The 72,089-nt window shown below is 41.3% G+C and overlaps 1 protein-coding gene across 1 annotated transcript; it reads left to right on the forward strand.

The window, feature by feature from the left end:
* Positions 1-16,325: 16,325 nt before the first annotated feature.
* On the forward strand, positions 16,326-21,761 carry LOC147417496 (eukaryotic translation initiation factor 4B3-like). The gene is made up of 2 exons (XM_086506426.1): positions 16,326-17,512; positions 21,175-21,761. Exons 1-2 carry the CDS (start codon positions 16,401-16,403, stop codon positions 21,470-21,472), a joined length of 1,410 nt encoding a protein of 469 aa, XP_086362552.1. The 5' UTR covers positions 16,326-16,400; the 3' UTR covers positions 21,473-21,761.
* Positions 21,762-72,089: the final 50,328 nt, after the last annotated feature.

Raw genomic sequence — 72,089 nt, forward strand, 5'->3', positions numbered from 1 at the left:
ACTGACATGCATGCATCATGGACAGCAGGAGGTAAGTGCACTCTGCACTAGAAGCCCATTCTGCATCAACATTAGAATTACAGTCTCCTTTTACAAAAGACTCAACAATGGCTGCATTTGTAGTGGAACCAGCATTTGCACTGGAACCACCCTCTTTCTTCTTAGCCTCTTTGGCCTTTAACTTAGGACACTGCTTGATCAAGTGATCATTAGCTTTACATAATGGCAACGCATCTTCTTTTTGTGCTTATCACCATAATTTCCAGACGATGTGTTGCCAGCAGAAGCATTGGGAACATAAGTTTTGCCACTCGCAGCAAAACCATAAGAAGTGGCTGCATTATTGTTACCACCCTTTCTTTGAGAAGCAATAAAAACCTATTCAACTGCACGTTGTCTAGTCCCATTTTTTTTTGGAAAGTGACTCTTGCAACAGCAATATGCATAATGCATCAAACTTGACAACTTCAAGATTTCCTTGGGTCATAAGTCTCCAAGTACTAGCAAAAGTTTGATAAGAATCTGGTAAGGCATCAAGAACAATCTGCACAAGGGAGCTGTCTGAAATGACTTCACCTGCAGAAATAAGTTGCTCATTGATATCCTTGACACTAGCAAGGAAAGTGTCCATATCATCTTCCTCATGCATAATCTTCGACTCCAGCTCTTTACGCAGCAAAGCAATTTTAGCCTCATTGCGACTTGCATAAAGACCAACCAAAATATCCCAAGCTTGTTTTGCAAATTTTGTTGAATGGATGTGAGGAACAATGGTGAGCTTCACACACAACGCAATCAATGCATGAGCCTGTGCATCCTTTACATCCCAACGAGCTTGTTCTGCCATAGGCAAAACAACTCTAATAGCAGCAATCCTTGCAACAAGACTTGCAATATCCTCAACATTGCCTACATCCTCAGAACCAGGACGTACATCAATGCCCTGCACAATATTCCAAACGCCCTTTGACACAAGAACGTGTTGCATCATATAAGCCCACATAGGGTAATTGTCCCATCCAACCTGTCCTCAGCAACAAACATCTTGATAAATGTGTTGTTGTTAGCCATGGTAAATACTGCACCTAATGTCAAAATTGCTCGAAAATAGGAGAAATGGAGCGAAAACAACACATGCTACATAGCACAAATCGTAGAAGACTGTAAGGCACCTGTTATGCAGAAAAAGACACTGACAAAAATTTTGCACAAAATGACGAAATTGCTTGTGCAGACCTGCCTGTAGTGGAAACGGAGGCCGAAATGAGCCTGTAGTCGACCTGCGAACACTCGCCAAACCTCATTGTAATCGGAGAAAGTGAGCAAGCATGTGCTGGAGCAGCTAGCGACTAAGCCCGGGAGGACGTAACCTGCTCTGATACCAACTGTTGGAATTAGGGTTGCAGAGAAACGCACACAGCTTGGAGAGGACGAAGGAAGCTCAAGGCACACAATAGAAAGTGTGTTACTTGGTGTGCAATGGAAAATTAGATAGCCCTAGAGTGATGGGCGTATATACAATGCACAGGGGAAAAAACCTCCTAAAGAGGGAAAAAATGCCCCAACGATCCTAGTGTGTTCACACACATCACTACCACATGTATATGGTAGCAATTGCCAGAATTCGTAGACGAATTGCTGCCAGCAAAAGCATTAGGAACATGTGATTTACCACTCGTAGAAGAACTATGAGAAGTGGCTACATTACTGTTACCACCTTTTCTTTGAGCAGCAATAAAGGCTTGTTCAACTACATACTGTCTAGTCCTATTTTCTTTGGAAAGTGACTCTTGCAACAGCAATGTGCATGATGCATCAAACTTGATCACTTTCGGATTTCCTTGGGTCATAAGTCTCCAAGTATTAGCAAAAGTCTGGTAAGAATCTAGCAAGGCATCAAGATCAGTCTGGACAAGGAAACTGTCTGAAATGACTTCACTTGCAGAAATAAGTTGCTCATTGATATCCTTGACACCAGTAAGGAAAGTGTCCATGTCATCTTCCTCATGCATAATCTTTGACTCCAGCTCTTTACGCAACAATGCAATTTTTTCCTCAATGCGACTTGCATAAAGACCAAATAGAATATCCTAAGCATGTTTTACAGATTTTGCTGAACAAATGTGAGGAGTAATAGTGCGCTTCACAGACAATGCAATCAATGCATGAGTATGTGCATCTTTTACATCCCAACGAGCTTGCTCAGCCATAGGCAAAACACTTGGTAGCACCAACCCTGCCACCAAAACCTGCAATATCCTCAACATCACCCACATTCTTAAAACTAGGACGCGCATCAATACCCTGCACAATGTTCCACACCACTTTGACACAAGGACATGTTGCATCATGTAAGCCCACATAGGGTAATTGTCCCTATCCAATTTGTCCTCTACAACAAACATCTTGAACACATCTGTGTTGTTGTCAGCCATGGTGAATGTTGTACCTGATGTGAAAACTACCCAAAAAGATGAGAAACAAAGTGGAAACAACACGTGCTATATAGCACAAACCATAGAAGAATGTAAGGGACTTGTTATGCAAAAAACGACACTAACAAAATTTTTGCACAAAATGACAAAATAGACTATTTAATACTGTCTGTAGTGGAAACGGAGGCCAAAATGAGCCCAAATAAAAAATGTATAGTACTACAAACGCTCTCCAAAGCTCACAGAAATTGAAGAAAGTGACCAGGCATGTGTTGGAGCTATTGGCAACTAAGCCCGGGAGGATGCAACCTGCTTTGATACCAATTGTTGGAATTAGGGTTCAGGAAAACACACACAGATTGGAGAAGACGAAGGAAGCTCAAGGCGCACAATAGAGAGTGTATTACTTAGTGTGCAATGGAAATATAAGAGATAGCCCTGGAGTGATGGGCGTATATACAATGCACGGGGGAAAAAACCTCCTAGCAAGGGGGAAAATGCCCCGAGGGTCCTAAGTGTGTTCACACACATCACTACCACATGTATATGGCAACAAACTCTACCATGCCTTCTTTCACCCCTACCGGATTGTATGCATAAAATCCCTCAAATTGTGCTACATGTAGATGATGCTTCAAGTGGCTGCTATCGTGTTGCCTACTATTTCAATCACCCCCTCTTGTGCCCACTATCTCTAGGCCTTGTACTTCAAAGTAGCCCAAGCTACGCGATCACTGCCCATGCCTCTTGGAGGGACCACATTAGATCTTTGTTACCTTACCCAATATAGTCTCTGCCTCGTGACCATCTCTCTCTATCTAGGACGGTCTAAGCTAGCCTGTGCCACATGCCTTTTGTTCACCCATCATCTCCCAATTGTCCCATTGGATGCATGTAGCCCCAAACGGCTTAAAGCCCCCGCTTGTAACCCCAAGCCACTCCTTATCCAGCTTCCACAAGAGCCCTTGATGCCACTCCTTTGCCCACTAGCTCTCGCCCTAGCAATTCATCTCCATTGTGTGTTGCTCCGCTTACCCTTGTATGTTCGTCTACTGCCTCTGCCTTTCAATCCCTCTATCCTTGTATTTGTAATTGTAGATCCCTCCCCAGCTACTAGCTTTTCAACGACGAAATTGTTGTTTGCTTTTCAATGTGTTGTGCTTTTCAACGACGGCTATTTTTCAGTGTTGTTTGCCTATGTTATGATTGGTTGGTTATGATTGACCTGATCAACTATTGGTCGTGCGATTAAAATGAAGGGCAATGGTCTAGATCATGCCAAGCAGCCACCTCTTGGTCTAGAATGCAAAAAAATCACATTAGGCTCACCAAGTAAAAAGAATATGCAAGGTCATTATTAAAACCAAGCTTGAGCTCCTAGCTATGCGATTTGGCATGAGGGCAATGGCCTAGATCTTGCCAAGCGGCCACCTGTCAACTCCAGAATCTGAAAATCCATATTAGGCTTACCGAGTAAACAAAGGATTTGTATTGAAACATCGCTTAGCTTTTGTAGGTCATTAAAAAAAAGCACCACAATCTCCTGCGAAAGAAAGCCGCATATGCAAACAATGTGAGGATGGTGATGGCCATTGCCATATAAGGGGAGATAGGATGCGCACTTGCCTTCATACCGACAGACAACATGGAGTCTCCCTTCACTGAGTTGAGGTCCATGAGCATGAAGGTGCCAGCCAAGTTGCTAAGGCAAGTGAGCACACGTGCCACTTGTGTTATAATTATCAAGTCTACTCGTCCTTATTTTAACAAGAGACCACTAGAACATGGAGCTTATATTATCAACCATATCTACAAATATTGCAATGCCAAGCTACTCTAAGAAAGTTAATGGTAGCCATGGATGTGAAATAGCTGAACTTCATGCTTGCTTCCCCGAGCGCCCACAAGCATACACAAAATATGGATAATCCAACTCAAATGCAGCTGTATGATCCGAGTAAGGATGAGCTTGAAGATCATTACAAGGTTACCTACTATAATAGAGCAGCTTCTTGCATTCAACGCAGTCCGGGAAGGATCTAGCCACCAACAAAGGTGAGCTTGATCACCCCCATGCTGCTGCCTTGTGCTTTCTAGCCTTGCTCTAAATGCCAACCTGTCCAAACACCATGGGGCTGTAGTGAACTAGTGCATCGATTCCAGATCCTTGTTGGAAGAAGTTGATGGCTATGGCGATCATGTACATGCAAGCCAAGGGTGAGACAAGCAGTCCACTGATCTTAAGGAGATATATTGGGCCAACTAAACTTCTTGTAGTAGCATGAAAATGGGATGCTCAACGTTTCCCCGAGCCTCCCAAATGATGACCTCCAACCATCTATGAACTACTCCAACCCTGGCACAGAACTGTCCAGAAGGGAGAAGATGGCCATGCAACAAATCACATAATGCAAAATTTTTGTTTTTAAATGCACTTCTTATCAAATGTGGATGTTTAAACTTATAATAAATTTTCAAAGTGAATATTCAAATGCTTTTTAGTGTCATCATGGAAGTAGTGTGGTGATGTAAGACATGATAGCCGAAGTGAATGTAATAGTCCAACAAAAGTTGCAGAATAGATCATGATGGATATTGTGATAGACATGATCAATAATACAATGATGAAGATTGTGGTAGACAACATTATAGAAGCAATGGTGAAGGTATAGAGGATAACAGAAGTGAACGTGACAATTGACATGATGGCAGAATTCTTGAAAGAGATGATGATGGAGATTGCATGAGACAGGATTTGACACCATGATAAAGATCCACATGAGACAAGGTAGGAAATACGAAGAGACCATTCCGGAGAAGATGAATATATAAGGGATTGTAGCCATACACATGGTGATAGAAGGATTCACAAAGAGAATGATGATCGCAAGGATAGATAATACAAAGGATATGTTGATAGTGATGATGTTGATAAATGCAAAGACCAGAGTAGGAGAGATTGACATGAGAGCTCTTCAAAAAAGGTTACACAAACTCGAGCAAGCTTTGTTGGTGGTTTAATAATAATAACAACCTTTGGCCCCACTCCTATCCCCAAACAGGCTCAACCATGGCTGGAATGCTCACTTATTGACAACTCCAAATCGACAACATTGCAAGGTCCATTATCTGTATCCTGTTGGAATAAGGGTTGCAGAGAAACACACACAGCTTGGAGAAGACGAAGGAAGCTCAAGGCACACAATAGAGAGAGTATTACTTAGTGTGCAATGGAAAGATAGATAGCCCTAGAGTGATGGGCGTATATACAATGCACGGAGGAAAAAACCTCCTAAAGAGGGAAAAAATGCCCCGGCGGTCCTAGTGTGTTCACACACATCACTACCACATGTATATGGTAACAAATCCCCCATGGAGTGATGCGGTGAACGCGAGCTGGCACATGAGTAAAGGGAAGTGCCATGCCCTGAGGACATGATCATTCCACAAAGGGGAGTAAGCCCAAAGCTTTGCGGAAAGCTTCAAGCTTCTCACGAGACAATGCCTTTGTGAAAAGATCTGCAAGGTTGTCCTGTGTTGGCACATAAGCCAAGCTGATCTCTCCTGCTGAGAGCCTCTCCTTGACATAGTGGTAATGCACCTCAATGTGCTTTGTGCGAGCATGAAAAACTGGGTTCCTCGCAACTGCCAATGCGCTCTGACTGTCAGTGTAGATAGTGTTGGCAGTGTCCTGTCCAACACCCAAATCAGCCATAAGGCGTCTGAGCCATACACACTCAACCGTAGCTCTGAAGACTGCCCTGTACTCAGCCACACAACTCGAAGTGGCCATAGTAGGTTGCTTCTTTCTCAACCATGATATACATGAACTGCCAAGCATGAAATAAAAACCACTTGTGGACACTGGTGTGTCAAAACAACCAGCCCAATCTGAGTCTGAAAAAGCATGTAAGTCTGGCGGCAATGATCCCCCCTTGGGATAAAACAAGCCAAGATGTAAAGTGCCACTAAGATAGCGGAAAATCCTCTTGACAGCCTGCCAATGCTTAGACCCTGGGCTATGCATAAATATGCTGACCTGTGAGACTGCAAATTGAATATCCGGCCTCGTGTTGCATACATAAATTAAGCAGCCAACATCAGTTTGGTAAAGAGTGACATCAGCAGGATCACCAGCATCATGTAGACTCAACTTCAAACCTGTTTCCATGGGAGTGGCAATAGGTTTGCAATCCTCAAGTCCAAACTTACATAGCAATGTCTCTATGTAACTTTTCTGACACAAGGCAATACCACCATCACATTGCTTAAACTATATACCCAAATAATGATGCAACAGCCCCAATTCTTTCATCTTGAAAGTAGCATTCAAATCAGCCTTAAATTCAGCAATATGTCTCTCATTTGGTCCAGTGATCAGCAAATCATCAACATAAAGAACCACAATGAGAAGTACATCACCCTCACGCTTTACATACAATGTGATTTCTGTTGGACTATTACGAAAGCCTTGTTTGACCAAATGAGTGTCAGCTTTATCATACCAAGCACGAGGAGATTGCTTCAACCCATACAAAGCCTTGTTACATTTGCACACTTTGTCCTCTTGTCCTTTTATGACAAAACCGCAAGGCTGCGTTACATAAACTTCCTCAAATATGTCACCATTCAAGAAAGCAGTAACAATGTCTGATTGATGTACATCCCAACCAAAATGAGCTGCCAATGCACATAGAAAACGCACAGTAGTCATACGACAAGTGGGAGCAAAAGTCTCTTCATAATCTATGCCTTTTTGCTGTGCATAACCCTTTGCAACAAGTCGAGCCTTATGGCGATCGATCTCACCATCCGACTTGCGTTTCAACTTGTAAACCCACTTCGTACCAATGGCCTTTTTGCCAGGAGGCAAATCACATAAAGTCCATGTGTCATTCTCTATAAGTGCATCATATTCTGATTGCATGGCAGCCATCCAATTTTCTGAATTCTGCGCTTCATCAAAAGATAGAGGCTCCTCAACATCATGTAAACTATACACAGCCAAAACATAACAATCTGATGCATAAGATGCATGGCGAGAGCCTGAACGAGTACGGCTAGACAAAGGTGCATCCAATTTACTGTCACACAAAGTGTGCACCAGCCATTTTGGCATACCTCTAGCCTACTCATTTTCAGCCCTTTCCTCATCAAGTACATCATGTACATCTGCATCAGTAATAGGTTGATCTAGAACATTTTCAGAAACCCCCATAGGCTGTACATTTGCCTCATTGGAACTTACATTCGTATTTCCACCACTGAAAAGAGGCAACAAAGTGTCATAAATGTCCTGTGAGCTTACATTACTGTCTCTGGTACATGACAGCAAGGGCTGAACAGAATCTTCCACAAACACTACATCCCGTGAAACCAGAATACGTTTTGTTTGTGGATGATACAACCTGTAACCTTTGCTTTCAGCACTATAACCAACAAAAATACATTTGACAGCCTTATCATCCAATTTTTTGTGCTGCATTTGTGGCACCAAAGCATATGCCAGACAACCAAAAACACGCATGTGCTCAATAGAAGGCCTTCTATCATGCCATGCTTCATATGGAGTAATAGATTGCAAAGCTTTTGTAGGACACCTGTTAAGTACATAAGTGGCACACATAATGGCCTCAAGCCAAAAAGAATGCGGCAAAGCTTGACTTTTGACCATACATCGTGCCATTTCCATCAGTGGCCTGTTTTTCCTCTCAGCAACACCATTTTGCTGAGGTGTATAAGGCACTGTACATTGGTGTTTTATCCCACGACTAGCCAGAAATGCATTAAATTCATGAGACATATACTCCCCCCCTCGATCAGAACGGAGGGTGCCCATAGTACATTTCGAGACATTTTCAGCCATAGCCAGAAATTGTTTGAAGCACATAAAAACTTCGGACTTCGCTTTAAGCGGAAATACCCAGGCATGCCTGGAGTAATCATCAATGAAAGTCATGAAGTACAGGTAATTGCCCAAGGACGGAGTTTGCATGGGCCCACAAACATCACTATGCACAAGCTGCAACCTGCATGTGGCCCGAACTGAACCATCCTTTGGAAACTTAGAACGCTGCATCTTACCCAAAATACAGCCTTCACAAACATGTTTGACAGGTGCTTCAAGAGGTGGCAAAGAAGCAACCATATCAGATTTCTGCAAACGCAGCAAACTGGCAAAATTCAGATGACCAAAACGTGCATGCCAAAGTTTTGCATCTGAAATAGCCCTTGAATCTGCAACAGCATTTGCAAAATTTTGTCCACACTTGTCATACAAAGTGAGCTTATACAGCCCACGGCACAAAAGGCCAGATGCAACAATTTCATCACCAAAACTGAGATCATGAACTGTACATCTGTCATCCACAAATTTGACTACAAGTCCAAGTCTAGCAAGTGCGGATACAGACAAGAGATTCTTCTTGATCCCAGGTACATAAAGTGCATCAACAAGTGTGAAGGAATTGCCATTAGCGGCAGTGAGCACAATCTTTCCAACTCCTTGAACTGGATAAGAGGCGTTGTTGGCACAAGTGAATGAATTCCCATGAGGGACTGACTCGAGAGAGGCAAACAATTCACGATGTGAGGTAATGTGCTTTGTAGCACCACTGTCAAAATACCACACATGTGAATCTGCAGCAACTGACAAGCATGCATCATGGACAGTAGGATTGTAAGTGCACTCTGCGCTAAAAGCCCATTCTGCATCAACATCAGCATTACAGTCTCCTTTCACAGAAGACTCAACAATGGCTGCATTTGTAGTGGAACCAGCATTTGCAGTGGAACCACCCTCTTTCTTCTTAGCCTCTTTGGCCTTCAACTTAGGACACGACTTGATCAAGTGATCATTGGCTTTACAATAATGGCAACGCATCTTCTTTTTGCCCTTATCACCAGAATTGCCAGACGAAGTGCTGCCAGCAGAAGCATTAGGAACAGAATTTTTGCCACTCGTAGCAGAACCATAAGAAGTGACTGCATTACTGTTACCACCCTTTCTTTGAGAAGCAATAAAAGCCTGTTCAACTGCACGCTGCCTAGTCTTGTTTTTTCTAGAAAGTGACTCTTGCAACAGCAATGTGCATAATGCATCAAACTTGACAACTTCAAGATTTCCTTGGGTCATAAGTTTCCAAGTACTAGCAAAAGTCTGGTAGGAATCTGGTAAGGCATCAAGAACAGTTTGCACAAGGGAACTGTCTGAAATGACTTCACCTGCAGAAATAAGCTGCTCATTGATATCCTTGACACTAGCAAGGAAAGTGTCCATATCATCTTCCTCATGCATAATCTTCGACTCCAGCTCTTTACGCAGCAAAGCAATTTTAGCCTCATTGCGGCTTACATAAAGACCTGCTAAAATATCCCAAGCCTGTTTTGCAGATTTTGTTGAACGGATGTGAGGAACAATGGTGCGCTTCACAGACAACGCAATCAATGCATGAGCCTGCGCATCCTTAACATCCCAACGAGCTTGTTCTGGCGTAGGCAAAACAACTCTAACAGCTGCAATCCTTGCAGCAAGACCTGCAACATCCTCAACATCGCCTACATCCTCAAAACCAGGACGTACATCAATGCCCTGCACAATGTTCCAGACACCCTTTGACACAAGAACATGTTGCATCATATAAGCCCACATAGGGTAGTTGTCCCCATCCAACCTGTCCTCAGCAGCAAACATCTTGAACACATCTGTGTTGTTGTTGTCAGCCATGGTAAATGTTGCACCTGATGTGAAAACTGCCCGAAAATAGGAGAAACGGAGTGGGAACAACTTGTGCTATATAGCACAAACCGTAGAAGACTATAAGGCACCTGTTATACAGAAAACGGCACTGACAGAAATTCTGCACAAAATGACGAAATAGCCTGTGCAGTACTGCCTGTAGTGGAAACGGAGGCCGAAATGAGCCTAAATCAAAATTCTGAGCAGACCTAGCTATTCGAGCTTTCCCAAAATTTTTGTCGACCTGCGAACGCTCGCCAAAGCTCACTGAAATCGGAGAAAGTGAGCAGGCGTGTGCTGGAGCAGCTGGTGACTAAGCTCGGGAGGACGTGACCTGCTCTGATACCAATTGTTGGAATTAGGGTTGCAGAGAAACACACACAGCTTGGAGAAGACGAAGGAAGCTCAAGGCACACAATAGAGAGAGTATTACTTAGTGTGCAATGGAAAGATAGATAGCCCTAGAGTGATAGGCGTATATACAATGCACGGGGGAAAAAACCTCCTAAAGAGGGAAAAAATGCCCCGGCGGTCCTAGTGTGTTCACACACATCACTACCACATGTATATGGTAACATATCCAATTCCCTGTGCCTATATGTTTTCTTGGTGCAACACATAAATACTACGAGACAGGGCACGGCTTCCGTTTTTTATAATTTTTGAACAGACCACAGTGCCAACTTGATGGGTTAGTCAATGCGAAAGCGTACTTCCTAATCGCCAATGGTTAGCATAAGGCTATGGAGAGTGAAGACTTAGCTTAACCAGGTGTTAGGGTAGGATTAGAGAGATGGTGATTAGGGTTAGCTTATGCCAAAAGCTTAAGCATAGAGAGAGACAGAGAGAGAGAGAGAGAGAGTATAGACACAATGATAGGACTCAAAGTGCAAAACCTTAATTAAAAAAAAAGCCTCTAAAGTAGGCTTGGTGCTTTACAATCATTGGCTAGAGAGGTTGCACCCTCTTGCTATTGGACCATGTGACATTTATCTCTTCCTAGGTGGCTATAGGGCTTTCCCACATGGTGACACGAGTTGGGCTTACCCTTACAATCGCCCCCTTAATCCAAACTTGGGGTTTTTACAAAGACTTTGGTTCACAAGGTTGATCATGGGTTGAACATAACAAAGAGATATAGTACTCACACAAATTTTCTCCCCTCAAACACAATCGAGGATGAAGTTACACAAATTTGCCTCCCCTAGAACAATGGGTGTAGGCCCACAACTGAGTGCACACAAATTCACATGGTTATTCTTGTTTGTAGCTCGGAGAAATTTCTCCCCCACACAAATCTGCAACATGGTGTTTGTTTGGTATCTTCATTTTCATTTTGTTGTCATCATGTTTTGTTGTGTCATCTTGACATTGTAATTTTCATGTTGATGTCGATCTTCATTGGTCCGTTTTGTGAACAACCTTCATGGCTAATGGCATAAAATACTTATGCATTTTATCTATGATGTTTGTGATGTGAGTGCTTATGATGATAGGCGGTCTTACCACGAAGGACTCCTTCGAGCAGTGTCTAGAACCCGTGGTCGTGCAAGTGTGAGTGCTAATCTTGATATTGAATAGAACATATGCAAATTGTGCACTTGAGCTCATGTGCATGGGAATGACCTTTATGGGGTTTAGAGTGTGGCAAAAGGGAAGCCAAAATATGATGACAAGGCTGTGGGATGAGACTCTTAAAAAGCAAATGTTGGCAGTACGTGAGAGTTGGCTCTTTGAGAGCATTTTAGTAAGATTTGTGATGGACCGTGGGAGCGCTTTCTTAAGGGAAAAGGTGTAAACATGGAGCTCGTGACAATGTCCGATGTAAGAGGTGCTTCCCTTGGGTGAAGAGAGAGAGAGAGAGAGAGAGAGAGAGAGAGAGAGAGAGAGAGAGAGAGAGAGAGAGAGAGAGAGAGAGAGAGAGAGAGACCCTCCTCCACCCACACTAGGAGGAGTGTTTAATCCCTCTTTAGGGGGCACTAGGCCCCCTACGGGGTCCTACTACCCTCCAGCTTTTAGGTGTTCCAAGACCCCACTTAGTAGGCTTGTATGGGAGGAAGCTACATATCCCTACAAAGGGTTTCTAATTAGCCTCTAGAGATTATCTTTTTCAAACCCGTTATGGCAAAAACCTTGGATAGGTGCTCGGATGTCCCGTGCATCATTTCATGGGTAGGTGTTGCAAAAGAGGATTGGTTTTAGCTGTGAAAGTATGACCTTATGAGCCCAATTCGAGGGATCGTTGAATATATTTGATGGGTTGGCAAGGGAGGTTTTCCTCCTTTCTATTGAGATGCTAAATGAATTTCCCCTTATCAATCGATAATTCAAGATTGAGGAATTTTGCATTTGTGTGTATCTGGCTCTTAATGAAGAGGCAATCAGGATAGATAGTTTGGTTGTTAATGAAGTATAGGGGGTCCATTGAGTCAATAATGAGAATGTCATCGAAGTACCGAAAGGGTGAACCCAACTTCTTAAGGGTGGGAGCTGGGTTGGGAGATTTAAGGATCCGCAACGAAGTTAAATTCCAGCGAGTGTAAGTAGAGATTGCACCAAAGGGGGGAGCAAGCAAGCCCCATGGGGATCCCATTTTTCTGGTGATATACCAATCCTTGGTTTTGCATGTACATGTTATTGATGAGCCAAGAATTGATCTCCAATATTTGGTGTATGGTAAACGATAATCCCGATTTATATGAGTGTGAAGACCATGTTCCTTCTGTGCATTGGGGTGGGGAATCTTCTGAAAGACATGTATGGCTGTTGAGCCAAAAAAGAAGCTTGTATGAGTTTAGTTATGTGGTGGATTAATCCATGTTCCCCGAGGTGGGGAATATTTTCGTAGCACCTCTTCACGTCCCTTGAATAGAGGGTGGTAGCATGCTTTGGTAGATTCAAGGCACATTCATAAATCAAGTCCACAATCCACCATGATTGGATGTGGATATTATGTTTTTGGTTTAAGCTTTTAGCCCTTTGTTTGAGATGTGATATGCATGTTTTTAAGAAGCATGCCATTAGGAGGGAAATCTTCGTATAGCAGCATGTAGAGCCACATGTTATCCATCGGAATGAGTTTTTATGGCTTTTATATGAGGCAGTTAAGAAGGGGAGATCATTATTGTTCAAAGATACAATGGGATCGAGGAATGAGCGAATTTGAGCTAGTGTATCCTTGATGTTTTGAGCGTACAATGTAAAATCCTTACCCTGTAATCTCTTGTTAGCCTCATTAACAATGAGCTTTTTACATATAAGTACCATGTTATATGGTGCCAAGCAAGAGATGAAGAAGGTATGCTTGAGTTGTTCAATTTCCTTATGGAGGTCAGGGTACATGCAACCGATATTGTTTTTTCCAAAGGAGGAAATTGAAACAATAGCCTTGTAGGGCTTCACATGCATCACAAAGTGTAAGGCTTGATGGGAGTTTGATGCAATTGGTATAGATGAGTGTGTCCAAGACACGACAAAGCTCAAATCTGGCGAAACAAAAGCACTAATATTAGTGGTTAGGATGTGTCCCCATGTCGGGTCCATATGTGAATGAAATTGCTTACACAGACATGTGTAAGTCATCTCCTTATGCGAGGTAAAAACAATACATGCATTACACATTTTCACCTTCAAAGGGGCGTCAAATGACCCTGTAAAGAGACAATCACTCCAAAGTTGAGTGATGACAATATTCAATCCAAAGAAAAAGAGTTCAAAAAAGGCCCTGACATTACATAAATCCAACAAAGGGTTAACAAAATGGATTGGAACAAAGATGCCTTTGTTTTGAGATTTCTTCTCAAAGGATAGCCTTCCGTGCAAATCTATGATAACTTGTAGCAAACAGCAGGGAAGCAGATTCAGATTTCAATCATACAATAGGGATTTTGCGCTAGCCGTACACTGTGGGTTAAAGGAGGGGCGGTAGTTGGGGGGGGGGGGGGGGGGGGGGGGGGGGGGGGGGGGGGGGGGGGGGGGGGGGGGGGGGGGGGGGGGGGGGGGGGTGGGGGGGCAAATTTTACGAGGAGTAGGTAGGATTAGTGTGGGGTGTTGAATGGTGTGCGAGAGCTGTTAGCCGAGTCGGCAGGTGAGGCTTGCAACCATCGAGAGTTGGTTGTAGTGAAACCAATGTACGGCTGTCGTCCTCGGCCTCAGAATTGTTTTGCAGAACCTCCTCGAGCACACTTATTTGCTCTCTTGCATCTCCAGCATCTCTCCCCCAGAATAATGGCTTGCTGTATAAAGCTATCAACCTCAAGATTGAGACTTGTTGTGGGGGCTTGTTTATTAAACAAAACTCGATGCTTGATAGCATCCTTCAACTTCTCCCTGTAAAAAAGGTGAATCAACAAAGCTTTTACGGCCTCTTTCTCAATCCAAGAGAGAAAGGCAATAGTAGACATTTTCAAACCTGAGCCCGGGAAGAAGATGGGAAGATGATGTATCATCATCCACAATGTATGGTCGAACCATAATAGATTCCCATCCTTGCAATGGTCAGCTTGACCCACAACCACACTTCATAAAGGGGCGATGGACATTCCGGATTTGCGTGGTGTAGTTTGTTTCCCTACCAATAGTAGAGATCACACCTTTCACCCCAACAAAACACCCAAAAGATGCCTTATACCTATTTGTATCAAATTTTGACATGGTGAAGGGGGTGGCTAATAAATAGCTCTCAATAATGTTTGAGGCATTTGACTCGAGAACGTGTTGTAAACCAAGTTTCAAGGAGAGCTTGTCTTTACCATTTAATAAGAGTAAGAGAAGTCCATCTGAAAGTGGTGCCATGAGTGCGAAGTTACCCAATGTCCAGGGTTGGTGGTGTGCATCCCCCAATATAATCTCCAAAAACCTACAAGGGATATATGAGTGAGTATATGATTCAAAGGGCTTCTTTGAGAGGTTGAGTGTCGGGCTATTTGCTTGGCAAGTTCCAGCTCCTCTTCATCCAAGTCTGTCAGGATGAGGGAGCTACTTGATTCAACTTGAGGGGCGAGAGAGACCTCTTCATAGTCGCTGAGAAGGTGACGCTTCCTTTGTTGAATCATCGGGTCATTTCGTAGTTTCTTCCCATGGCTGTTCATGAATCTCCTCATGAGATTCAAGGACTTTTCAACCCATTCCTTGTGCTCCCATTCATCCTCTTTGCCAATTGCCTTTAGGTTGGCTGCTAACTCTTGAAGCCTTTGTACGACACCATGAGGATTATCCTGTGCCAAAGAGTAAAGGCGAAACCATGCTGGTAAATCAAGAAGGTTAAGCATCAGTAGATCAATGTGTTCATCTATTGCAACATTTGCATTCTTGAGCTCAATCAATGTTTGATGGAAGCTCTCATCCTTGATGTAGAGTATCAAACCTTGCACCATAGGTGGAGGGGCAGGAGAGAGGGACACATATCCAAGGAGGGCAAGGGCTGCATCCCAACACACACACACACACACACACACACACACACACACACACACACACACGCAGAGAGAGAGAGAGAGAGAGAGAGAGAGAGAGAGAGAGAGAGAGAGAGAGAATGATAGGACTCAAAGTGCAAAAGCTAAATTAGAAAAAAAGCTTCCTCACTAGTGCGTGCTCAATCTTGATCATCATATCTATATATTAAATAGATATACACTCTTTATCTCATAGTTGTGAACCCTATGGGACACAACTTGCTTTCTTCCCAATGCTCATCAAGTCCCAAGCTGAGCAATTGTTGTTGCCTATCAATTGGTTCTACTCATCCACTTGTGTTCCACAACAAAAGCAGATGCGATAGCAATCACAAGCTACTAAGCAAGTAACCAAATGTGCTCCAAAATCTATCAGACATATACGATAAAGAGTCGTACCTTTGTTTCATTGCTCAAACAATTGTAGATGAAGCCATGAAATTCAACCATTTTACAGACAACTACAAAGGTAACTAATCATCATATATGCAATTTGTTTAAAAAAATTGCCAATGCACTATGTACTTGTTCACTTCAGTGCTAGATGCCTGATGTCAATCTGTGTATATCCTGTTATGTTCTACAGCAACGCCCACCACGCAAGACTAGTTTGTAAAACAATATGTCGAGAATTTGTATGAAACCGCCCACTTAGAGAAAAACCAGTGCTATTAAATTTTGCAAAGCCATAAGCTCATATCCTTTTGCGTCCTTTCATCTGCGAGACCTAGCTCTCGCGTTGAGCACGCACGCACACACAGCAGACAAGCAGCTATGGCGAAGAAACCTTGGGGAGGCGCTGGTGCCTGGGCTGTAGATTCAGAGCTCGCAGAGAACCAACTCGAACAGGAAGAGCCGCAATACCATCATCAACAGGCTTCGCCCCTCTTTGCAGGAGATGCGGCTTTCCCATCTCTAGGAGAGGCGGCGCACTCCAAAACAAAGAAGAAGAAGCAGCAGCCTGTTTCTCTTGCCAAATTTATGGCAGGTGGCAGCCCCCTTCTCTCGGACTCGAAAGGCCTGACCATAGAAGAGAAGATGGCATTGCCCACAGGGCCTCGCGACAGATCTGGTGAGGAAGAACCTCATGGAGGGCTTGGTGGTGGGTTTAGGGACTATGGAGGCTACAGAGGAGAGGGCAGGGATCGTGACTATGGAAGAGATCGGGAGGGTGGCTTTGGTAGCCGGAGATCCGACAGAGAAGGGGGATTTGGCAAGGGAGGCTTTACAGGGGACAGAGATGGGCCGGAAGAACCTTCTCGTGCAGATATTGCTGATGACTGGGGTGCTTCCAAGAAGTCTGCCCCTCCGTCTAGAGGAAGGTATGAAGGAGGTGGCAGATTTGATGATCGAGAGTTTCCGTCTAAGGCGGATGATGACAGTCATTGGGGTGCTTCCAAGAAGTTTGTCCCTGCTCCACCTGCCAATGGTGCAAGCCGCAGGGTCTCTAAATATGATTTCTCTTCTGCAAGGAATGGTGCCCCACTGGACAGCTCTGACTCAGAGAGCTGGGCAGCTTCTAAGAAGGCTGTATCTTCGGGAGGGTATAATGTCACTGGTCAGAGGGACAGGGACTTTTGGAACGCAAGAGAAAAGGATGGCATGGATTCTGATACTTGGGCCCGCAGAGAGGCTGATCGTGCAACTGAAAGGCCACGACTAGTGCTACAGCCCCGTTCGCAGCGCTCAGATTCGTCCCCACCTCCTCCATCCAAGGAAGACACAGAGAATCGACCACCTTCTTCAGAGCTCCCACCAGAGCAACCCTCAAAGCCACACAAGGTGAATCCGTTTGGTGAAGCGAAGCCTCGAGAAGTAATTTTGGAGGAAAAGGGTATGAATTGGAAGAAGCTTGATGCAAAACTTGAGCTAAAAGCTTCAGACAGGCAAGGTTTCTTTGTGCAATGAAAATTTCAACATTTTTCTTTTGTTTCTGAGCTGCATGAGTTCAGTCACAGTAGCTGGTAGATGTTATTTTACAGTGGTGTTGAAAGTTGAGATGTTATTGTAGGGTCATGGAATTGTTGCTTTATCACAGCCCCCTTTGCTTAGAGTCTCTAGTATTCAAACGAGGTTTTAATGGGTCACCTAGAAGACTGGACGTTTTAATGGTGCTATCAGGGTCATGGTGTAACTTGTGGGGAAGATTAATCATGGTGCTGACGAGGAAAATTTCTGGCAGTATGTTAGTTAATATAACTTGTAAGGCTTGTGGTTCGGAGAAGTAGAAGCTTGCTTCACCATATGTAAGGATTCATTTACTAGTGTTGGATTGCTAGGATGTCTGCGAAGTTTTTTGATTCATAAGGAATCTGCTGGTAAGTTGTTCCTAGCATTCAAAATGCTATTTAAGCTTACTGTTAATCTCACGTCAAGGTTCCGCAAGGAAGCAAGTCTCGCATCAGCACATTTGGTACCTTTAGCATTTATCATGTTTGAGTATGCTCATCACCTTTGGATTGTGTTAGAAACTCACATTTGTTGGTTTTATTACACATGTTTTTATAATCAGGAACTTACTTTACGAACTTGTGTTTACCTTGAAAGTGATTAGGGGTGTTGTAGGTAGTTGTCCAAGCTATGCATGAGAAAGGTTTCAGTTTAGGAATCAAGGCTTTCCCTTGTCTGTTATCCTTGGGAATGAGTAATAAAGGTGAGTGTTTGATTCAAGTAAGCCTCTTTTGCTTCTCTTTCTTGTCCTTTTCTTTGTTGCTTTTCACTGTTGTTTTCTTTTGCACATGCGCAACTCACACATATCACACCTATACATAGACCTAAACCTCTTGTCTTTCAAAGATGGATTTCAAAATTAAGTAAAGCATATAAACAGCAATGGTTATAGTTCTGTGGATTATTATTGAGGGCATAAGATGCTTGATGGCTCTATTGACAAGAGATTGCTCTATGAAAGATGCGTACAGGCCTAATGTGTGCTGCAAGTTTTTTCTTTGACTTAAACTAAAGCACATTTTGAGTTGCATCTGTTGTCATCGCCTTGTAATCGTCCATGTATTATCTTTTTTCGGGTTTTCTTTATTTATGGGTGAATTTGGGCTTTTCTTGGATTCATCTAGATATATGCGTCTGTTGACATTGACTAATTGCAACAGTTGCTGTAATTGAAGAAGCACATTTTGAGTTGCATCTGGTGCCATTGACTCACCACACGTCACTGTAGTTGACCATGCATCATCCATCTTTGGACTCTCTACCATTGCAAATATACAACGGGTAGGTGAGAATGGCACGTGCTAGCCGCACCTAATACTAGTCATCTTAATCTGTTGAGTATCTGCACTTGTTCAGTATGTGAGAATGTCATTTTTAGGAGCGCCTAAGAGGTAGTAACTCAATTGCTCATGCAGCTAATTTGCTGCATATTGCACATTCAAGAAATATGTACATTAGAGTTTGGAAAGCTCGATTGTCTGGTAACTAAAAATGTTCTATTACGCGCGTGTGTGTTGCTTGATTATGTATCACTGTTCAAGCTTTTAGCCCCTTGCAGAGTTTTTAAGTCGAGACCTTTCTGGGCCTATAAAGGTACAAAGCCCTTTTTTTCTTGAGTTCTCAAGTTTCTACCTTTTAGACCATATGGAGGTTGATATCATGGAGCTCATCACATACCTGCTTTTGGTGCCTTCTGCCATACCCTTCTAAGGTAGCCTGGTTTAGCTTGACAATCTAAAGATGATAACTCATCTTCTCTCACCTTGTTTGGAGTCTGGACTGGCAGTGAAGTGAAAGTAACATGCTATCTATCAAGTTTTGAAGAAGGTGTTTAAGCTCGTTATTTGTTGCTTTTAAGCTGTTTTCTTTTCCATATTCATATGTAACGTATATACAGTTTACATTGTCGTCTTCTACATCAATCTTTTCATAACTCAATATCTTGGTGGGTTCTTGTCTCACTTGACTATGTGGCCCTTCTAGTCGTTGGGAAGTTTGAACCTATGACGGTGTATATAACCTATGTTAGTGCTGGCCTTTTTTCCCTTCCTTTAGGGCAAGAGGAGAGTTGTAACTCAGCAACTATTCTAACACTCTCAACCTAGTAAACAAAAAGGGAAGTTAATACGAAGGGCGTCAGAGTGGCAAGTTGCTCCCTACAGATCATTGATAACCCGGGACCCCTTTTTTTGGACAAAAATTACCCATATAGAGCCATAGCTACTTCTAGCAGACAATAAAGGCCAAATTTGGGATGTTGTAGCTTCTTCCAATAAAGCACGGGCATGGAGTTCGGAATTGGTAAAAACTTGTCCAACCAAATGCACACACAGGGTGATTGAAATGACAACTTGTTCAGGCTGGTGTAAAGAAATTTGATTTTCTTCTATGGAAATCACTAGTCTATTTCACATCCATCAAAGCTGGCGGGATTCTACCATGGGGTTTTGAGCGTTGAACCGCAGTACTAAGCGAATGTTTACCAAAGTCAAGCTCACAGCTCGCAGTGCCGTTACTCGTTAGTAATGTTGGTTGCGCTCAATTTATGTTAAGGAATGCCCTTGATGTAGGGGTTTGAATGCACAGAGAGGTCGGTGTCCTTCTAGAGCTAAGTCTGCACAGTGCACATAAACATACACTCCAGGCTTTTGTCTAGGCCATTATCAGATTTTACAGCCTGAGTGGGTGATGGTGTCCAATTTTGCATGTATGTACTCTCTTTACATGTGGATTTATGTCTCAGCTGGCATGTGGTTCATCTGTAAAACCCTGCTACAATGCTAGTTGCAGTTTAGTTGTTTTATTCCTGCTCCTTTGGAGTTTGTTTCATTGTCATGCGCTTCTTTTTATTCTTGTCTTTCTTTGAACAGTAGATTGCAGTTTTTTTATAATTCCTTCTGACCCTGAAGACTTTTGATTTGTGAATGGATCCTTTGTGATTGTGTGTATTCACCCATCCTTGCAATTTATGTCATCGTGTATCTTGCCTGTCCATATCAGTTGCTATTTGCTTTTGTTCCCTGAATTGTGGTAGTTTTCCATATGATTGGCTATTTTGATTTTTGTCTTCCAATGCTAGTTTGGCATGCCCATGCAGGACTTTAGTGTATTTGGTCCTGTCCAGGGTGAAGGGAGGGAGACTCATTTCTGTTTTATTTTTGAAAGTGAGCACATCTGCAACTTGATATTTGCATCCAGGTTTACAGATGAGACATTTTCCTTGTCCTTGTGTAGTTCGTTTCTGAACTTTTTATAAAGGTTACATGGATGAAGAATCCTTCCTATTGAAGTTTTCTCAATAATTGAAGTTTTCTCAATAATTGAAGTTTTCTCAATAATTGCCCCTCTGTGTTAGGAGCTTTGTGCTGGATGCAGGCGTGAACATAATTAATAAAGCATAGCTCTCGGAATGTGTAAACTGAAGAACATACTACATTTTGTTTGGCATGTGGCTAAATGTTATTTGAGGTTTTGGCCATCTGTACAACTATTTCAAATGAAAAGAGTGGTCTTCTCATATGTGTATTGAGATTTTTAAGTGCAGCTATTAACGCATCAACTGGGGGGACTAATTTTATTACATGGTCCTTGATTATAGGGGTGATGGGTTGGAGCTGGCTTTGAAGGATGAAATCAAGGAATTGCAAGATGCACTGAAATTGGCTGAAGCGGACGGCGCTAACGAGGAGGAGAATTCTGAAGGTGTGGCAGAACTTAAAGAACAGCTGCTGCAAAAGGAAGGAGAACTTGAGCAGCTCAGGGCTACTTCTAGCGACAAAAGCGGCGAGTTTTGGGGGGGAGCTGATAGGGCTGGAAGTAGGAAGGATTCTAATGTTTGGTCCAGGCAGCCAAGCGATGGTCGATCAACTTCCGAGAAAAGAGGTGGTCGCTGGTGAGTTGGCTTTTGTACCTGGCTCCTCAGTCTGTGCGGGTAATCCTAAGATTGGTGTAGCTGAAAAGTCCATTTATGAGGTTAGATTGATTTTTTAGACTTTTTGACAAGCATAGCAACCTTAGAAGGCTCGTGCACGGCTTTTGCTTTACTCAACTGTTGAATTATGATGAGAAGCTAATTTGTATTGAGGTGTCTAATCTGAGTGCCATACCTCTGGTATTGGTATTGTACCGTAGTGCTAATCTGCACGGATGATGAGCTGGGAAAAAATGAGACCTACTATTACTGTCCATGGAAGTAGCTTTTGTTGGCATGTATATGCAAGCTTTTTTTCTTTTTTGATTACTCTTTTAATATATAAGTGATTCCCATGTATATAGCCTGATTTTTTATTTTAATGAAGGCTGTTGGCAAGTGGGAGAGGATGGTTACTTAAGACTGGTCTATTCATATCCCTATATTGGGCTGTATTTTTAATTTGGTGTTTTATTTCCATGATCAGTGGCTTGTTATATGAAGCTAGCTGAACCTAGACAAAAGCCTGACGTGATTCGTGAGCTTTATGGCTTTGATCAGACTTAAGTCAATACTTTCATACTGGGAGGACAGTATTGAGGAGGAGAAAAGTCTAGGAGAAGTAAAGGAAAGAAGCATGCGTGCTCTTCAACCTCCATATATAAAATTGAAAGCCTTTTCATTGTTTTGTCATAAGGCTCTTCATTTCCTGTACTTTCACCCTCCTACAATACTGCCTTATAAATGTCTTGGAAGGGTTTTTATTTTTTGGTAGAGATCGACCTACTTGTGGGTTACTCTGATAAATCTGTTATGTTTATTGTGCAATGTTGCCTGAGTAGTGATTTTTTTTTTTTTTTTTTTTTTTGGGGGGGGGGGGAAAGGTTTCTGGATTGTGTGTGGACGTGTAGAGTATGTTAAGAGGCAGCCTTGTTTCATCAATGCTATATAAAGCATGTAGAGTCTGGCATTATAGTCAGACTTGCTCCATCATTGAAACTGCAGGTGCTTGACAGTCATTATTTCATTCTTGTAATGAGGGTTTCTTGTTGGAAGGCCGTTTGTTTATGGAAAAATTATATCACTCTACAGCTAATAATTGATTGCTCTTCTTGGACTGAATGTCCTCCGTATGTAAGGCTAGGATCATAGTGTGGCGGTGGAAGAAAAGCAACGTTGTATCACTTCCAGGCGGAACACAAGTGTGGTCATCTCTTCTGCCTCCTTGGTATTCACACAAGGCAGTAGTTGCAGATGCTCCCTTTGCTTGCATGGCAATGCTCCTTTTGCTGGAGGAAAAGGTGTCAGGGTGGAAGTGCTCACATGCGAAGTTGGGGGGGGGGGGAGGAATAGGGTAGGGTGGAAGAGAAAAAGTTCTCTTGTGAACTTTTCTGAACTGCCTATGTTAAGCTTGTTTGTACACACATACATAGGCACCCACTTACCCCCCCCCCCCCCCCCCCCCCCCCCCCCCCCCCCCCCCCCCCCCCCCCCCCCCCCCCCCCCCCCCCCCCCCCCCCCCCCCCCCACTCCCCTCAAACCCACGAAAAACTCCTTTAAAAAATAAAAGAAAACCTGAAAATCAAATTCTCTCTTTTTCTGTAGACATAAAAGAAAACCTGAAACCAAATTCTCTCTTATAATTGTGCATGGACTTAGAAATGAGGTACTCTTTTAAAAGAAGGGTGACCTTTGGACATAAACCTGGTCTTGGAAATTTGTTGGTGGTAGCTCATTAATAGAAGAAATTAGCATTGCAAGCTGAGTACGAGAGAGTAGATGGAGAGGTGCAACATAATGTACTTTCTGAGAACCTTGTGCAAAGGATTTGCCAGGTTTCTTTGAAACATTTTGTGATTAATTCAAATTAAGCTTGTCAGAGCATTTACAAAAAAAAGAAGTTTGTACATGGACCCTATATATAACGTATTGTTTCCACTTGACTAGTTTTATTACTAGTCTTAAGTAATGTATTGTTTTCATTCAACTAATCTCTTAACTTTATTTTTGTCTCTAAGTTGAACTATGTGTTAACACCTACTGGAATCTCCATCTCGTAGAATCCCCTGCCTGCTCCCTGTTGCCTCTCTTGATGTGCCTTTGATCCATCTTTCTCTCCTCCTCTCCGAGAGCCCATCCTTCTCAACGATTGAGATCAGCGCGGACCTTTGGTTTGTCGAGAGAGAGAGAGAGAGAGAGAGAGGAAGGAGAAGAATTCTAACGTTCTAGGAAACTATCCCAAGAGACCTTAAAGATCTATCTAACGAGGAGAGTTGAACTCAAGACGTGTTATGCAAGAGAGAAAGGCATAACCAATCGCCACACTTGGTTGATAGAAAGGCTATACCACGGTGTAGATTGCGGTTATAGCCCACCATGACTAACCTTATACACACTACCTAACTCTTATCCACTCTTCATATAGCGCACTTCACTACAACGCGTCGCGTAAAAATTGACGCAGATACTGGCGAAAGAAGCTTTCTTTTAAAAGTAAAATACATTGGAATAAGCATTGTAATACACGTTGGTATCGTAACGTCAGTATAAATACCGGTAATCATCGTCGGAATGTACCAAGTTATAACTGTTGGAATACACAGTTATAACAATTGTATGCACGTAGTTATACGCGCCGAAAATTTTATTGATATGAACGGTTCTTTCGAGGCTTGTATCGGCGCATATACCGAACTCTCTTCCGATTGAACCTGTAATTTTTTTTTCCGACAGAGGGTTGGGAACTGATGTTGTATGTTCTCCAATAACAGAAAACAGTCCTCTCTACCCAAAGGAAGAGTGCACGAGCAACCGCACTCTACGTACAAGTTGCCGCTAAAGAGCGGATATATGTAGATTATCAAAATTGTAAAAAGGACAAAACCACAAAATCCAAAGCTTAATCATGACTTCTCAAAAGCATAACCATAACGTTGACTCCCAAACCATAGGCACAACGACATAACCATAATTATAACCATAATTTGATTGTCAAACCATAACTATCACATGATTGCCATACCATCAGTGAAAACCATAACCATAACCATAACTCGATTGTCAAACCGTAACCATACCATGATTGCCATACCATCATTGCAAAACCATAACCATAACTTGATTGCCAAACCATGACCAAAACCTCTGTGCCATACCATAACCATAATCTCTGTGCCATACCATAGTTGTGGAACAAATCATAATCACAAACGGAATGCAAAACTATAAACATAAGCACTACAAAACTGTATATGCAAACAATCACTGAAGACTATCAAAAAGGCCACAAAAACAAAAAAGAATGTACAAAGAGACTGTATGAACATGACTGAAGAAGACTGTATCAAGAAGACCGTCATGGTAATGCCTCCCAGTCGACATCCTCTGCCTCATCCTCCAGTTGGGTCAAAAGGGCCACAAGTCCATGCTTGTATCCATACTTCTCGTCTCGGCGTGTCGGAAGGTGCTTCACAGCAACTTCTTACGAAATTATGGTTTAATCATGAGATAAGTCTTCAAACTTCATATATATTTTCAACAATGCAAAGCATACATATAATACTTACAAACTCATGTCGAAGTGTATTGTAGCCTCCACTCCCAAGATGTGACGCTCTAGCAAACTCCAAACGTGCTCTGGCTGCATCTCTCTGCTGCTGAAATTTGTCTGGATTGTTTTATGTCACTCGTGCAATCCCCGCCAACTCCTCTGCGTCCAACCATGCCCGCTTTGGACTGTCGGCATTGTACCTGTCTCTCGCCCCTGACCGACGGTGTGACATTGTGGCCTTCTCCACGTCCAAAATCCAGCCATTTACTTCGAGACTTGATCGTATCCCTCTGCCGGCCTGTACTCTTTGTGAATGGCATCGATGATATAACTCTTTCTTTCATCGTTGAGATTATCCAAAACTTCCATCACAGAGTGACCAAACTGAATTATACAGAGCTGTCGAATCCTTTGTCGCATGGCCTTTCCGACCCTATCCGCCACAACAGCCCCATCTCTGCTCTTGTACACCTTTCTAGGATCATTATCGTGTGATCCCCAAGGTGTATGTGGTGTGCCAATCGGTGAACTATCTACTGAAGAGAGTGGGAAACGCTCTCTCGGTGGTGTAGACGCATCGGTAGAATCGCTATCACAACCACCGCTCCAGAACGACGCCTACCTCGTCTCGAGGATGAACCACTCGTCGATGTATGGGGCACACTAGTCCTAGGCATATGGGACACACTCGACTGAGGTGTGGGTCCGGTCGGTGTAGGGACCACACTAGTCCTAGGCGTAGGGTTGGTCGTAGTAGGTCTAGAGGAATCTGCTGCCCAAAGGTCCTGTGTAATCGCGATCCGCTCTGGTGTAAGCTGTGTCAAAAAGAGACCCATCTGCTCGGGTGACATGCCGACCGGAGTGACAGGAAAACTAAAACTAAGAGAGTATAACTCATCTTCATCGGCCATGGCTACAGATACACAAAACACCCACAAAATACGTTAGTTTACAGAAGAAACACTTAATCAATACAAATAACAAATAAACGAATCGCCAACACAAATGAATGAATCTAAAATGTATTGTAGACTAATAAAAAGAGTTTTATAAAAGAGTTCCTAGCAAAAATCATTAGTTAATCTCTCGTCTTCATGAGATCTGATGTACCAAAGATGTCTATCTCAATCTGTACTTCTGCATCTTCGTCATCAAACCCTACTTCTTCGTCGCTCTCCATATCAGCTTCAATATTTGACATTTCATCTTTAGGTTCAGGCATATGCTCAACACTAACCTCTAGCTCAAAATCAAAACTTATATCATTCGTCGGCCCTGCACTTTGTTCATGAATCACCTCTTTGATCTCAATGTCCAATCCTTCACACCACTTGCTTGCTCCGTGGAGCAACTTGAACAACATAGAGCCAGTGCGGTTTAGACATATCATTTTCATCATTTTCTCTCCACAGTGGATCTAATGTGAACACGACTTGTTCACAATGCTCCGGAGGTACGAATGTATTCCGCGCATCTGTCCACACCCGCCTAGAGTTCACTTGAATCAATCCACTCTTGTCTTTGCGTACTTTTGCATTAGGGCCGGTGGTAATAACTTTGAACCACTTGATATCAAAGATAAAAATATCAAACTTTCTAAATCTGATCTTCAAGATGTCTTGGATGTAGCCAAAGTATTCAAGTTTGCTAGTCTCTGTGTTATTATCCCTTGCACTACTCCTACTTCCTTGGACGAAGCTTACCCTAACACCACTGTCGAAAGTGACTCGTTGCACTCTGAAGTGTTTCCCATGCGACCACAAAGCTCCATATTTGTGATACTGCAGCCACAAAATTGAAACAAACTTAAAGTTATTAAAGTAATGTTATCAACTTATCATGTGGAGCTCGAAAAGGAAGTTGTGAAAATATACATGCCAATCGCAACCCCTTGACATCTCCTCTTCCTCTTCAGTAATCAACACTCTATTCGTCTTTGCCTCTAAGATTGTCGCATCTAACCATTGCCCAGTTGGAAAGTTAGGCAATTTTTGAAGATGATTTGAAAAAGGAAGGTTTCTAGTGGCACGGTTGTGCTTGAATTGCAGACGATCTGTCAAGCATTGTTGCTTTTCCCCTTCGTACCTCTCTAGCCACTTTTGCATGATGTCTGAGTTGAGAAGGCAAAATCTCATAAGCTTTCTCGCATTGTGATGTCCATCTTTCTAACTATGCCTCGTCCCTGTGGTTCGTCCCCTGTCACCTTTACATTGACTTCAGTAGTCCACATTTGGGGCATCTCTGGATCAATTGAGACAAAAAATTCATTGATGAGGACAAGAGACTCTTGTACAAGCCATCCTTCGGCCATGCTACCCTCGGGGCGATCCCTTTGACAAACAAATCCCTTTAAAGTCTTCATAAATCTCTCCAAGAAGAATATCCACCTGCTATGGACTACCCCAGCAACTGCAACTTCATCGACCACATGCATAAGTACATGCATTTGGATGGTAAGAATGTTTGTAGGAAAGTACTTCTCCACCATGCACACTGCTTCAATAGCATTTAAGCGTGCTGCATCGATGCTGTCTTCTCTTATCTCTTTTGAACTGATTGAACGTACCAACTCACTGATTTTGGAGATTGTTCTCCTAATGTCATCTGTCAAATAATCCTTTATGGAAATTGGTAAGATAAACTGTAAAAATTTGTGCCAATCGTGGGACTTAAGACCACTGAGATTGTCACCTCTCGTAAAAGTCGTTTTCAAACATCGCATGCACCCAGTGGTAGTCTTGAATGAAAATATAGTCTTCTTCACTTGTTGCTCTTTTGCACGACTCAAAACCCATGGTCCTTTTGGTATAGAAAACTTCCCATTGGGTTTAAGTCAATGCCACATCTCTGGCATTCGACCCACAGCCTGCAGGTCATCTCTTTGGGCCTTGCTCTCCCTTTTTTCAGTGATGGTTTTCCATATGATCTCCACCACATTCTTGAAGATGTGCATTGGGTCGAGCAAATGATTAATCAGCAGGTCACTCCAGTATAGGAGTTCATGAAAAATAGAAAGTCTTTTTATCGTAGGTGGCATCCAATCTCCCCTCTCCAACCACATGTTTTTTCAATCGCTCGCTTTCAGTGGATGCATGTTATGTTTGCATATGTTTGTTCCGCGTATTTCATGTCCTTCAGGCAAAAATCTACCATGCTCCTCGTAAATTGTCTTGCTCAAATGCTCAGAGCGGCGGAAGCCAAGTCGAGGACCACGTTTTGGACATGCATGATTGCTCGAGTAACTCAAGCCTGAAACATCACAAAATTAGAATATAAAAGTGTTGGCATAGCCAAGAATAACATGTGTGTGAGGGTTTCAAAGGCACTCACCGAAGCCTGGCCAATCGTGCATGGTCCACATGAGAATGCCTTGTACATGTATATTCCGCGTCCGATTTGTTACGACATATCAACCATATCGATTCCTGTCCACAAGATTTGGAGCTCTTCTATAAGCGGTGCCAAATAGACGTCCATGTTCTTTGCTTTGTACTTTCTTGGGACGATCAGTGACAAAACCAGATGGCCCTTCTTGATAGCTAGCCATGGTGGAAGATTATAATTAACCAGACAAATAAGCCACATGCTCCATGACGAACTCCGTAATCCGAATGGGTTTACTCCGTCCATTGCCAGACCAAAGCGGATACATCGAGGCTCGTTCTTAAATGTAGGCCAACTTTTCTCTATGTGCTTCCATGCACAAGAGTTAGCAGGTACCCGCATCACATCATCTGTTATCTAGTATTTGAGTGCCATGTCATCAAAGCGGCTACGGACTTGCACCCGAACATGCTCTTTATTCTTGGAATGATAGGAAAGTGTCGAAGGACCTTTGCAAGGATAAATTTTCCTTGTGTGTCCTCTCTACACTTGTTTGATCCACAATTGGGACACTGTTCTAAATTTGCATACTCGTTGCGAAAAAGTATACAATCATTAGGATATGCATGTATTTTGTGTTAATCCAGGCCCAAATTAGTAAGAAGTTTTTTAGTGGTTGGACGGGTAGGGGACATGTGATTCCTTTCTGGCAAGATTTGCTCGTTGAGCAACCTGTCGTTACATGAACAAGTCAGCCCCTTGATCACATTATTGAATTGTAATTTGCACTTTATCATGCTTAGGATACAAGGTATTTACCTAAAAAGCTCTGTGAAACTGAGGCGTCAGAACACCTGTAGATAGACTACAAATTAAGCATTGCCAACGTGGTATGGAGAACTAAGATTTTTGCACCATTGTAAAGAGGCATGTGTGCAAGAGTTTGCATCATCTCGGTCTCTTTATCGTTGCTATCATGCCGTCGATATGGACGGGCTGGCTGAGGTTGGTCTACAGTATTGCGTTGAATGTTGTCATCTTCTATGTTTTCAATGATGGGATCCATGTCAAAGAGCGCGTCTAACATTTGCTTCATCTCTACTTCTTGAAATGCCACATTAGATATTGATTGGGAGGACTCAGTGGATGGCTGTTCGTTTGAAAATCGTCCTCTCTGGGATGAAGTTGGAGCAATATCTCCTTGCGGAGTTTGATCTATTGTCTCTGGACCATGAGATCGATAACGCAGGTCTTGTAGTTGCTCTATCGGAAAGAGACCGTGATTGCGTATGTACTAGTCGTAGATTTTTTCATTTTCGAAAGATTTGATGCTTGCAATGCGCACAAGGATACACCATCCTATTGTCCATACTTTATCTACCAATGATGCAACAAATAATTTAAACACTCTAGTTGTTATAACTGCACACTACTAACTACATGGCAATACATGACAACCTCACATTCTCTAGCCAGGCCCGAGCCCCGCACACCTCAATCTAGAGATGCACGGAGATTAGGACCACATGGTAATAATATCGTCTTTATTGGTCAATGACTATATTAAGGTTGTTGAAGTTTGTGTGTGCTTTTGAAGTCCGATTGCATTATTTTACTTTGTTTATCAATTTTCGTTTGCATTTTGAAGTACACAAGGCGCTTTTGAAGTCGGATTGCGTTTTTTCAACTATTTACCGTTAGCTCTAACAACCTCATCTTCTCTAGCCATGCCCGATCCCCACACACCTCGGTCTAGAGGTGCACGGAGATTAGGACCACATGGTCAATGACTATATATTAGTGTTTTTGAAGTATGTGTGCGCTTTTGAAGTCCAATTGCGCTAGCGCTTTTCAAACCTATAACCTAAACCTAACTTATAACCCATAACCCAACCTAACTTAGCCTAACCTAACTTAACCTATAATCTAATCTATAACCAAATTAAACCTAACCTATAACCTCACCTATAACATAAACTAATCGAAGTCCGTTTACGTTTTTTGAAGTACACAAGTCATTCTTGAAATTTGTTTGCGTTTTTCTACTTTTTGTCGCTAGCTCTAATCTAACTTATAATCTAACCTAACCTATAACGTAAACTTAACTTAACCTAACATAACTTAGAACCTATAACCTTAACCTAACCTAACCGTTTGCGTTTTTAGAAGTACACGAATCATTTTCGAAGTCTGTTTGTGTTTTTTCTACTATTAATTTGTCGTTAGCTCTAACCTAATCTATAATCTAACCTAACCTATAACCTACCCTAGCCTAACCTAACATAACCCTAAACCTAAACCTAAACTATAGATTAACCTAACCGAAGTCTGTTTGTGTTTTTTGAAGTACACGAGTCATCTTTGAAGTCCGTTTGCATTTTTTCTACTATTAATTTGTCGATAGCTTCAACCTAACCTATAATCTAACCTAACATATGACCTAAACCTAACTTAACCTAACATAATCTATAACCTAACCTATAACCTATAACCTAACCGAAGTCCCTTTGCGGTTTTTGAAGTACACTAGTCATCTTCGAAGTTCGTTAGCTCTAACCTAACCTAACATATAACCTAAACCTAACCTAACCTAACATAACCTATAACCTAACTTAACCGAAGTCCCTTTGCGGTTTGTGAAATACACTAATCATCTTCGAAGTCTGTTTGCATTTTTTCTACTATTAATTTGTCGCTAGCTTTAACCTAACTTATAATCTAGCCTAACTTGTAATCTAAAACTAAACCTAACCTAACCTATAATCTAGCTTAAACTTAACCTATAACCTAACCTAACTTAATCGAAGTCCGTTTGCGTTTTTTGAAGTACACAGTCATCTTCGAAGCCCGTTTGCATACGTTTTTTCTATAATTAAATTGTCGCTAGCTCTAACCTAACAACCTATAACCTAAACCTAACCTATAACTTAATTTAGCATAACCTATAACCTACCTAACCTATACCCTAAACCTAACCTATAACCTACCATAATCGAAGTCCGTTTGCGTTTTTTCTACTAGTTGTTGCTAGCTCTAACCTAACTTATAATTGACACAATCTTGCATGGTGAATGGTGTGTATTTTAATCCAACCATTGCTGTCAAGGTGTTATCTTAAATAGATCTTCCTTTGATGAAACCTTGTTGGTGAGGAGTGATACCCTTATCTAGAGTGAGAGAGAGTCTTAGGAAAATTGACTTGGCAATAATTTTGTACGCTACTAACATCATGGTTATGGGCCGCCAATGTTTCAGTTGGGAGCATCATAGTTTTTTTGAACCAAACCTATAACCTAAACATTAGTTAACTTAACGTATAACCTAACCTAACTTTTTACGTATATACAACCTATAACCTAACCTGTTGCGTAAACCTAACCTATAATCTAGCTAACCTAGCCTATAACTTATAAATTAATCTAATCTATAACTTAAACCTAACCTAGAACCTAATCTATAAGCTAATCTAACATAATTAACATCCTTAACATAGCCTAACCTATAATCGAACATAACCTATAAGCTAACATAACATATAACCTAACCTAACTTATAACGTAAACCTAATCTAACCTAACCTATGACTTAACTTAGCTTAGCGTATAATTAACCTAACTTATAACCTATAACTTAACATATAACTTATATCCTAACCTAACCTGTAACTTAAACTAAACCTAACCGAAACCTATAACCTAAACCTCATTAATCGCATAATTTTGAAAACGACATAATTCAAAATGAAATTTTTTCAAAACATAATTTAAAAACAAGATTTTTTCATAGCATAATTTCAAAACAACATAATTCCAAAACAACATGATGAGATGGTAACGTAATTTCATAACATAATTTCAAAGCATAATTTCAAAATGAAATTATCCCAAACTATAATTTCACAACACAAACCATAATTTCAAAACAATTTTTTCCAAAGCATTATTTCTAAACAAAATGGCATAAAAACTTAAAGCATTGAAAGTTTAAAGCATGAAATTTTATTTTGTAAATATATAAATTAATTTAATATGCATTAAAATTTTGAGACCTCACATGCAACCTATTTGAGCAATAAAGGGTCTTGTAAACGTCCTTGAACTTGCAAACACACACACACACACACACACACACACACATTATGTTAAACCCTAAACCTACAAGCAAACTATGTCACCTTGATGTTAGAGAGTAGTTCACAAACACGATTTTCACCTCTGGCAAGTTGTTAGCCACCATATCTGCAGTAGGTGAGGAGGACGAGGGCAAGAGAAGAGACGCAAAAACTAGAGAAATGCACATGGAAAGAGCCGCGGGTTCGTTTTTGCAAGGTCCATCGGTATAGACATCGGTCTAGGCATCGAAAAATTCATCTATACAAGCGTCGAAAGAGACATCGGTATATGCACCGGAAGAGACATCGTTATCTACATCGAAAATTCAAAAAATGAATTTTTATCTCCCTCCATACTTATCTACACATATACCACCGCCCGCCATTGACGTCGGTAATTTGGCGCCGGAATTTAAGCGACCTCTTGTAGTGCTTATTCCTTCTATGTGGTGTTTCCCCCATCTTGGTCTTGCTCTCTTCTTCATTTCCCCTTTTTGCACGTATGCACAGGCATACTCCGTTCCCTTTCGGAGGGTAGTTGTGACTGCCAAAGGGTTGCAACAATGCCCTGATAAGCTGCCCCTTTTCCAAGTATCTCATCCCAACTGCCTCGTCGACAAGTCTTATGCTGCGTGGCCGGTAGGGTTGAGTATGCCATGGCGAAGCTGTAGGTAGAGCGCTCTGTGTGTGTGTGTGTGTGTGTGGGCTTCGACAACAGTCGACCACCCTCCAAACAACGAGATCAACAACGGGTCCTGCATACGATTTGATATGATATTTCAATTATAACATATTATAGTTATAATACTTTAACAATACTAGAGAAATGTAAATGTGGCTTTGTAACCTTCTCTCTCTCTCTCTCTCTCTCTCTCTCTCTCTCTCTCTCTCTCTCTCTCAATGCCTACATTAAAAGAAAGAATGCATTACATTAAGAAAAAATAGATAAATGAAGAGATAAGGAAACTCTTACTAAACTAGAAAAAAAGAAAACAATAGAAGTAATTTTACAAAATAAAATAGAATACAAAGATAAAAAAGTATCTATGCAAAAATAAAATAGAATAGAAATAAAATAATGAATAGAATGAAGAAAACTAAAATCAATAAATTTTAGAAGAGAAAAAATTATAAATTTTCAAAAAGCCATCACAAAAAATACATACAATGCCACTCTCTCCTCTTGTGACGTAATTGGACATAAATAAATGAATACATCAATTTTGTGGTTTGTGGTATTGGTATACTTTACCACCATCTATGAGAAGATCACCCAATCACTTTTATTAAAGCTATGCAACACTTATGAAAAAGAAGCACTTTGATTTATAATTGAAAGAAGGTAGAACGGATGTCTCACATTTGAATGATTTCAAAATTATTTTCAACCAGGAATCTAAACGAGGAAGTGAAGACTATATGCATGTTATGCTCTCTACGTGCATCGTGGGATACATTTGTAATAACTGTTAAAAGCAAATCCATATTTGCTATTACTACCTTGAGCTTTGCTGACGTGGCCAATAGCTATCATTCATAAGAGATTAGATGGAATTTTGTGGATTTAGGGAAGGAAAATGTACTCCCCACTATTGACAAAAAAATGTCTAGAGACGAGAGATCTTCAGTGTTATCATTGCAAAAAAAGGGCATATTAAATAGCAAATTTGGAATGGAAAGAGGAAAACAAGAAGGGAAAGAAGAAATGTGCCAAATCTCACCAAGAGTCCAATTTTTGTTGAACAATTAGATGATTGTGTTCTTCACACATGCTTTGGCAACGACTCATGGAAGATCCAATGGCCTTCACTAGAGGAGATAGTTGTCAAATTTCTACATATATTTATATTGAAGATCATACTCATTTACAATTTAAGATCATAATGTAAACATAACCAAGGAGCCAAATGCTTCTTTGTGGCATAGCTAATTAGCCCATTTGAACCAAAATAGAATGAAAGCCCTATCTCATTTGGGTTATGTGTGTCTTTAATTTTTTAGATTTTGAAGTGTATGCATACTGTGCTTATGGAAAGACGATAAACCAAATCATGCAAGTTTGTTAGACAAGAAGAAGCTTGAGAAGCCCTTGCACATTCAGAGGTGATGGATCTATGCCTACCAAGTCACTAGGTGGTGGTAATGACTTTTATGGATGATACGACTTGTAAGTTCTGAGCATATCATTTGAAACATAAGGATGTTACATTTTGTTTGGCTCAAAAGTAGATTTTATATGCTCAAAACTAGTCAAATAAGAAGATTAAGTGCTGGAACACAAGAAGCTTAAGTGCTTGAGGACTAATAATGGTGGAGAATATGTCTCCCAAAAAATCCAATATTTTGGTGATACAAATGGCATATACATGTGCCCCTAGTGGAGTTTCTAAGAGAATGAATTGCATAAGTCATTAGAAGTTTTGCAGGTTATTGCATGCTAAATTGTCAGATTAATTTGGCATGAAGTTACTGGTGGTGTTCTCGAAAAAGCTTGGAGTGGTTTAAAAATTTATATAATCACTTGAGAGTCTTTGGTGGTGAAGCCTTTGTGCATGTGTAAGCAGAGCTTAGAAAGAAGTTTGAACCAAATTTGTAGAAGTGCATTTTTCTTGGCTATGTAGTAGATGATGAAATGAGCTCTTTTTCTATGGGATCTTATGTTTCATAAGATCCAAAATATGATGTTATATTCAATAAGAAGAAATGAAAAAGGTTTCTTCCAAAGAGGTCAAGATGAGGAAGGCTCTCCTTCATACTGCACCAGAGATTATAAAGACAATAGGCTACCTACGTGCCATAGGGTGAAGCAAGTGTGCATTCGATGCGCCTCGTAGTTTTGACCATGCACACATCAATTGCAATTCATCATGTACTGTTGAGACACCAAGGGGATAGCCAATTCCTCGCGCATAACCTAGTGCATTGAGATGGTCGAGTTTGTAGGCCATTTGAATGGTTTGTGCCAAGCCAATAATACATTATGTTGATAGATTGTGGAGTGCCCTTATTTTATGATGAGGCCATGTTACAGGATGACAAGCATTAGTAGAAGAGCACCTTGGGGGGGTCCACTATTAAGAACCCCACTATATAACGTGAACTCACATGTTATTAAAAAAACCCTCTGTTAAAATGTTGACATGAATAGATTGATCCCTCTTATTTGATGAATTAATGGATTTTTTCTCAATTGGAAATAAAAAACATCGGGATCCTTGCTATTGACAATGCCCTCTTATTATAGATAGTAATGGTAAATTATTATTCAACCCCAAATTAACCACAAGGTGTATAAGTAATACACACTTAGGGAGCCTCTCTGTTAGAGCTAAGGGAGCCTTCACTTAGGCACTAGGAGCATGCTTAGGCTCATACAGAGGCTCTTCTCCTCCTCGACCATTGTAGCAACCCTTGACTTTATCTCTTATGGATTTTTTTGCCGAATATCTGTTTCATGATAATTGCCATAATTAGCAATTACCCATCAAGATTACAATTTTTTTTTGAGAAAGGCCCTATTTATCTAGTTACAATTTCTTTTCAAGATCCTCCTACTCTTCACAAGTACATAAAGCTCGTGTATTTGGTAGGCCTTAAGAGAAGAGCGTTGTTGTCATAATAACTAATATCTAATTCTCCTAAAAGATTTTCTCATGTTAAACTGATCATTTAATATGGGGAAGTGCCGGGGGAGAAAAAGTTAGAATATTGGTTAAGCTGGCAGACCGGCCACAATAGGGATCCAAAGGAGGGAAAATAGGGATCCAAACCGGGGCCATATGCAAAAGAGCAATGTGAAACAATGGGCTTTAAAGACCCTAAGGTTCAACCCATTAATACTTCCAAAATGCTAAGGTTCCAAAATTCAAAGGTTGTGTCCAAAGGTCAAACACTAGGCAAATTGTATGCTTTGTTTGTGAACCAAAAGTCTTCAAAACTCCTACAAAGGAGGGGGAGAGCCTTGCAAGTAGGGGATGAGAGAGAAACACACACACACACACACACACACTCACAAGCTTCCTTTACACAAAGGGAATGAGGGACACATGTCAGCTCCCTAGCCCAAATGCCCACAAGGTGCACTCAAATCCTATTGGATGGCCATGGAAGTAGACCGATGAGAATTAGGCTAGAGTAAATCTAGTTCAATTAATTTAAAAACACTTAATAAAAGAACTAATAAGAATTAATCTCTCTAGAAGACTATTGGACAGTCTCCCAAGGGGTCCAATGAGCATTCAACAGCGTAATGGCTTGCCTGATTCCTATTGGCTAGGAGACAAAGGGGTCCAATGAGAGTTTAGTTGCATTTATCAATTACCTAAAGCTCTCACAAAAGGGGAAAGGGGGACACATGTCACAAGACTATCACTTATGCTTCTTAAATCCTATTGGCTAAGCCTGGAGGGGTCCAATGGAAAGCCAACAAGATGAAATAGCATGAGGGTCGACCAAGAGAGAGAGAGAGAGGGGGGGATGAATTTCTCAAGGCATTATTCCACACACACTCACACTAGCTCATGTGTGAAGCAAGAAGACTCTCTCTCTCCTTCTCAAGCTTTAATGGAAAGCTTATCACCTACTCCAAGCTTGTGAGAAGGGAGGCCTACACCAACAACTCTTGGCTTTGTGATGCAAATCCAACCAAGAGCCAAGCTTCAAAGAATTCTCATCTCGTCTACCATGCTAATTACTAAGCTATGCTATGCTAATATGAGTGATTATGTGAGGAGATGTATATCTTTCTCATAAGACTACTCCTTCTTCCTCTCAATCTACTCTCATACCCCGCTAGCTCTCACCATCTTCAAAGGTGTGTGAGGTCTTGGGTCTGATACCGTGAGGGAATTGATGTTGTGTTTTATAAGTGTTTTTCTTAGTGCTTGAAGCTTCCATCTTCATTGCACTAGCTAGTTATTGAAGGAACACAAAGAAGTGTATTGTAAAATGTCTCTCTTGATGGCGGGAACAAAGCCTTTTGGAGGGGGGACAGGCTCCATGTAAATCCGGTCCTCAACTGTTGTCAATAGCTTAATTTCTTCCTCTTTTGAAGTATTGTTCATGCCTATCTAACTAGGTGTAATGCTTTTTGTTGCTCTCTCCACCCAAGCACTCTTGTTATGCTCATTAGGAGCCTATTCTAATGAAATGCTCACTATGCTCATGTTATTTTTCCGCTACACACAAGTTACTAGGCCATTAAATGTTACATTGGTATTAGAGCACAAGGTTTCTCTTTTCTTGCTCAAGAAGGGAGGTCCTCAAGCTAGCTATAAATGGTTGTTATTAATAATTGCAATTGAGTAAGTAGAATAGGGATTTTTCATCCTTGCAGTGCACCTGCCTTTGTGCAAATAACGGGGCATCACAGTCAAGAGCTATGGTCTTAATAGTGGAGTCCTACGGGGCTTGTTAACCACTATTGAGCTATTAGAAGCTTGACAAGAGCCGGTACTATTTTGGTGTTGAAAGACCCTCTCTTCTATTCCTTGCAATTAATGATATTCGAGCCACGGGTACAGTAGCTTGAGTGCTTTTCTAAAGGGGTAAAGAGGAGTAGGAACTAGGGCTTGAAGTGCCAAAGTACACCTAAAAATTTTTACACCTAAAAGTTGTTAATATGGCTGACAATAGTAAAGAGAGTGAAATTAATGTTGATAGCTTTGATTTTTCTAATGAGCAAGCTACTAATGATGCCCCTATGCCTGTTAACTACCTTGTTTCTAGGCTTCAACAAGCCATGGGAAATCCATCCCTCCAAAGTGAAGTGCAACGGCAACTTTGTGCTCATGGGATTCTCCAAGCTCCCCACCATGACGAGAGAGTACCTGGAAGCCTCCTTGTGAGAATTCCAAAAGAGGCCTCTCTCCGATTCGGAAAGAAGAAGAGGATCCATACGAAAGGCTCAAAAATTTTCTTTTCAATGGCGCATCTCCTTCCCAAAGGAGAACTCAAGAGCCCCCACCAAAGGAACGAGAAAGAAGTGAGTCTCCTGCCACCTCAACGGAGATGGCTCCACGAAGACAGCGGGCTAAACACTCTCCACCACCTCCTAAATGGAGAAGACCATCGCACACTTCTCCACACCATAATTCAAAGAGGGATAAAAAGCAGAGAAGAAAAATGCAAGAAAGAGGTCACCCTCTTCTCCATCTTCTTCATCCTCTTCCCCTTATGAAGAGAGTGATGGTGCCGACAAGGAAGACAAAGGCAAGAAAAAGGCGAGAAAGAGGTCACCCTCTTCTCCATCTTCCTCAAATACTTCATCTTTTGAAGAAAGCAATGGTCCAACTTTTGAACCGTGAAAAAGAAGAGGCCATAGGAAATCCTATGCCGCATGGAAGAGGTCGTCCAAGCTCAAGAAGTTCAAAGAGGGAGGAAAGAGCATCTCTTTCCTTACCTATGATGGCACCTTTGGTGCTACATACAAAGTCTTGGCCTTTATCCAACAAATCGATTTGGCATTTGGATATGAGGGCTTCACGGAGTCCTCTAAGCTACACCATGTAGCCATGCACTTTCAAAAGTCCACCAGGCCCAATGGTGCTCTAGCCTACGGGCAAACGGTGAAGCTCCACAAACATGGAAAGCTTTAAGAGCTTCCATTATGAAGCAATTTTTGGCCACCGATGCCAAAGACAAAGTACTCACCGAATGGCGAAGCTTGAAGCTCTCTCCCTACGAATCCATTTACAAATATGTAGACAAGTTTTGGGATTTCCATCTCAAAGCCACTATCTTCAAAAAGAAGAATTTTGGAGAGCGAAAACAACAATTTTGTGCGGGCTTAACTGAAGAAATGGTGGAATATGTCAACTCCCAAAGGACACGCACCATATCAGCGGTTATACACCATACTATGGTGGCTTCTCGAATCAATTTCCAAACAGGGGCTACGAGAAATTCTAAACCCACGGAAAACAAGGGTTCTAATGAGCCTAAGGGGAAGGACAATGTCCAAAAGTCTCCTAAGGGCAATTCCAATAACAACAAAGCGAAAGAGAAGGGAGTTTACAAAGGCAAAAATAATCTCTCTCCTGAAGAGCTTGAGCGTTATCGTAGGGATAACCGCTGTTTCAAGTGCAACAAGCAAAGGCATGCATACCGTGCTTGTCCCCAAAATAACAACCACCACGAGCCTCCTAGAGCTATCTTGGTTGAAATCCAAGAAGAGGAAGCTCACCACAAAGGATCTCCTCTATGCCATGCTTGGGGAAAGGTAAGAGACCATGATGATTTTATTCTCTTTGACCCTGGTTCTACTCACAATTTCATATCCACAGAGTTGGCCACCAAGCTAGGTATCCAAGCCTATGAGATGGGAGATGTCCTACCCGTAGATGGTTTTTTCAAGGGGCAAGAAGCTTCAGTCACTCCCTTAATCAAGAAATTGAGGCTCCATGTCCAAAGCTATGTGGACAAAGAGGACTTCTTTATCTCTCCTCTCAAGCACGAGGATGTAATCCTAGGAGCACCATGGTTTGATCGCATGGCTGCCAATGTTAAATTCCCTGAAAGGAGAATCTACTTTAGGTTCAAGGAAAAAGATATGTACATAGATGCTAAGGAAATGGGTAACACTATACCCATTGTACATACGCAAGCTTTCAATAAGTCAATAAAGAGCTCTATTTTTGTGTACATGATTTTTGTTAAAGATTCTCAAAATGAACCTAATACTTTAGCAAAAGAAAACATAAACAACCACAAGGAATTAGAGTTATCCAATTTTCTCAAGGGGTTTCAAGATGTCTTTATTGATGAATCCCTTGTGAACTACCTCCTAAACGAGGCAATGATGACCATGCAATTGAATTCCTTCCAGGAAGTTCACCGCCTAATAAACCTCCTTATAGAGTTTTTCAAGCTCAAGAAGAGGAGATTATGCGGCAAGTGCATGAGTTAGTTGAGAAGGGCATGGTTAGACCTAGCTCATCTCCATTTTGCTCACCCATGCTACTAGTACAAAAGAAAGATGGCACATATCGTATGTGTGTCGACTATAGAGCACTAAATAGGATCACTATCAAAAATAGGCCTAGCTCATCTCCATTTTGCTCACCCATGCTACTAGTACAAAAGAAAGATGGCACATATCGTATGTGTGTCGACTATAGAGCACTAAATAGGATCACTATCAAAAATAGGTTTCTCGTTCCACAGGTAGAAGACCTATTTGACAAGCTCCAAGGATCGACCTACTTTCGTAGGATTGACCTAAAAAGTGGCTACCATCAAATAAGGATAGTTGACCAAGACATTGTAAAGGCCGCATTTTGCACTACGTTGGTCTTTACAAATATATAGTCATGCCTTTTGGCTTGACCAATGTACCAACCACATTCAACCGCTTGATGGAGAAGCTATTCAGGCCTCACTGAACCTTTACTAGAGTGTTCTTTGATGATATCATCATCTACTTTAATTCATTAGATGAACACAAGCAACACCTCCAAGTAATATTTCAAGTTCTAAGAGAGAATAAACTTTATGTTAATCAAAAGAAAATTGATTTTTTCTTGCAAGAGATTCAGTATTTGGGTCACATTATCTCTCAAGATGGCATCCAAATTATGGATCCATCAAAGCTAGAGGTAATAAAAGGATGGCCTAAACCAAGGAATCTTCATGAACTAGGAAGCTTTATAGGTATGTGTGCATATTATAGACGCTTCATTGAAAAGTTCTCACAAATTGCAGGACCATTACATGATCTAACAAAGAAAAACGTTAGGTATACATGGTCTACCAAGGAGAACAATGCTTTCAAAAAGCTTAAAGAAAAGCTTATCTCTCAACCTGTGCTTACACTACCGAATCTCTCAAAGCCATTTGAGGTTCAATGTGACGCTTGTGGTGATTGCCTTGGAGCTATTTTGCTCCAAGAAGGGCACGCCATAGCCTATGAAAGTCGAAGGCTCGACCCTGTTGAGCAAGCTCTAGATATATATGAAAAATAATTCCTTGCAGTTCTACATCCCTTAGACTCATGGAAGCAGAATTTATTGGGAACTCCTTTCATTCTGCGAACGGATCACCAAAGTCTTAAGTACTTCATGACTCAGACCAAGCTCTGTGACAAAAAAATGAGGTGGGAAAATTTCCTTTCGCAATTTCATTTTCATATTGCTCACATTGCTGGCAAGCATAATCAAGTAGCCAATGCACTCTCAAGACGGCCAAGAGTGAATGCGGTTTCCATAGCAACTCACAATGATCTATCTTCTATGATAGATGAGTATGCTATTGATCCCGATTTTAGAGATGTAATCTCAGCCCTTGCATTAGGGAAGAAAGAGGAACCATTTACCCTACAAGATGGTATCTTCTCTATGACAATAGACTATGCATTACTAACTCACTACGTGAGAAAGTAATGTATGAATCTCATGCTCCTCCTTATGTGGGGCATAGAGGGATTCAGTCTACCCTAAAGGGAATTGAAACATATTTCTATTGGCCTACCATGAAAGCAAACATACAAGAGTATGTTTCTAAATGTGTGGTATGCGAAAAGACGAAGTTTGATAGAAGGAAGCAACCTGGATTGCTTCAACCTTTGCCAATCCCTACTTCACCATGGGAGAGCATATCCATGGATTTTATCTTTGGATTGCCTAACTCTATCCATGGGATTACGAGAATATGAAAGATAGTAGACAAGTTCAGAAACAATCTCATTCTTATACCTGTCCAAAAGACTACCAAAGCCCATCAAATGGCAACCCCCTTCATTTCACAAATCTTCAAGTACCATGGCTTGCCAATGTCCATAGTGTCAGATACAGATTCTAGAATGACCAGTAATTTCTAGAAGGGTCTCTTTGAGAATTTAAGGACAAGGCTAAATTTCTCTTCAGCCTATCACCCGCAAACGAATGGCCAAAGTGAAATAGCTAACGTAGCAATTCTTGATCTACTAAAAGCCTATGTAACGAAAGTAGATCAATGGTCCCAATGGGAGAAGTACTTACCCTTAGTGGAGTATGCATACAATAACACTGTACATATTTCCACGGAAAAAGCACCTTTCGAGGTTATTGAGGGAAGATAAAAAAAATCCCATGCTACTTAAGGTACACGGGAAGATCTTTGTTGTAGATGAGTATAGCCGAGACCTACAAGAATCTTTCCAAAAGATTAAGGATGCTATCTCTATCTCACAGCAAAGGCAAAAGGCTGCTACTGATCAGCAGAGAAGAGCCCAAGCCTTTAAAGAAAATGATTGGGTCTTACTTAAATTTCCCAAGGCTCGATTAAGGCACACAACAGGCAAGAATCCTACGGGACACCAAAAGTACTATGCTAAGTTAGGAAAAAGATACTATGGTCCCTTTCAGATTCTCAGACCAAGCAACGAGATAGCCTACCAACTCAAGTTGCCCAACCATTGGCTCATACACAATGCTTTTCATGTGAGCCTACTAAAGCCTTACAAAGGAGAGCCACCTCAAGAACCATCTATTGAAGACCCATTGGAGATCGAGGACCAAGAAGAGGTGCTGTAGTCCGAGTCCATTCTCCGACATGAAGACAAGGTATTAAGAGGCGGTAAGACTATCCGACGATATCTTATTAAGTTTGAGAATTATCCTTTTGAAGATGCTAGATGGATGCAAGGCATACAATTAAAGGATAACCTAAACCTTGTCAATGCTTACAATGCTTCCCTAGAGTAAGCAAATGTACAAATGCTTAAAATGAACAAAGTTTTTGTCTTATAAGGCTCTCTTTTTCTTTATTGTGCACAAACGTGAAGTAGTATGCATGCTTAGAATCAAGTTTGTGGAGACGACGTCTCCCAAACACCAAGTAAAGCTTGTCACTCTACTATTGAAGATTGATAGGACTAATGTGCAGACATGCTTGCGGCAGCTTAGGCTCTCAAGCGCCAAATGGACTAGTCATCCATTCTAGAACGATGTCGTAGGGTAAGATAGGGATCCTCTACCCGCTAAAAAAAGGACTAATGAATAGGCTTTATCTTCTCTACCCCATAGTCAAGGACGACTGTAACATTTAATGGTCTAGTAACTTGTGTGTAGCGGAAAATAGCATAAAGATAGTGAGCATTTCATTAGAATAGATTCCTGATGAGAATAACAAGAGTGCTTGGGTCGAGAGAGCAACAAAAAGTATAACGCCTAGTTAGATAGCATGAACAATACTTCAAAAGAGAGAGAAATTAGGCAATCGACAACAATTAAGGACCAGATTTGCATGGAGACGGCCCCCCCTCCAAAAGGCTTTGTATTATGGTTTCTCCCATCAAGAGAGACATTTTACAATACAATTCTTTGTGTTCCTTCGATACTAGCTAGTGCAGTGAAGATGGAAACTTCAAGCACTAAGCAAAACACTTATCAAACACAACATCAATTACCTTACGGTCTCAAACCCAAGACCTCACACACCTTCAAAGATGGTGAGAGCTAGCGGGGTATGAGAGTAGATTGAGAAGAAGAAGGAGTAGTCTTACGAGAAAGATGTACATCTCCTCACATAATCACTCATATTAGCATAGCTTAGCTTAGTAATTAGCATGGTAGAGGAGATGAGCATGCATTGAAGCTTGGCTCCTGGTTGGATTTGCATCACAAAGCTAAGAGTTGTTGGTGTAGGCCTCCCTTCTCACAAGCTTGGAGTAGGTGATAAGCTTTCCATTAAAGCTTGAGAAGGAGAGAGAGAGTCTTCTTAATCTACATATGAGCTTGTGTGAGTGTGTGTGGATAATTACCTTTGAAAAATCAGCCCCCTTTCTCTCTTGGTCGACCCCTCTTGCTATTTGCTCTTGCTAGCACCTCATTGGACCTCTTCGAGCTTAGCCAATAGGATTTCAGGAGCATTAGTGATAGCCTTATGACATGTGTCCCCCTTCCCCTTTTGTGAGAGCTTTAGGTAATTAATAAATGCAATTAAACTCTCATTGGACCCCTTTGCCTCTAGGCCAACAAGAATCAAGCAAGCCATTGGGCTGCTGAATGCTCATTAGACCCCTTGGGAGGCTGTCCAATAGTCTTCTACAGAGCTTAATTCTTATTGGTTCTTTTAATAAGTGTTTTTAAATTAATTAAACTAGATTTACTCTAGCCTAATTCTCATTGGTCCACCTCCAAGGTCATCCAATAGGATTTGAGTACACCTTGTGTGGGCATCTGGCCTAGGGAATTGACATGTGTCCCTCTTTCCCCTTGTGTACAAAGGAAGCTTGTGAGTGTGAGTGTGTGTTTCTCTCTCATCCCCTACTTCTTGTGCTCTCTCCCTCCTATGTAGGAGTTTGTGAAGACTTTTTGGGACACACACAAAGCATCCAATTTCCTAAGCTTTTGACCATTGGACACAACCTTTGAATTTTGGAACCTTAGCATTTGGGAAGTCTTCATGGGCTGAACCTAAGGGTCTTTTAAGCCCATTGTGTCACATTGCTCTTTTGCAGATGGCTCCCCCTTTTGATCCCCATTTTCCCTCCTTTGGATCCCTACTGTGGCCGGTCTACCAGCTTAACCAATATTCTAGCCTTTTCTCCCCTGTCACTTCCCCATATCAAATGATTAGTTTAACATGAGAAAATCATTTGGGAGAATTAGATTTTAGTTATTATGACATTACCTCTCTCTTGAAATCATAGTCGTCCTCAAATATGGGATAGAGAAGATAAAGCATATTCATTTGTCCTTTTCCTAGCGGGTAGAGGATCCCTATGTTACCCTACGACATTGTTTCAGAATGGATGACTAGTCCATTTGGTGCTTGAGAGCCTAAGCTACCACAAGCATGTATGCACATTAGTCCTATCAATCTTCCATAGTAGAGTGACAAGCTCTACTTGGTGTTCGGGAGACGTCGTCTCCGCAAACTTGATCTAAGTATGCATACTACTTCACTTTTGTGCACAATAAATAAAAAGAGAGTCTTATAAGACAAAAACTTTGTTCATTTTTAACATTTGTACATTTTCTTACTCTTGGGAAGCACTATAAGCATTGACAAGGTTTAGGTTATCCTTTAGTTGTATGCCTTGCATCCATCTAGAATCTTCAAAAGGATAATTCTTAAACTTAATAAGATATCATCGGATAGTCTTACCGCCTCTTAGTACCTTGTCTTCATGTAGGAGAATGGACTCGGGCTGCAACACCTCTTCTTGGTCCTTGATCTCTGGTGGGTATTCAATAGTTGGTTCTTGAGGTGGCTCTCCTTTATAAGGCTTTAATAGGCTCACATGAAAAGCATTGTGTATGAGTCAATGGCTGGGCAACTTGAGTTGATAGGCCATTTCATTGATTGGCCTAAGAATCTGGAAGGGACCATAGTACCTTTTTGCTAACTTAGCATAGTACTTTTGGTGTCCAGTAGGATTCTTGCCTGTCGTGTGCCTTAATCGAGTCTTGGGAAATTTTAATAAGACCCAATCATTTTCTTTAAAGGCTTGGGCTCTTCTGTGCTTATCAGCAGCAACATTTTGCCTTTGCTGTGAGATAGAGATAGCATCCTTAATCTTTTGGAAGGCTTCTGGTAGGTCTCGGCTATACTCATCTGCAACAAAGATCTTCCCATGTACCTTAAGTAGCAGGGGAGTTTTTGATCTTCCCTCAATTACCTCAAAAGGTGCTTTTCTCATGGAAGTATGTACAGTGTTACTATAAGCATACTCCACTAAGGGTAAGTACTTCTCTTATTGGGATCTTTGATGTACTTCTGTTACATATGCTTTTAGTAGATCAAGAATTGTTTTGTTAATTAAACTATTTCACTTTGGCCATCCGTTTGTGGATGATAGGCCGAAGAGAAGTTAAGCCTTGTCCCTAAATTCTCAAAGAGACCCTTCCAGAAATTACTGGTCATTCTAGGATCTCTATCCTATACTATGGACATTGGCAAGTCATGGTACTTGAAGATTTGTGAAATGAACAGGGTTGCCAATTGATGGGCTTTGATAGTCTTTGTGACAGGTATAAAATGAGCTTGTTTACTAAACCTGTCTACTATCATCCATATTCCGGTATTCCCATGGATAGACTTAGGCAATCCAAAGATAAAATCCATGGATATGCTCTCCCATGGTGAATTAGGGATTGACAAAGGTTGAAGCAATCCACGTTGCTTCCCTCTATGAAACTTCCTCTTTTGGCATACCACACATTTAGAAACATGCTCTTGTATGTTTGCTTTCATCATGAGATTCATACATTACTTTCTCATGGAGTGAGTTAGTAACCCATAATCTATTTCCATAGAGAAGATAACCATCTTGTGAAGTAAATGGTTCCTCTTTCTTCCCTAGTGCAAGGGCTGAAATCACATCTCTAAAGTCGGGATCAATAGCATACTCATCCATCATAGAAGATAGATCATTGTGAGCTGCTATGGAAACCGCATTCACTCTCGGACGTCTTGAGAGTGCATTGGCTACTTGATTATGCTTGCCAGCAATGTGAGCTATATGAAAATGAAATTGCGAAAGGAAATTTTTCCACCTCATTTGTTTGTCGGAGAGCTTGGTCTGCATCATGAAGTACTTAAGACTTTGGTGATCCATTCACAGAATGAAAGGAGTCCCCAATAAATAGTGCTTCCATGAGTCTAAGGCATGTAGAACTGCGAGGAGTTCCTTTTCATATATGCCTACAGCTTGCTCAATAGGGTCGAGCCTTTGACTTTCATAGCCTATGCGTCCCCTTCTTGGAGCAAAACAGCTCCAAGGCAATTACCACACATCACATTGGACCTCAAATGGCTTTGAGAGATCTGGTAGTGTAAGCACAGGTTGAGAGAGAAGCTTTTCTTTAAGCTTTTTGAAAGCATTGTTCTCCTTGATAGACCATGTATACCTAACGTTTTTCTGTGTTAGGTCATGTAATGGTCTTGCTATTAGTGAGAACTTTTCTATGAAGCGTCTATAGTGTGCACACATACCTATAAAGCTTCTTAGTTCATGAAGATTCCTTGGTTTAGGCCATCCTTTTATTACCTCTAATTTTGATGGATCCATTTGGATGCCATCTTGAGAGATAGTGTGACCTAAATATTGAATCTCTTGTAAGAGAAATTCACTTTTCTTTTGATTTACATAAAGTTTATTCTCTCTTAGAACTTGAAATATTACCTGGAGGTGTTGCTTGTGTTCATCTAATCAATTAGAGCAGATGATGATATCATCAAAGAACACTCCAGTAAAGGTTAGCTGAGGCCTGAATAGCTTCTCCATCAAGCGGTTGAATGTGGATGGTGCATTGGTCAAGCCAAAAAGCTTTGACAATGTATTTGTAAAGACCAAACATAGTGCGAAATGCGGTCTTTACAATGTCTTGATCAACTATCCTTATTTGATGATAGCCACTTTTTAGGTCAATCCTACTGATGTAGGTGGACCCTTGTAGCTAATCAAATAGGTCTTCTACTCGTGGAACGGGAAACCTATTCTTGATAGTGATCCTATTTAGTGCTCTATAGTTGACACACATATGATATGTGCCATCTTTCTTTTGCACTAGTAGCACAGGAGAACAAAATGAAGATGAGCTAGGCCTAACCATGCCCTTCTCAACTAACTCATGCACTTGCCGCATAATCTCCTCTTGTTGAGCTTGAGAAACTCTATAAGAAGGTTTGTTAGGCGGTGAACTTCCTGGAAGAAGATCAATTGCATGGTCATCATTGCCTCGTTTAGGAGGTAGCTCACAAGGGATGTCGTCAATAAAGACATCTTGAAACCCCTTGAGAAAATTGGATAACTCTAGTTCCTTGTGAGTGTGTTTATTTATTTTTGATAAAACATTAGGTTCATTTTGAGAATCTTTAACAAAAATCATGTACACGGAAATAGAGCTCTGTATTGACTTATTGAAAGCTTGTGTATGTACAATGGGTATGGTGTTACCCAATTGCTTGGCATCTATGTATATATCTTTTTCACTGAACCTAAAGTAGATTCTTCTTTCAGGGAATTTAAATATCAAGGGACCATTGGTAGTAGTCTTCCATGGTTTTTGTGGCAAGCATTTTCAAGTTTCCCCATTCGAATAAAATCTAGATTTTGAACATGGAGGTCATATAACTTTGTGCAAAAATAGTCTTGAAAGCTTGCCAAGTCCTTGGAGCATGCAATTGGGTAGCAATTGAACTCCATCACTGCATAGCATTATCTTTGAGAAATCCTTTAGCTGGAGAGATATTTGATTATAATGTGTAGTCCATCAATACATAGATGTTGTCAAACTATTGTAGGAACTGCAAGGTTTTCTTCTTATCTTTTACTCAAGAAAAAGTGAAACTTTTTAGTGTGGTTCTACCATCCTTAAGTCTATGTCCAAGACACATGCGTACCCCCTATCTTGATCATTTGCAACTATAGATTCCATGGCTTCAATGTTTTGGTTGGCTGGGTGCAAACCCCATATGGGATCCAACCAATGTACCTAGGAGGTGTTGGTGGTGGGGAGATGGTGGCAACAATGGTTGTGTGAGTGCGCAAATGTAGTGCATGTGCAGAGAGGAAGAAGGAGAGAGAGAGAGAACACATGATGTGGATAGCTCAACACAATGCCATGTCTGACCGGGGTAAGAGGCACACTGCCTTTACCCCAACAATCTCTTACTTAAAGGGGAAGACTACTATAGGATCTAGTAGTATGTACAAGAGGTATAGCAAGGAAACTCATCTCAACCTATACCCACTGGCTCTCTCAAAGTGGATGCATGCCGTTGTATACACTCTAACAATGTGAAAAATCATATGTCCCTACTAGAATCATCATGCATACCCTACAAGTATCCTATAATGACTGCACTACTCCATGCTGTATCATGCTAGTGTCAATCATCGCATGACTGACAACCCCAACTACAAATTGTAAGGTCCCTCCCTAAACCCTAGAGCCATTCAGATTTTTCAGCCTAGAAAATAATTTAGAAAAAGCAAGACCGACAAAGAAGTCATGCGGACAACGAGACTTTACTCGAGAATGAAAAGACAAGGATATTTTGGATAAGAAATTACATCATCCCTATATTTTTCCAAAAAGATTAAGATTATTTTTATACTTCTTCGTCAAAATCCACGTGGGAACTGATCTAGATCGGGAACTGGGAGAAAAAGGGACTAACTTGATTGAAAGATAAAGTTAAGAGATAAGAACTAAGAAGAAAATTGGGGTTCAATAGGAATTAAGAAGAGAATTGGGGTCCAATAGCATTTGAGAAAAGAATTGGGGTCCAATAGGAATTAAGAAGAGAATTGGGGTCCAATAGCATTTGAGAAGAGAAATGGGGTCCAATAGCAATTGAGAGGAGAATTGGGGTCCAATAGGATTTGAGAAGAGAATTGGGGTCTAATAGGAATTAAGAAAAGAATACCCACCATTTCCTATATAAGCACCCCCTCTCCTTTAAAATTTTACACACACATATTGCTAAGCTATTGCATACTTGCCATGCTCAAGATTATGCTTAAGTAAATCAAGGTTTCCATTAAACCTTGCTCTTGCTCTCTCCCTCTCTTGAAGATCAAACCCTTGAGGGTTTTGTGAAGAAGCTCCTCTCTCCTTCCTCTTCATCCTAAATCCCTTTCCTTCTTCCTTGAGTCTCACATCTCTTCAAGAAGGACTTCAACCCCACTTCCCTCTTGTTTAGAGGAGGTAATCTTCATTTCTAGTAGGATTAATTAATCCACGTGTTTTAATACTAGGAAGGTTTATGTGCATCATTTTAGGTTTAAGCTTTAATGGTAACCTTGGAATCAGGGTTAAGTATCAATGATAGTTATGCATCATTAAGTTAAGCTTAAAAGATAGATTTGAACTCATAAGCTAAGCTTTAATGGTAACTTTGCACTTAGATGTAAGCTTTAGTGACTACCTTGCATTTTTAGGTTTAAGCTTTAATGGAAACCTCGCAATAAGAGTTAAGTGATAAGAGTATCTATGCATCATTAAGTTAAGCTTAAAAGGTAGATTTGCACTCATAAGCTAAGCTTTAATGGTAAGCACTTAGATGTAAGCTTTAGTGACTACCTTGCATTTTTAGGTTTAAGCTTTGATGGAAACCTCACAATTAGGGTCAAGTGATAAGAGTATCTATGCATCATAAAGTTAAGCTTCAAAGGTAGATTTGCTCTCGTAAGCTAAGCTTTAATGGTAACTTTGCACTTAGATGTAAGCTTTAGTGACTACCTTGTATTTTAGGTTTAAGCTTTAATGGAAACCTCACAATTAGGGTTAAGTGCTAAGAGTATCTATGCATCATTAAGCTAAGATTCCAAGGTAGATTTGCACTCTTAAGCTAAGATTTAATGGTAACTTTGCACTTAGGTGTAAGCTTTAGTGATTACCTTGTATTTTAGGTTTAAGCTTTAATGAAAACTTCGCAATTAGGGTTAAGTGCTAAGAGTATCTATGCATCATTGAGTTAAGTTTCAAAGGTAGATTTGAACTCTTAAGCTAAGCATTATTGGTAACTTTGCACTTAGGTGTAAGCTTTAGTGACTACCTTGTATTTTAGGTTTAAGCTTTAACGGAAAGCTCGAAAACTCATAAATCATAGGATGACCTTCTAGCTTCTTAAATGGAAAGCTAGGCTCCATAAGAAAAGAGTAGTTGTCTAAGCTCGATAGAAGTAGTTCAATTTTTGGTATTGAAGAGTATTTCTAAAGTTTTCAATTTCAAGTTTCTTTGCAAATACGGGATGGGGGAGATAGGGGATAACTTCACGGAATTGATCTCCGTGTTGTTTGAACTGAAAACTCTACAAGCTTCCATGGAGATGCCCCATAGATGACAAAGGATTGCAAAAACCTGGGAATCGACAAAACGGAGATTGAACTTAAAAAGTTGGCATTTCTAAAGAGACATTAACCATCAAATGCCTATGGCAAAACCTCGCTTGTATTTTTTAAATAAACTTGGCTGGTAGATAATTAATGAAAGTAGGAATTAAGGTTGACAAATGAATGAACCTCAAAATTACCAACTAGGAGTTAAAAAGGAATCTCAAGAGGTGATAGGGATAGCCCATTGCAAAACATAAATTTAACTAGGAGTTTTGAAGATTGTCTGGAAATGATCGAAAACCAAGATGGATCTTCTTGGGGTCAATTTGATTGAAAGGCCGGCTCATTGAGAGGATTCTCTTAAGGAACTTGATGGAGATTGGCCCTTTTTAGCTAGGGCAGTGTAACTGGCAAGTTGTTATACCTAGGTCATTCATGCCCGAGGAATAAGGGATGAATGGGTTTGTTTTATTTTTTCTCGGCCAGGTGAAGTACCCGCGATATCTTATTGGAAATCGGCCATAATCCGGGTATGGCCTGATGCCAATAGTTGGATGAGAAGGTCATACTCAAGGAGGATGATGTGATTTTAATTAAGAAAATTTGTTCGACTTGGTTGCTTAAAAAGGAACCGGAAAGGCTAGGGGCTATCCTGTGCATCTGTCACCAGATGGTGCTATACCTCTCGAAATAAAATACTTAGGAAGGAATGATTAAATTACTTGATGAGCCTTTCCCAAACACTTAATTCTGGGATATATAGTGAAGGTGTTGACATTTTGATGGCTTGTAACCGATTATTTTGGCCTGAATGGGGAGGCAAGATGAATTGGTTGAAACTAAATGTGTTGCCTGATTAGTTAGGAAACTAGTACAAGCTAATTATAGAAGATAAAGGAAAAGAAATGAATTAAAAGTTTCTAAATAAAGATTTGGTGGGAACAACCAAATGAATTTCCCTAAACGAGGGTATACAACAGATTGCATGCTGCTTGTTGTTTGATGATGTCTGATAGACTGTTATCTTCCTGATTTTATAGTAGTTAAGTACTACCACGGGAAGGGATTTTCATGAAAAAGTTCGGTGGGTGGGCGGATCCGGAGGGTCAGATGGCCGCATGTTGATTTAAAAATTTTATGTTAAACGCTAGGATTGTGTGGGATAAAAATGAGTAATCGGGGATGAAGGAGACCAAGTAGGATTGCAAGATCCCTCTTCTTAGGGGAAAGTGATAACTACCGTGCCTGCTTGTCACGAAAAAGGGGTTATCACCATGAACCAAGGGAGAACAAGAAAGCAAGAGCAGATCCTCAAGTTAAAGATCAAGAGAATCAAGACTAAGGACCACGATTTTGGGTGCGAAAAGCTGTCAAGGACAGATTGATTATGAGAAGCGGATAGAATCATTGAATGAAGGGATGTACCCCCTTGGGTTGGCATTCGAGATAGACCGGAGTCCTGTCTGAGTGTCGGTCCCAAGTGGGAGGGATACCTGCAGATAGATCTATGTCATTCCCTGGAACGGTTTGGAGGATTGAGAGAGGTGAGTAGGGTCGAGTCTGGGTATGGCCCTCATATAAATGCTCCCACTGTAGCTGCTATGCGAGTCTTGACACTAAGAGGTTGTAAATGAGAGTCTCAAAGGCTGATGATAAATGCATAATATTTGCCAATATATCCGTGGCAATCACATCAATACCATGTGCAGTGACCTCTTCCAATCTATCTGCAATAGGTATCTCAATCCTCAATGCATCACCACTAGAACTAGTCATGCATGGATGTGTCAACCTTGACTCCAAGGTAGTTGTCACTTCCTCATCATCCATAGGACTGTATCCACATGTCCTGGAATCTATATGATCCTCTAGCATGAGCATGTCAAACAACTCCATATCACTCATCTCCATGGTAGGAGGAATCTCTGTCCTAAGAGGATCAATTTACTATGTCTCGCTAGAGTATTGTTGGAGCCCAACTTGTCCAACTTTTGTAATGAGCCCACCTTGTAAAGCCTATCAAATTCCCATTTTTATGTCAAAGACGTCTTATCATTTTGATCCACTTGTCTGGATTAAGTAAAGATTAATTAGTCGGCCGAGACCCAGATGCGTTTCCATTTTGTAATTATGATGAGTAGAACTCAATTAAAACCCCATATACATTTTGAGCTAAGGTGACTAAAGTATAAAGGTCACCTTAGAACCATTTTTTAAATAACATTTGAATGATTAATCCTGTGTCGTACGAGAGAGAGAGAGAGAGAGAGAGAGAGAGAGAGAGAGAGAGAGAGAGAGAGAGAGAGTTTGCTACGCGCATCTCCCTCACCGGATTCACAAAGCGACCACACCATCGTGGTAGTATCTCCGAGAGCTACGCTCCCATGCCACGCATTCGCATCTTTGAGCTGTTCGCGAGCTATCCTTCCACGAGCTTGTTTTGCTTGTAAGTAGCACAAATAGCATCTGTTTTCAACAATCAAGTACTTTATGGAACAAGGGAGAGATTAGCTACGCATAGATACTCATAGACTTAGGTTGCGCACACTTTTAGATTATGACCTGTGAGTCTATTGCGACTGTATTTGAGATAACTAGGGTTAAAATCTGGTGAGATTGGACTTAGAGGTACGTGTATCCTAGTGAGAGGATGGTGCCTAGCAAGTTTGAAGCGATTCCGAGTTCATTTGATGTGTAAACGGTGTTATGAGCGTTTAGGGATAGAGTGGGTTGAAGTTAACAAGGATTAATGATTGATGCATCATAGAAGTGCGTATGTGTAGGTTGGTCTCAGCCTGACAAGCTAACGAGATTGCCTCTGTGCACCTACGGGTTAGTCATGTCACCGGATGACAAGTATGTTGTCTGTGTCGTTGTCACGGGAACCGAATAATAGAGATCGATAGCAAAAGATAGAGAAAGAGATCTTTGTATTGATGAATCTTTGTAGAGTTTTGATACAACAGAGGAGCAAAATATATGGGCGCACTCCGTTGTACGGAGCTCGAACCTCCCGACCACCCCCGAGCTTCAGTTCGCTTGCATGCAGCGTCTCACTCGCACTCGCACTCTCACTCTCACTCTCACTCGCACTCGCACTCGCACTCGCACTCGCAGAAGAAGAGATCGGTGAATGATCCCCAAACGCACCACCCGTCGTGCTTTTATCCTTCTTTTCCTCGAAAAGCCTGCACGATTTTCGTACCAAGTATACCTGCGAGAATAATATAAGAACGTGATCGCTAAGCGATCCGTAAAGGTTAGATTTCTATCATGACAATTTGCACAGATCGTGTTTCACACATTGATTTCTGCATTGCCTACAAAATAGCCAAAAGAACATACTCGTGCAACCAATTCAACATGATAATCAAAGTAAAAAACATAATTATATACCTTCATAATCTCAATTTCCATACTCTACCATGAAGAAACAATCCACTTCTTGGTTGATAGCAGGGAGAACTGTATGATGTTGTAGGTCTGTCTGTCTGTCCCTGTGTACGCTACACTACTGCTGCCTTCTGTTTGTTTTCATCATAACTTTTACAAACGAACTCAGAACAGAGCGATCCAGGTACTCAAAACGACGGGAATAGGTCTGGTCTACAAGGTAACGTAGACAGAATTGCAAAAAACGTCTCTATTTGGCTAAAACCGCAACTTTTAGGTCGCGACTCATAAAACCTCTATTTTTGGGTCGCCACTACTTTTACAACTTATTTTAAGCCTACCCATGCATTTTAAGCTAAAATACATAAATATAAAATATTGATATTAATAAAAATCTCAATTTTACTGTTCATAGACAGACTATCTGTTATTCATTAATCTTTATCAAATCCGTCTTTAGTGTATTATTTTTAAAAAAAAGAATATATGTTCTCTCTTAATATCTCAACTCATTCGTAAAAGCTCTATTTAATAGACTATTCAACAATCTTTCAAATCGTGCTAAGGAAAGATATGCCCTGCTACATTCTTTTCGACTTTAAGAACTTCAAAGACTAGTCCTATTACAGTCGTGCTTGTGAGCATGAACAGGGGAGTAGGTTGGCCTAAAACATTGGCGCCGCTGTCGGGGACTCAAGACCTTAAGTAAGGAGATGTACGTCACTCGTGTGATGGTTAGCTTACTTTAGTTTCAACTAGAGAGAGCTTAAACTTTTAGAACAAGATCCAGGAGAGGGTATCCTGAGGTCTAGTGGATAGCCAGGAAGCCTGTGTCTTGCCGAGGGTTTGTGACTAGTTAGATTCAATTAGGTAGGATAATGTGGAGTTATGGTTTTATGGTTTTGAGTGCTTGTTATGGCTGTGTAGAAATAGTGTAGAAAAACGCTGTAAAAACGCAAAACAAACAAAAATAAGAAACAATAAGGCTGTTTGCTTGCCTTGAAAGCAAAACCCACACCATATACTCTTTAAGGATGTGAAAAGAGTAGACATTTGAATTTATGATCCAAAGCTCTAGAAAACGTTAAAATTGCGACCAAAACCAACAAAAAGAAACAAGGGATTACCATAAGAAAACACTAAGTGAACCTAGAGAGGCCAAGAAGAGATATAACCACTAGCCTGGGGTAAACTGATTGTGTCATGAGGTACAAATGATAAACACAAGCTTAAGTTGAAGTGTCATCAAATTTGCATCACTTTAAGTGCATTTGAGTTGTGAATTGCCATAGAAAAGTGAAACTTGTCAAGTGTTTGAGTCCAAGGTCAAACTGAGTCCAAATTCAGTAAAACTTAGGGGATAGACTTATATGGGCACATGGAACACAACTGTCCAAAAACAGTAAAAAAATCACATCCCATTTGCTCTCTGGTGAGTCTATCGCGATAGACTAGTGATTTGGAGATAGACTAACAATCTGGAAGAAACCTTTATACCACAGGTTGAACACATCCATACAAGGGTGCTCACAAAAATTGAGTGAATTTGAACACCATCTTGACCACCAAACCTCAAGACTAGTGTTAGAGTCTGAATTCAGAGATAGTGTGGCAAGAAGGCTTTCACCAAATGTCCAAACAGTGCACAAACTTGTCAATGCACTATACAGGGAGTGGGGAAACCAGCAGTGGGGAGAACTTGTGAAAAAGGCCAACACTGGGCAAATTGCTGGGTCTATCGCGATAGACTCAGGAAGTAGGGGCTAGGGACCTTATTTTTCAAATTCCTCTTAGGGAGAGCTTAAGCAGAGCCTAAATAGCATACACACCAAATTTCAAGGTGTTTAGATCACTGAAAGTGAATCTAAGGCCCAAATAGAGAATCAAGCTCTGACAAAAACACTAAAATTGGCCCAAAACCCAAACCAATTGTCCAAACTTCATAAAACTTGAGGGATAGACTCTAGAGAGTAAGGGGAACTCAAAGGTAAAGTCACAATTTTAAATTGATTTATGCTGAGTAATCTATCAGTCTATCGCGATAGACTCAGAAAGGGGTGATTCAGACAATCTTTTGCAAATTGTGACTATACTGCTAGGACATACTCTTCACATAGATCCCAGCCATCATTTCACATTTGAAATTGGACCACAAGAAGACTGACCAGTTGTCATAAAAAAAGTGGTTGTTGTACATAATTGAAAGATTTTTCCTGGTTCAAGGAAAACCCTTGTGAACAGACTAACCATACTTGTGTATATCCCAGAAGGAGACCATCACAGAGCCGTACAGGAAGAAGGAGTCCAGGTAAGCTTTAAGTTTGCAATATAGCTTTGATTCTTATGTATTTAAGGTCAGGAGCTAAAAGTGTCAAAAGTCAAGTAAGCACCACGTCCACTGAGGAGAGTGTAACTCAGACAAGTCTAGACCCATTAGCACCGATCATTGAGGAGGGTAGTGATGCTGACACTTCATCAAATAAGTCCTTCTTCATGATGGGGAGTCAACAGCCAAGAGGTTTCTACGATGAAGGACCAATGCTAGGAGGAAGTACCTCCCAAAACCCTTTAAACGATACCAAGTTCACTATAATCTTCTTAGAAGGAACAAACTCGAGGGGAGCCTTAGTTTATTCTGACTATCGAGGATGCAAGTGTATTTGTATTGAAGAAAGACCGTCTCAAAGATTGGAGATAATTCGAGTCTATGATGATGGAGATAGATTTCAAGACAAAAAGGGGAACCACTATCTGATAGTTAGTAACCTTGACGATTACAACAGATATGGAGATAACGTGGCTAAAGGGAAAATGGTTTCAGAAACCCAAGAACCGCCTCCAAACATTGATCGATCTGGAGTGCTTTTTATGTATGATAAGAAAACAACCAGGGTCTCAACCTATAATGAGAATGTGGGGATTTACAAGCATGAGAGCGAGGGAATAGTCTCTTACTTCCGATGCAAAGAACCCTACTCAAACGAATTAAGCAAAGACAACGTTCTTTACTTATTCTCTTATGAAAGTGCTATGGGGAAGGATATTGTTTTTGTTGATAGGTACGGGCGAGAATACACACGTGTTCTCCCAGAGGAGGTAGAAAAAGCAACGGTTCCAAGAGCATCGACATATGCCCCCGAGAAAATACCAAGAGCCACCTACACCCCTAGCAAATGTTAAGTATGGAGCCTGATTTACCATTGTAATTTTCTGTGGTAAAAGCGCACATTTGTAAGGCCCCCATTATGAGGAGAAGCCATCGTGCGTGAAGGAAAATCACTCACCGGAAACCAAAATTTTCATGGACAAGAATCAGGGGCAACTTTAAAGGCCTCGGGGGCGGAGGCCCCCGAGACTTTTTTTTCGCCGGAATATTATGGCCGGACGGCGGCCGGAAAGTGGTCAGAAAACAACCAGTCGGTTCGCCGGTGGCCGATAGTCAATGGCCGATGGCCGGTGGCCGGTGGTCGGAAGTCAATGGCCGGTGGCCGGTGGCCGAATTCAAAAGCGGCCTTGTCTTCTCAAGGGCGGCCACACATGGGCGGATTGGAGGGTCCGATTTGGACTTATTCGCACAAGGGCGGCTACACATGGCTGTCTCTCATAAGAGAGGGCAGCCCTTTTGGCCTATAAAAGGAGGCCATTTCTACACACATTCCATAGTGTGAAGTTGATGCAACAAGGTGAGTGTGAGGTGGTGAGAGTGAAGCAAGGCGGGAGCTCCATTAAGGGTATAATCCCTTTGTAAACTACTTCTTGTTTTGAAGTACTAAAGCCATTGAGTGGCTGCTTTCCCGTGGACGTAGCCCACATTGGGTGAACCACGTATATCATGTGTACTCTCTCTCTCTCTCTCTCTCTCTCTCTCTCTCTACTCTATAATCTCGTGTATATAAATCTGTCTCTCTCCATTAAGTAATCTACTCAATTATCTATTTAGCTACGTCTTATTTCCTAACAACTGGTATCAGAGCAATGTTTGCTCGTAGCTAAATTATCTCAAGGAAAGGATTCCTTGAATTGAGTGGGAGTTATGGCGGAGGAAGGGAAGCTCAAGATTGAGAAGTTCAACGGCAAAAACTACCAACATTGGAAGATGCAGATTGAAGACTATCTCTACGAGAAGGACCTCTATTTGCCACTAGGCGGTCTTGCAAAGAAGCCCACAACAATGGCAGATGAAGCATGGATTGTCCTTGATAGAAAGGTACTGGGAACAATCCGGTTAAGCTTGGTGTCGACGGTGGCCTTCAATGTTTCGGAGATGAAGACCACGGAGGACTTGATGAAGTCACTTGATGACTTCTATGAGAAACCATCGGCATCCAATAAGGTATTTCTTATGAAGCGCTTGTTCAATCTAAAGATGGCAGAGAATGGTTCAGTTGCAGAACATCTAAATGACTTTAACACAAACATAAGTCAACTTCCATCGGTGAAAATCAATTTCGATGACGAAGTGCGAGCTCTCCTTATACTATCATCTCTACCGGATAGTTGGGACAGCCTTGTGATGGCTGTAAGTAATTCTATCTCTGGCACAAATACTCTTAAGTTTGATGATGTTGTGGGTGTTCTCCTAAGTGAGAAAATGCGAAGGAGAAGCACAGGAGAATCATCAAGTGCTACACTGTCAGTGGAAACAAGAGGAAGGCCTAAGGAAAGGTTCAAAAACCAAAAGGGTCGTGATCGCTCAAGGCGGAGCAAGTCACGCACAAAGTCGGTTCTTGAATGTTGGAACTGCGGCAAGAAGGGCCACGTCAAGAAGGATTGCTGGTCCAAGAAGAAGAAGGAGACAGAGTCTCAAGACAACAAGCCAACATTGGAGGCCAATGTGGCAGGTAAAGTAGAGCAAGATGCTCTAATTCTCTCATTAGACAATGTGTCTAATTCGTGGATAGTAGATTCGGGGGCTTCATTCCATGCGACACCACACAAGCAACGTTTCCAAGACTACACCAAAGGTAATTTTGGGTATGTATACTTGGGAGATGATGAAGCTTGTGAGATTGTTGGCAAAGGTACAGTTTCTGTCAAAACTGCTAACGGAAATGAATGGAAGCTTAAAGATGTTAGGCATGTTCCTTCTCTTCGCAAAAATTTAATCTCTACAGGACAATTGGACGATGAAGGTCACAACATTGCATTCGGAAACAAACTGTGGAAGATCTCAAAGGGATCTTTGGTGGTTGCCAAGGGTGAAAAAGTCGGGACACTTTACTTGTGTACTGCTAGCACGCAACCTTCAGCTTGTGCAGCAACTACAGAAGTTGACAGTGCGGTGTGGCACTACCGACTTGGGCATATGAGTGCCAAAGGAATGCAAATCCTTCAAACAAAGAAGCTTCTACTAGGTTTGAAAGAAGTGGACTTAGAGTTCTGTGAAGATTGTGTTTATGGTAAACAAAAGAGGGTAAAATTTCAAAAATCAGGAAATGAAAGAAAAAATAAAAAACTTGAGTTGGTTCATTCTGATGTTTGGGGTCCTGCAAGTACACCATCACTTGGTGGCTCATTGTACTATGTAACATTCATAGACGATGCAACTAGAAAAACATGGGTTTATGTCATGAAGAATAAATCCGATGTATTTTCCATATTTCAAAGGTGGAAAGCCTTTGTGGAGAATGAAACAGGTACCAAGGTTAAATGCCTCAGATTCGACAATGGAGGCGAATATTGCAACCAAGCTTTTGAAAGCTTTTGTGCTAGCAATGGCATTCGGAGGCAAAGGACAACCCCAAGGACACCTCAACAAAATGGGATTTCGGAAAGGATGAACAGGACAATCATGGAGCGAGCACGAAGCATGCGGCTACATGCAGGCCTACCGCTTGAGCTTTGGGCGGAAGCTGTAAGTACGTCTGTGTACTTAATCAACCGGTCACCCTCAACAGCATTGGATGGGGGAGTTCCAGAAGAGGCATGGACAGGTAAACCGGTGAATTATGCATTTCTCAAAGTGTTTGGGTGTGAGGCTTTCATGCACATAGATAGAAGCCTGAGATCAAAGCTAGATGCAAAGTCCAAAAAGTGTTTCTTCATTGGCTATGGAGAAGGTGACTTTGGGTATCGCCTATGGAATCCTGAAGATGGTAAAATCTTAAGGAGTAGGGATGTAATTTTTAACGAACAAAATATGTACAAAGATTACTTGGAAAGAAAACAAACAAAAGAAACAGGTGATGAGTACATGGAGCTTGAGGACGGTGAAGACTCAAGGACTGCAAACGGTGACAATGTGCAACAACGTCAAGCAAATGAGGAGCCTCAACTTATTCCCCGAAGATCTACAAGAGCAAGTAGACCTCCAAAAAGGTTTGTTCCTTCCTTCAACCATCTCTTGATCTCAGATTCTGGAGAGCCGGAATCATATGAAGAAGCTATGCAACATGAATCCAAAGAAGAATGGACGAAGAGCATGCAAGTGGAGATGGACTCACTACATCGCAACCAAACATGGGAGTTGGTTGAGTTACCTAAAGGTAAGCGGGCACTTCAAAACAAATGGGTGTACAAGTTGACGGAAGAAGAAGGTGGGAAGAAAAGGTACAAGTCTAGGCTTGTGGTAAAAGGGTTTTCTCAAAAGAAAGGTATTGACTTCAATGAAATATTTTCTCCTGTTGTAAAAATGAACTCAATTAGGCTTGTCTTAAGCCTTGTGGCTGCTCATGATTTAAATCTCGAGCAAATGGATGTAAATACGGCATTCCCTCACGGTGACTTAGAGGAGGAAATCTACATGCTTCAACCAAAGGGGTATGAAGTAAAAGATAAGGAGAAAATGGTTTGCAGATTAAAGAAGAGCTTGTATGGTTTAAAGCAAGCATCAAGACAATGGTACTTGAAGTTTGATCGATGGATGTTGGATCATGGATTCACAAGATGCAACTCGGATCACTGCGTCTACACGAAGAATTTGGGAGATGGTAAATTCATCATCCTAATGTTGTATGTTGATGACATGTTGATTGCAAGTGCTAACATGCAGGACATCAAAGACCTAAAAGAAGAGTTGTCTAAATCTTTTTCAATGAAAGATTTAGGTGTTGCAAAGAGGATACTTGTCATGAAAATATCAAGGGACAGGACGAAGAAGACAATAAAGCTATCTCAAGAAGATTACATCAAGAAGGTACTAGAAAGGTTTGCAATGCAAAATGCAAAACCAGTTTCTACACCTTTGGCTGGTCATTTTAAACTAACGAAGGATATGTGTCCAAAGACACAAGAGGAGATAGCCTATATGTCTAAAGTTCCATATGCTGCAGCGGTAGGTTCTCTAATGTATGCTATGGTCTGGACAAGGCCAGACATTGCACATGCAGTGGGAGTTGTGAGTAGGTTCATGGACAACCCAGGTAAAGAGCATTGGCAAGCTGTGAAGTGGATACTTAGGTATCTAAAAGGGAGAACAACAAATGCTTTGTATTTTGGAGGAACTGATATTTTTCTAGAAGGGTATGCTGATGCAGATATGGCAGGTGACAAAGATACTCGAAGGAGCACTACTGGCTATGTGTTCACGGTTGGAGGCACAGCAGTAAGCTGGGCTTCAAAGCTGCAGAAAGTGGTTTCACTTTCTACCACGGAAGCAGAGTATGGAGCAATGACGGAGGCAAGCAAAGAAATTCTGTGGCTTCACAGATTCTTAGAAGAGCTTGGATTCAAACAAGACAATTGTGTCTTGTACAGTGATAGCCAAAGCGCTATCCATCTTGCGAAGAACTCAGCCTTTCATTCAAGGACAAAGCACATTGAGGTGAGATATCACTTCATATGCACTCTTTTGGATGAGGGACAACTAAAGCTAGGAAAGGTGCATACAAGTGAAAATCCTGCAGACATGTTTACAAAGGTGGTCAACAAGGAGAAGTTGAGCTTTTGCTCATCTTCAATCGGCATTCAAGGATAAGAAGCCAGAATGGAAAGCAGTCACAGGTTTGGTTTGGAGATTAGTCTCCAAGTGGGAGATTGTTAAGTATGGAGCCTGATTTACCATTGTAATTTTCTGTGGTAAAAGCGCACATTTGTAAGGCCCCCATTATGAGGAGAAGCCATCGTGCGTGAAGGAAAATCACTCACCGGAAACCAAAATTTTCATGGACAAGAATCAGGGGCAACTTTAAAGGCCTCGGGGACGGAGGCCCCCGAGACTTTTTTTTTGCCGGAATATTCTTTTTCGCCGGAATATTATGGCCGGACGGCGGCCGGAAAGTGGTCGGAAAACAACCAGTCGGTTGGCCGGTGGCTGGTAGTCAATGGCCGATGGCCGGTGGCCGGTGGTCGGAAGTCAATGGCCGGTGGCCGGTGGCCGAATTCAAAAGCGGCCTTGTCTTCTCAAGGGCGGCCACACATGGGCGGATTGGAGGGTCTGATTTGGACTTATTCGCACAAGGGCGGCTACACATGGCTGTCTCTCATAAGAGAGGGCAGCCCTTTTGGCCTATAAAAGGAGGCCATTTCTACACACATTCCATAGTGTGAAGTTGATGCAACAAGGTGAGTGTGAGGTGGTGAGAGTGAAGCAAGGCGGGAGCTCCATTAAGGGTATAATCCCTTTGTAAACTACTTCTTGTTTTGAAGTACTAAAGCCATTGAGTGGCTGCTTTCCCGTGGACGTAGCCCACATTGGGTGAACCACGTATATCATGTGTACTCTCTCTCTCTCTCTCTCTCTCTCTACTCTATAATCTCGTGTATATAAATTTGTCTCTCTCCATTAAGTAATCTACTCAATTATCTATTTAACTACGTCTTATTTCCTAACAGCAAATCGATCAAATCCATTTTAGGAAGAGTATGACACGACCTCACATTCTACCCGACAACCGACGTTCAACTACAAGGACCAACCAGCTACCCAGCCATCATTGCAGGCATGGCTTTGACAGAGTGCAACATTAGAACAAGACCGAAATCGAGATGGTTATCAAGCCGCACGAGGGCTAAGGGATTTACAAGAACCACCACTCTATTCACGGTATCAAGGAGAGAGTAAGCCAAAGACTCAAGGGTCAATAGAGCTTGGAAGACCACCCATAGAACGAGTTCGAAGAGATAAACCATCTCTTGCAAGAACTGTTAGAAATTATGGCTTAGGAGCACCACTGGGAGAGGAACCTGGCCACTACAGAAGACCAGAGGAGGTATATCGACTAGGACGTGGAGATCCAATGATGAGATTTGTAGACCATCGTAGAATTAGACCTTCTCAAGTGTAAAAATGGGTAAACAAGAAATACACGAGAAACAGGGATCCAAGGGATCATGTAGCAGCCTTTGTGCGTGTAATTAGAGCTGAAGAGGTGTTAGATTTCCCTACCCAATTTGCAGGATTTGGACTAACCCTAGAGGATGATGCAGCTACGTGGTTTGATTCTGTGGAGCGAAGAGACTTTGAGTCTATGGAGGAGGTGTTTGACGAGTTTATTGAGGAATTCTCACAAAGGGGAATAGCTCATAATACTGTCTCACAAATCCACAAATTCAAACAGAAAGAAGGGGAATCTGTGAGAAAGGCAGCCCTAACACTAAAAAGATATGTTAAGTTCTACCCTGTGGAAGAACTGCCAACTCAGTCCAGACTTATGCTTATATTTATTCAAGGACTGAGGAATGCAGATCTCCAGAAGGACTTACATATGAAGAGGAGCACGACATTATATGAGTTAACTAAGGAGGCTCTTTACCTTGTAGACAATTGTGCGGTCTACAAAGAAGGTGAGTTCAAGGATCTTGACGATGATTCATCCTCACAACAAAGTGGAAGCAAGTCCATTAAACAACACCGAAAGGAGAAGTAGCTGTAAGCCAGGAGCAGCTTGTAGAGGAAGTGCTAAAGAAGATTAACTTGTATGCCAAACCTCAGGCTAAACAGCCAAAATGGTGTGCGATTGAACAAAAATGGACAAACCATGGGACGGAGGAATGTTATTATAACAAGGGGTATGTGAGAGAACGACCATATGCTCCCCAAGCTCAGGTAGCATCTCCTCAAATTCCCCCGATGCCTAAGTATCAAGCAGGCAACCTACTAGGACCTGTAGGTGTAGAAAGACCACAACCAGTGTTGGGACAACAACCACCCCTACCAGGATTACGACAGTCGGCATAAGATACACACCAACCGTAACTGAATCGGAAGAAAAGGCTTTGGTGACTATGCATGCATATTACGAAGATCCCAACGGATATACTGCAAATCTTGTCTATTATCCATCGGAAGAACCCTCCACACCAGAACCATGGAGCATGATAAGAAATGCAGGACCACCAACTACTACACAGGCAGCAGGAGAAGGGAGATATAGCTTGGATGAACGAACATTGTTGTTCATAGCCAACGGAGGCATGAGCGGGTAGAGGCATGCACACCAACAAAGAGGAGCTCAAGGAGCACCTCAAAAGCCTAAGGGACCATGCTACAAGTGTGGTGGAGACCATTGGCTGAGAGACTGTCCTCATGATGAAATCATTAGGGTCAACGCATATTGCATCGAGTATGGAATTACTCACTTGATTCGTGATTGCCCTAAGAACCTAAGCAAAGGAGCAAAGACTACTTTGAATATGCTGGGAGCACTGACTTCCAGTGAAGGGTCAGAAAACAAAACTACGATTCCTGTTAAGGTCTTGACAAGAGCCCAAACAAGGAAAAATGACAATCAGCCCAAGAGTAACGATGAAAATCAAGAGGAAATCAAGACCGACAGGTCTAGCGTCATTTTTGATAATCCTTGGAAAGAACGAAGAGCGAAAATGAAAGCTAGACGTGAGCAAAAACAGAAAGCTGTAGAAGCTAAGCTAACACTGGCTCGAGAGCGACTTAAACAGCAAAGAGAGTCCGACTCTCTAAAATCAACGGAGGGACCAAGGAGCGCAAGCTCAGGAGGGTCTGTATTGGTAGATAAGGTCAATGAACCCTTAGATGCAATCTTGCAAGCCTATGAAGCAAGATTGAAGAACAGACATACTCTAGAGCAAAGGTGGATGACATATCCATATCCAAAGATAGAAAAATAGAGACTAGAGATGTGCAAGCAGTTGATTGAAACGACACAAAACTTACTAGAGACTCCACCTATGGAAGTGAGGGATAGAATAATCAAACCACCAAACAATGAAACACCTATCAAAACTGAACAAAGGGTACCTGACAAGATAGACAACGTTAAATCCTTGCCTAATGTAGAGGATGCAAGAGTCGTGCCTAATAGCACTGATGAATCACTGAAGGGTTTTCCACCATATGCACCCATTGTGGAAGAAAAGTGGCATGAAGAGCTATGGGAAACGATGAGAAAATCTCAAGAAAAATATGAGACAAAAACAGTCGAGCCAGCGCCTTTCTCGGAGTTGAACTTGAATAAGCCTCCATGGGATTTAGATGCTAAATCATTTCAAGGGGATAATGGTTCAGTTGCATTCGAAGATAGCAGACCAGCATCACTTAGAACTTTGCCGCCATACATGGGAGACTACGAGGCAAGGTCGGAAATTCGAAGGGTACCTTCTCAAAGAATAGGAGGGTCAAATCAATTGGACACAAAAATTTTGACAGACTTGTTGTCTACTCCGGTCAAGTGCACAATCACATTGGCAGAATTGTTAAAAATTAGGCCAAGCATGTGGACGGAAGTGGGCAAATGAAAAATTTGGTATAAGGACACCTCTTAAGTTCTTCGAAACTAAGCTTAATGACACAGAACCGAAGAGAGTCAACACTAGACCAATGCCTCTCAACAAGGTCAGAGAGTATTGTGAGGGTGAAGACGGCAACACTACTCTACCAGTCGAGTATAACGGCATAGAGACTAAGGCCATTCTTGATAGTGGAGCTGGCATTGCCATTGCTACCAAATTGCTATGAGAAAAATGGGGAAAACCGGCAATACAAACAACTAGAATGAAATTGCAACTAGTGGATGGGCATGTAGAAAGGCCTATAGGATTGCTTGAGACAATTGTGGTATCTTCATGTGGCATAGAGTACGAACATACATTTGCCATAGTAGATTTCGGCAAGAAAAACAATTATGAAATTATCCTTGGTAGGCCGTTCATGAGGCAACTCAAGATGGTGCAGGACTGGGGGTATGATTATTTGTATCTAAGACATGCTGAAACCACTACACGTGTAAATATGAGGAATCATAGCTACCATGATGTCACGAGAACACCTGTGGAAGAGTTCGACTCAGCCACCATTAGTGGATCAGAAGTCCCAGCGTGGTTCTGTAAGAAAAAGGAGATATGGATGTGCGGAGCATCTCAATGTAGTGAATTCGACCACAATGAAAGGACACTAGAGAGGGTATTGAAAGACGATGCCTATATACGAGAACCCTTCCCTGAAGAAAAGCTCGAAACCCTAGAATGTTCTCAAATTTTGGCTACTTTGGACGTATGCATCAATGAAGTCACTCACACAAAATTTTGTGACGAGAATGGCTACGATATTGTACCATACTACATGTTGAGCAAAATTGTAGAGGAAGACGAGAATGAAGTAGACACCGAGAAAGTGAGAGTCAATCAAACGGAAATGAAACTTGATATTAAGATAGTGGGTTATGTGGACATCCCCACTAAAAACATCAAGTAGGATGGAGAAGAATTTTATGATTCTTCTGATCAATGTGAAAACGAAGATAATGCGGATGATGATAAGTCAAAAAATATTGAGGAGGACGACCATCAAAATCAAGACAATGACGTCTTTTACAACTTCCCAAACCAAAGTGTGAGACCCCAAAAAAGATACAAGAGTAGGCGACACCATAACAGTCTACAAACTAGGCTTAGACCTATGCCTGAGTTCAGGAGTAAAACACATTTCCTTATGAACATTCATGCTGTTGATTGTGCTAAGGATAAAGTGTCAGGAAGATTTCTTAAGGTTGCTGAAGACCCAGGTTTTAAGGCAAGACTATTGAAACTTAAGAAAACCAGCAAGGCAAAAAAAAGAGTTGCAAGGGAAATATTGGATGTCTTTGGAGATCCAATTATAACGAAAGTTGAGCGGAAAAAGAAATACAATGATTTGAAACAAAAGCTGAAAAATGTATAGACAACTAAAATGGAAAGTAGTGATGGATCGAATGCTAGTGATGGGAGTAAAAAGATAGATGTACCTCCTCACTATTGTAAGTACACCATTCAGGAGAGAAAATTGGTGGTCCAACAACCGATGAGAGAGCCTAAATCCAACGAGTCCTATGATGGGCGAGAGAACGCCAAGAACATAGACCTAGCAGAGCCAGGAGAAAGTCCTCAACTTGCTTACATTGACACAGATCTAAGCCAGGAAGAAGAGGACTTATTGATCAAAACGCTTAAAGAATTTCGTGATGTATTTGCCTGGTCATACAAAGATCTGAAGGGGGTGGATCCTAACATTTGTGAACATTTGATCCCTCTGAAGTCGGATGCAAAGCCAAGCGAACAACGTCCGTACACGTACAATGAGACATTCGCCAAAAGGATCAAGGACGAGATAGACAAACTTATGGATGCTGAATTTATTTATGAGATAGAGCACACTGACTGGGTGTCGCCAATCGTGGTGGTACCTAAGAAAAATGGGAAATTACGGGTGTGTGTGAATCTCAAGAAGGTAAATGCAGCAACAATAAGGGACAACTATCCTCTTCCTATCACGGAACACGTCCTGGAACTAGTAGCAGGCAAGCAGGCCTATAGCTTTATGGATGGATTCTCTGGTTATAACCAATTGGGGGTCAAACTAGAAGACCAGTACAAAACAACGTTTGCAATAGAATGGGGCATATATGCATTTAGGGTAATGCCATTTGGCTTGACCAATGCTCCAGCCACATTTCAGAGATTAATGACACATGCTTTCAAAGAATACTTGCAAATATTTTTGGATATTTACATGGATGACTTGTGTGTCTATTCTCTATTGAGAGAAGACCATATAGATCATCTTAGAAAGGTATTCGAAAAATGCAGAACGTATAGGATTTGCTCAACCCAGAATAATGTGTATTCATGGTACGGCAAGGTAAGATCCTAGGCCAAATAGTATCGACTAATGGAATTACCACTGATGAAGACAAGGTAAAGGTAATCATAGAATTACCAAGGCCAAACAATGTACGAGAGGTACAATAATTTATGGGACGTTGTGGATACTACCGACGTTTTATCTACATGTATGCTGTAATAGCAAAACCCTTGTATAGTCTGATCACGATCTTCATATGGACCGACGAATGTGAGGAGTCATTCCATAAATTAAAAGATGCACTGGTATCTGCACCAATTCTAAAAGCACCAGATTGGTCAAAGATTTTCCATGTACATGTAGATGCTTCGGCATTTGCAATAAACTGTATATTAGCACAACCAGGGGAGGGTAATACAGATTTTCCCATCAGTTATGCTAGTAGACAACTCAACAGTGCAGAGAAGAATTATACCACCACTGAAAGAGAAGGATTGGGTATGATATATGCGGTAAAGAAATTTTGTCATTATTTGCTTGCGAACAAATTCACATTTTTTGTGGATCATCAGGCCCTTTTGTACTTAGTAAACAAACCTTGTAACACGGGACGAATTGTAAGATGGTTCATTGTGTTGCTGGAGTTTGATTTTACGGTAGTAGTAAAGAAGGGAAAAACTCATCAAAGAGCAGACCACCTTTCTCGATTACTAAATGGTGAAAAGGCTACTGGTGTAGATGATGATCTCCCAGACGCATACCTGTTTAATATAGAGATGGTACCAAAATGGTCAGCACAGATTATTCCGTTGTTGACATATGGAATGAATCTTGACAAAAGACACACGGTGGAAGACATTAGACAAGCTCAAAATTACACTATGCTTGCGAGAAGAATGTATCATCATGGTAACGATGGGATTCTAAGGTTGTGTATAGGCCCAGAGGAGTATGACACGTATCTAGAGGAGGCACATACACAGACAGGGGGATTCCATCGAGGAAATCAAATAACCTATGACCGATTAAGAAGACTTGGAGTGTATTGGACTGGAATGGCAGGTGATGTAGCTAATTACATCAAGAAATGCAACTTCTACACAACCAATACCACTGTGGATTATGCCACATTATACCAAGTGACGATAGCACCCGCATGGAGTCATGCTATTGTGGAATATTTAACTAATAGGGAGTTACTAGGAGATTGGTCTAAAGCTAGACAAAAGGCTTTACAAATCGAAGTGGATAGGTACACCATCATTAATGACCAATTGTATAAAAGAGAAACCGATGACCGTTGAGGTTAGTTCCTCATGAAAATGACTACTTTCCATTATTGGAGCAAGCTCATGCAGGCACAACAGGAGGTCATTTTTCAGCGAGAAAATCATAAAAATCATTATGGTTGCAGGCATATGGTAGCCGACCATGATTCAAGATGCAACAGAATTTGTGAAAAGGTGTGATGAATGTCAATGCACCAAGGTTCCAGTTAAAAGAGACGACATGCCTTTAAGACCAATGATGAGTGCTCGAGCATTCGCTAAATGGGGATTGGACTTTGTTGGTCCTATTACTCCACCAGCTTATCGTTCACAATCACAATACATCATAGTGGCCACTGATTATATGACCAAATGGATGGAAGCAAAAGCCACAACAAAAGCAGATGCTAGAACCACGGCACAATTCTTATATGAATATGTGTTTACACGATATGGCCTTCCAATCGAACTGGTGAGTGATAGAGGGACACACTTTGTAAATGAAGTTATCGAACATCTCTTGACTGAGTTTATGGTAATTCATCGCAAATATGCACCCTACCATCCACAAGCCAATGGCCAAGCGGAAGCGACCAACAAAATCTTGTGTACAATTCTTACGAAAGTGGTTAGTGAAACAAGGACGGACTGGGATCAAATGCTATATTCAACATTGTGGGCTTATCGAGTTGCATATAAAACAACACTCAATGCTACACCGTTTAATATGGTGTATGGGTTAAATGGAATACTGCCTATTGAATTTTTGATTCCAACGCTAAGGGTAGCTAAACGGTTGGACTGGATGGGCCATGAGCTTTTAGAAAGGTTAAATGACCTAGAAAAGCTAGATGAGTTACGACTCAATGCGATAGCAGCCATTTTTGCAAAAAAAAGGTAATAGAAAGAATTTTTTGACAAACATGTCAAAAACAAGGACTTTAAAACGGGGGACTATGTCTTGGTACACACCCTTAAACAACATGCCAAGAAGCTAAAGAAAAGAGGAATGGGGCCTTATTTGATACAAGAAATCTCCTCTAGCAGAGCAGTTAAACTGTCGACATTAGATGGAAAATAAATGCCGAATTGGATTAGTGGGTGTCGTTTGAAAAAGTATCATCTACCTCTAACTCCTGGGATGTTGTTTCAAGTGCATTATGACAAAGCCTATAGACAAGAACAACAACGAGTTCATGACCAAGTACAACAAGAAGCCAAGGAACACATTGCTAAGCGAAAGCAGTTTCTAAGGACAATAAACATGGTCACACCAATGATGACTGAAGAATATCCTCTTCCAACATTCCAAACAATTGAAGCGGATATACAAAGCGAAGAATTAGCAAAGACAATCACAGACTTTATGGCTCAGGATGACAGCACCATTGACACTTTAGAAAATACGTGGTGTAGTCCTTACATAAAAGCATATGCAGGCACAGAACAAGTAGAAATCTATGCATTGCTTGACACTGGGGCGAAATTGAGTGTCATCAGCTTTGAGCTCTTTCAAAAACTTGGACCAATGATGAAATTATCAGATACACACAGGTTGAAAGTAGCATCGGGTGATGAGGTGACCACGTTGTGGTCTATTATGTTACCAATCACAATGCAGGGACACACGTACACTCATAAGTATCCATGTGCTGCCACCAATTAGATCAGCAACGCCGTGTATTTTAGCAGTGTCGTGGATGAAAGCTAACAGGGTATTCATTGATTTGGATACTAATGAAGCACTGTTCAGAAATAAAAACTTTTCAGAACCCTTCTTATCATATGATAAATATATGTCAATGTGGAGACATGAGTCAATACATCCACAACGCATTAATCAACAACAATCAAAGTTTGGATGGCAAGAAATGTATTATCAAAAACCAACAATCATGCAAGGAACCAGGCAAGTTTGGGTACGACGTAGAAGATCTAGCTGAGGCACAATTTCATCAAGGGCAGAAATATCAAGTTTGGCTCAAGCAAGACAGCTTAATTCCTGTAAAGGAGTTGACAGAAGAAAAAAGAAAACACCCAAAGCCAGCAAAGCTTCAAAGAACAATTATTAATAAGCAGAATCCGCCACGAACTATATTGGTATGGCGTGCAAAATTACCAATTCAGAATGAGCCAACAACACAAGTATGGATGCCGAAGAAGACCAACGAACGGTTGTCTACAACTGTCAATGACAAGCTAGACCATACAGCCATCAC

This window comes from Adiantum capillus-veneris, chromosome 30 (assembly GCF_014529385.1).
Source record: "Adiantum capillus-veneris isolate H3 chromosome 30, ASM1452938v2, whole genome shotgun sequence".
In the NCBI taxonomy this organism is placed as follows: domain Eukaryota; kingdom Viridiplantae; phylum Streptophyta; class Polypodiopsida; order Polypodiales; family Pteridaceae; genus Adiantum; species Adiantum capillus-veneris.

What these genes read in the sequence shown, in the direction of transcription:
- LOC147417496 (XM_086506426.1), top strand. Translation starts at nt 16,401, where the DNA reads ATGGCGAAGAAACCTTGGGGAGGCGCTGGTGCCTGGGCTGTAGATTCA. An exon ending in GAGCTAAAAGCTTCAGACAG is followed by an intron (nt 17,513 to 21,174) that starts GCAAGGTTTCTT and finishes CCTTGATTATAG; the next exon opens with GGGTGATGGGTTGGAGCTGG.